This window comes from Lutjanus erythropterus, chromosome 2, assembly GCF_056507025.1.
Source record: "Lutjanus erythropterus isolate fLutEry1 chromosome 2, fLutEry1.hap2, whole genome shotgun sequence".
Lineage (NCBI taxonomy): Eukaryota > Metazoa > Chordata > Actinopteri > Lutjaniformes > Lutjanidae > Lutjanus > Lutjanus erythropterus.
In genome coordinates, this window is record NC_139318.1 from 18,577,260 (window position 1) to 18,639,308 (window position 62,049).

Genomic DNA, 62,049 nt, shown 5'->3' on the forward strand with positions numbered 1-62,049 from the left:
GCTTTAAACCTCACGCGGTCAAAGTTGTTTACCTCTTCGTTACCTCTGACGTCACGACACACCCCTGTTTGAGGGGGTGGATCTCTCCATAATGGACACCGGAGCCGACCGTTCAGAGAAGGGCTACGCTGAAATGTCACCAATCAGAAAGCGGGAGAGACGCCGAACCCTCCTGTGATTGGCTAGTGAAGGGGCTGGGGGGGAAATCCCTCTTTCCCGTAGAGGTCCTGGAGAGGGGGCGGTGCATAACAAAAAGTAATGGCCATCTATTTAGGTCCTGAAGAAGGAGGGGTATTTCTCGTCGGACTAACCGTAGGTGTGATTGAGTTTTATACATGTTAGCGCGTACGCTTAGCCGTTAATGATACCCCGTTGCGAGTCAACCGTTTTTCCGTTGTATGTTCCGTTGGTCGCGGTCGCAAAACGGTTAATAAGCTGGCTGAACTTGGCGCCGCGTTTTAGGGTTAAAGCAGCCAGCTAGCCACGCTAACGTTAGCTACTACCAGTGTGTGTGTGTGTATGTGTGTACGTGTGAGAGCCAACCAACGTCTGGAAGGGCGTACGAGTTTGACGTTTTCTCCCCCAAGTCTCCTCACATTTCGGAGTTCAGTAACGCTACAACGCTTTCCTCCTCTCCTTCCTCAAAGCTTAAGCCACCCCATCAACATGGAGGGGACACACTTTGCGCTTTGAGCATGAAGATGACGAGAGACGGCGACTGAAAGAGGATTAAAAGCAACTCGGTCTTGATGGGGAAAAGTTGAGCTGAGGTATGAAACTCGCATGCACAGGAGGAATGCTAAAGTCGAGACTGGAGTTATTGTAATTTATGCTGCTCAAGAACACACAAGAAGCGGGTTTAGAATAGTTAAAGTCTCTTGTTTAATCCATGTGTTTGCTTACTTGCTTCTATATGATGATTACCATTGAGTGAATGTGTGTGTTTGTTTCTGTTGAAAAAAAAAATCCAGTGTTACATAAACAGAGCAACTGCAGGTCAGGTAAAGGCCCACTCAGTGACTTGCGACATGCCATTTTGCTTTTGTATTGAACAGGATTAACAACTTGGGATAAACTGAAGAAAGGTTTTCAAGTCTTACCTATTGTACAAGGGCATGCTAAAACCTCAGGTGAGACATTTTTCATTTGCTTTTATGTCATACCTGGCGATGTGCACTCATGTATATTGATAGTTTGCTGTCTTTGATCAGATATGCAGTGAAAGAATTGTTTAGAGCTGCAACAGTTAATTGAACAATCAATTATGATTCGATTATTGAATTGTCAACTATTGTCATCAATTTATCAGTTTTAGTAATTTTATAAGAAAAAAGTTTTAAAAAATCTCTGATTCTGGCTTCTCAAATGTGAATAGTCTCTGGTCTATGACAGTAAATTGAATATCTTTGCAAAGCAAGACAATCAATCAAGGACATCACCTTGGGCTTTGGGAAACATTAATCAACATTTTGCAACATTATGACATTTTACAGACAAAACAACTAATTGATTCATCCAGAATATAACTGACAGATTAATTGACAAAGAAAATAACTGTCAATTCCAATTAAAATGTATATTTGAAAAGATGTACAGTGAAATTGTCTAGTCACAAGTAACTTAGTTCTAACTTACCTTGCTTGAAGTTATACATTTTTGCACAGATTTCCTGGGATTGTTGCAGTCTCATGATTGCACAGCTATCTTAAGAATAAGGTAGTAAGTAAAATATTGTGTAAAATAAATATTGGAATTAATAAGACTGTAATACCAGTATATTAAAGTGATAAAATTTGCAGTTTCTGAGTTGAAAATATCACTACTTTTAAAACTTTGGTGTAGAGCTGTAATGATTAGTTGATCAGTTGTCGTTTTGAGTCATTTTTAAGAAAAATATTCACTGTTCTTGGTCTCTCAAATGAGAATATTTTCTGGTTTCTTCAGTTGTCTATGACAATGACAGTTTATGGACCAGACAACTAATTGACTGATCACATACATGATCGAGAGATGGATGAAGTATGGAAATAATTGGTAAATGCAGCCCTGATACACAGTGAAATTGCCTACTAACATTTAACCAAGTCCTGACTTATGTTACTTTGAAGTAACACATTTTTGCACAGATTTCCTGGGATTGTTGCAATGATTGCACAACTGTCATACTTTGCTTAGTAGAAATATATGCACTCATCATACCTGTAAAAATAAATCTCTTAAGAAGAGCTTGGAAAGTAATGTATCATAAGTTTTGCAAATAATAAGGCTTTAATACCAGTATATAAAAGTGACAGCATTTGCTGTTTCTGAATTAGAAATACACTTTTAAAACTTTGGTTCGCTTTAAGTGACCTGTTAAGATGTGACCTAAATAAGTGACACTGCTACCACCAAAGGCCTGACTTTACAGGTTGTGTAATGAAATCTTCAAGACTGAAAAGGAATTTGTCAATACAGTCATTTAGGTATTTGTTGTTGCTGTTTTTTTCTGGCCAAATGAGAACACACAGAGTGAAATTTCTCCCACCTTCAAGCTATGTAGCGACCTTTAATAACACAGTGTAATATAAACTCAAATCTTTATTGTTTCAGTGATAAAATAGTGATAAGCTGCAGTTATCTCAATAGAACTCAGCTCCCATATGATGTACAGTTACATGTATGAGATTATATACAGTACAGTAATTACTCTGAGCATGAAAGGAGTTGACCATCACTTTCACAAACACACACAGTTGCTAAGTTGAATTATTTTTGTTTCTACAAGTATATTTTTACACCTAAACCACTCACTTAATAGTCATGGAGATCTGAGCCACTGGTTGATAATGACATCACTAATTACGATGGCTGTCTTGTCTTTCTGAAGTCTGAAATTTAAAACAGCCTCCAGCTCTTCTTTGCTCTCTTCTGCTCATCACTTAAAGAAAAGCTGACGGGACCAAATACAGCTAACAGCAAGGGGTCTATATTCCTACTGTACCTTTTTTCCAGTGAACTTAGTGCCACAATTCTCACACCTATCCATTTCTGTTTATGAAACGGTTTGACTCTTGAAAAATAGCTGCTGGTAGGATGGTGTTTTTTTAATCGGGCTGTTTTAGGGGGAAAAAAAGAATGCGGTTTCCCTTCTCAACAATTTACCGGACTTGAGATCAACGGTCACATATGTTCTGAATTTATGTGATGTGGAAATTTATGAGAGAACCTATTATTTGGGACAGTACGGGAGACTTGAACAAAATAAGAACCAAGTATGTTCCAGCTTCTGAATCAGTTTTCAATTAATTTGTCAGACCTGCGATGAGAAGCTACGAAATGGCCTCGGTTTGTGTCTTTATTGAACGGTGGCAGGTTGTTTATGAGGCTGTGTGCTGTGGTAATGGTACAGTCCATTAGGTCTCTTGTACAGTGAAATACCCCGCCCCTCCCCCCTTTCGTGACTTCAGTAATTGGTCGCTTCCTCTCACATGTAACCCTATAGAAAGAGGCTGCTGTACTTAACTGTATAGACCCACTTGTATGTACTCTGTGCATGCGTGCTGTTTGCCACATATGTTCAGTTGCCTTTGAGACTAATGAAGTGTTAACTTCCCCCTCATGTCTTTGGGTCTTCAATTACCTCCTGTGGTTGATGGTTTTTAGGCCAAACACATCACACAGGTAATATTTGTTGTATATGGAGCACAAGTCATGCATTAAGAATTCCTGTTAGAAAGCAAAATATATGTCACTGTTTCATGTGTAGGACAGTGGATGTACAGTGTCTCAAGATTTTTTAAAATTAATTTTATCTTATAATATGATTACAGATCAATGTTGTTTTTTTCATCTTTAAAAAGTTGACCTTTTATTAGAAACACAAATACTGGTAATGTCTACATTTCTCCATTTTACTTTCTTTAAGAGAAGTAATTCCTGAAATACAGGCAGCATTTTATGGAGGTTATATAACTTCGACTTGTGGGCTACGTGCGTTTGCACCCACCTCACCCACATGTCTGTTGTCTGTCCGGTTCTGTCCAGTCGGCTTTCTGCACGCATGTCTCTGTGTGCTTGAGAATGTACATTCTCTGTCAAATTCAGCATAGACATAAACAGGACTTTTGGTGTGTGTTTGAGTGGGCCTCTCCCTGCCTCGTCTCTTTCCCCTCTCCAGAGTCCAGCAAGGGGCCCAGCATAAGGGGGCAGGCTGCCGTCACTGCCTCTCTTTCCCCTTGCAGGCCAGCGCTGGGGCCTGAGCTGGGAGGGGGGGCGAGTGGTGCAGAGACCATAGGGTTGGACACGGGACATGGGACCCCCCACCCTTTCCACCCCCAGTTTAGCCCATCCTGTGTGGGGCACAGGTCACCTTGTCATGTGCTATTACTGCTGCTGTAACATGCTCCCTGTGATCGTAGGAAAAGAGCATGAGATAGACCCATGGAGGCTGCGGGAGGGAGAATGAGAGAGCGCGAGAGAAAGAGGGAAGCGAAGGGACAGGACTGGACTAGTCTGCTCAGCCAGTTGTTTAGCTGCATTACAGACTCAGTTTGTCTACTTTGTTGTTGAAAGGGTCCACATTGTCTCTTTTTGTCCATTGTTCTCACTCCTCTATCAGCTCTCTCCATTTTTCTAAGGAAATTTCTAAACACCAACCAGATTTTCTCTGTCACAAATGCCAGTTTTCTTTTAATGCTTGTTTTCTTCACCCCCAGATTCCTCCTCCCTTTAAAATTTCCCCTTTTCACTCTCTTTTTGGCCATCATTGTGGACCTAGCAAGGCTCAAGAATAAGGATTGCATGCTTGATCTGGGCAAGTAACAGGTCATGTTGGGCTTGTAAATCTAGCAATTCACTTGCCCAGTTGGGCAGGTGGGAAAATAAGAATTAAACTGTTACACTATTTTGATAATCGATTAATGGGAAAAGTAATTTTTCATTCAAAAATGGCAGAAATGCTGTTTTCAGACTCTCAACGTGGAAGTTTCCTGCTTTTCTTTATTATCATATTAAACTGAATATCTTTGGAGTGATAATACAACATAATGGTGACCCCTGCCTAGGCCTGCCAACCAGATTTGAATTAAATTTTCCGTCAGAAATGTCACTTTCCTGTCAATACTTGCTTTCTTCACCCACACCTTCCTCCTCCTCATAAATTTCCACCTTTTCACCCTCCTTTCTGCTATTACTGACTGTGTACCAAGATTTACTGCTATGTGTCAATCACAGGCCCACCAACCAGATTTGAATTCAACTTTCTTTGTCACAAATGCTAGTTTTTGTTTTAAATATTTGTTTTCCTCTCCTCCACCTTTATGCTTCTTTTAAATTTCCCCTTTTTACTCTTTTTTTTTGTAGGGATGTAAGAAAATATTTGCTTCACTTGAGTATCACAATATTATGCTTGTGATACAGTGTTTTGGAAAATGATACAGTATCTTGTTATTGTGATACATGCAAAGATTCGTGGCAGTTGTTCATTTTGTGTTGTATTTAAATCCCTGACTGCTAAATAGTGGTGTTGTTATTTATCTATATATAGCAATATATCACCTTGCTTATAGTATCACAGTATATTGCAACATATTGAATCCTAATCCCTGTATTGTGATATGTGTTGTGTAACCAGATTCTTGCCAGTACACAGCCTTACTTTTCTGCCATTATTGTGGGCCTAGATGTTACTTGTATGCATGAATCACAGGCCCACCGACCAGATTTGAATTTAACTTTCTCTGTCTCAAATGCCAATTTTTATTTAATTAGGACTGCCACAATTTTGATGTTAAATTGATCAAAATGAGCAAAATTGAAATCCGAGGCAGAATCGCGATTTTTCCCAATCGTGACACCTATACTTTTAATACGTTTTGTTTTGCTTTTTTTCACACCCACCTTCCTCCTTTATTAAAATATCCCCCTTTTACCTTTTTCTGCCATTGTTTTGGGCTTACATGTACTTCTACTTGTGAATCACAAGCCCATGTATTTTCATCATAGATGCAGCTCTCTCTGCAGCCCAGGTCATTCCAGATTTGATTTGTTTTATGTCTCTTCTGTACTCAAAGTGACCCAGCCTGAGGTATGCAGTAAAACACATCGCCTTATGTTTTCTCCCTTCTCCCTCCAACCCTCTTCACAACTTCTCCCTGTCTTTTCTCTCTCTCTTTCCTCCTTTAAATCTTTCTCCCACTCTCTTTTTTTCCTTTAAGAGAAACTTTTGGCAGCATGGAACAATTTCAGAACCATTTGTGGGATTGCGTCATGTGATGTGGACGGAGGATGCTCATTGGACTGTCAGAGGGCCTCCTTCTCCCACTCAGGCGTTCCACAGCAATCCCTCTCTTTCTTCCAGTGCTGTTATAGGTCTGGATGTGATTCCGACTCTGACTCTTATGTGTTGGGATGTGGTCTGTAAGCTCATTGCTGACATTCTTGGGACGTGATGCCAGAGGTTTTTTATTTCCCGCTTTCCCCTCTCTTCTCTCCTGCACGTCTGTGTGCAGTTAAAATGATCCCTCCTTGAAATGCTGTCTGGATCCTCCTCTTTACCCACTTTGTTACATACATCGCCCTGTCCTCTCAATCATATTTCATTTCTACGCCCAGGCACTAATGGCAGCACTTAATTAGGTTTGTTAGTCGGTGGGTGTTGGTGGAGGTTGGGTTTTTATAATCACTTGATATTGACTTTGATGAAAGTTAATCTAACATCTGGGCTGCGGTCCAAATCTTTTTCACAGCTGAGGTCTCAATTATGTCTTTTCTGTAAGTAACAGGGCACCTGACAAGGAAAACCAATGGCCACTTTCCTGTTTGGTTATCACATACTTAGACAATGGTGCAGCTGGAAATGAAATGGTGAGTAGAACAGGAGGAAATAAGCTACCTTATGAGTGGTATTGGACTCCTGCCATGCTCCACCTTGGCACTTATCCCTGTATGGATATCTCACAGCAGCTCAAACTCACTGTATATACAGCAACTGCAGCTGTAATACACAGATTCATAACTTACGATGCTCTACTGTACACACTCACAGCGCAACATCAGCAGCATGAAGTGCTACAATTTCTCATATTAGCGCTTAACAAGTATCTACTCTCTGTTCTTCAGGTTCACACCATCTGCAGTCGAGACTTAATTTCGAATTGATTGACATCTAGTGTCAACTAATTAGAAGGTGTAAGTTAGAGGTATCCATTTGGGACACTGGGGTGCAGATGGTACAAACGATTTACGCTGATTAATGTGACGCAGCCCGAGTCATTTTGTGAGGATATTATGCAAAAATTTGTGGGATATTCTTCCATGCCACCAGAATTAAAAACGTGCCAGGTGTTCATTAATAAATATTTAATTACTGGGCTTTTTTATGTAGTGTAGGTTGTGCTGAGGTTATTATTGACATTCTGTTATATGACAAGACGAGTGGGTTTTCTGACATGTTGATCTTAATTCAGTCCAGACCACCCAGAGCACCAGATGATTTATCTTTAGAATTGATGACCTATCATCAACTGTTGAGCATTAAGACTTGTGCAGACAGTGTCACATCTTTAAATCCAACCTGGGAGCGGTTCAGATGTCAGTCCCTGGATTATGAGACACATGCGTGTCATTTCAGCCATGATGTGAATAAATCAAAGGAGGAAAAGATGAGTCATCGCTCCGCTGCATGCTAAGTAGCACTTGTTCTCCCTTCGCTAGTTTGTTGGGTAAAAATGAAGAGGAAACTCCCTAGCCTCTCCTCCAGCTACACCACCAAAATTGGGGTAATGTCTTTATTTTGCAGCTTTCACCACCCAGTTAAAATGACAAGCTAGAGTCAGTTTGCGGTACTGCGCATAATTACAGCAGGCCTCATCTCTTGCTCATCGGCCACTGCTGCTGCTGTGTCGCTCAGCCTCCCAAACTCCAGGCTTTCAGCACGCATTGATTTTCCTTCTTTTTATCACTTGATTTCTCAGATAGAATTTATTCTTGCATATGGGCTATTCAGCTGTGGTGCAAAAGGTTCTTATTTACACCATTAGATCAATTCTCAACTCATATCTGTAATGATCTGTCTCATCGTATATCATGTTGTCAGTGCTTTTACTAGAGCTGAAATGAAGAGTCACAGGGTGGTGAATTTACTTTCCAAAATGGTAACTAACATATACCAGGCACTGAAAGATAAATATCCAAATTCACCAGCTACTCAGTAGTAGAATATAATTTTATCTCTGATGTCTACCAGCCACTTTCATGTTTTACCAGCATTTGACTGGTGCCTGGTGCTAATTTCCTAGCCTGATTAGTCAGGAAATAAATCATTATATCAATTATAAAAAAAAGTCTGGGGCCACTTTACTATACGTCTATCCTTATAAATATTTTTTTATTAGGTTGTAGACACTTTTTACACCACTGTTACACCACTTTAAATAAAAAAGACAACAGTGACCTGCTTCTTGTCAAATAGTGAGCCCACATTTATCTGTACCGTTATGCCTCAGATCCCATTGCTTACTTATCTTACTTGGTCTTCTCCATCAGCAACATTCATGCCTGTCAGCTTTATTACATGTTTGTTAATAAGTTTCTAGCATTAAACCACTGTCAGGATATCTCAATAGTCAAAAAGATCCATGTGGCATATTAAATTAACACATCAAACTGCTAGATTTGTACACAAAGGCTTTGGCAATATGAAATGTTCAGCATGCCATCAACAGTCTTCCTCATGATTATCACAGGTGTTAATATGACATAAGTCATTCATAAATGGTGATGGGTTTTATATTTTGCAATAAGATTCTATTTTGCCAGTTATAAATTGTAGTAAGTCATTAGTAAGATTAATTATCAGTAAGCAGTAAATGGATCTTGCCAAAGAGAGAGCCCACATCCATTTCTGAAAACTGTGCTATGACTTGATTATTGATTATTAATGATTTGTAAAGTGTTTACAATGTAATGTAAAAATCATTATTTTATTATTATTATTATTATTATTATTATTATTATTATTATTATTATTGTTATTACATATCATTATAAGCTAATTATCAGTCATTTCTAAATCTTTTTTAAGGTTAGTCTTATTGTAATGTGGCACCAGAAATCTTGATTTGAAACTGTCATAACCAATTTAAGTTTTAAGTCAAAATACTGATTGTCCAGTTCAGTGAAGGGTCGACAGTGATTAGTTATCACATTAAAATGCATCATAGCTCTTTTCATTTGAGGTCTAGTATTTTCTGATCAAGCATCTGACATGTAGTCTATTAAATAGGTGGAAATTAGATGCACTTTAAAATATGCCAATATTACCATTATTCTAATGTGCTTTATGTGTCTGTTTTTCAGGATTATGATTGAATAAAATCTTTAAATATTAATGAGACAAGTTTATGACATATCTTTCAGGTAAAATAATAAATTAATTGTTTAAAAAATAATTGTTAGGTGCAGCCCTAATTGTGTTAATGTATCAACTGAAAAGAATCAATATCATGCACCCTTAATTTTTGGATTTACTTACAAATTCTAAAACTGACCTGGTTTTAGGTGTTAGGTAATTGCTCATTGGTTGAGCAAAGGGTGTGGTGGTTGTCACATGTAGTGTCATTCGCTCCATCCTGCACCTTAAACCTAAAAGTCTTTAAAGGCTAAAAGAGACTTTTCATTAAGATTAAATAAATCAGTACCAGTATTTCTCATACAAACAGTTTAGTTAGCCAGTAAACAGATGTTCCATTGTCACATGGACAAGTGTGTACACACACACACAAGCAGTAGCACCAAAATCCTTGATTTTAAAAGGAGGCAGCACCAACAGAAATAAATCATACTATAAATGTGATTCTAACATGAATAGCAAATAGCTTTTTCCCTTGATACCTTTCAAGATGAGAAGCTGTCAAGAGATGAGGCAGTTATTTATATTTAGCCTGTAATTGAAGTGGCTTATGACTATGTTTATTTTTAGCAATCTTTTTATATCACAAAAACTCTAAATCGCAGGCTGTTTGTGTTTATTGCTTCTCTCTGGGCCACTGCCGTTTGCACCTTCAACATCACCGTTTCTCATATCCATGGCAGCCAGCAGGGTATGCTTTGTGACACAGGAAGTCACTGTGACAAAGAGGTCACCCCTCCCCTGCTCACTGTATCTATCTATGTATATATCCCTGTCTGCTTTTACTCCCATCTCTCCTGCGTCCCCTCCACTCATCTCCTCCCTGGCCTGCTTCTCTTGTGCATCCCTCTCTCCTCCTACACAACTGTCACTGCTCTATCATGTGGGTCGGCATGTCCTCTCTCTGCCTGTAAACAGCAAACGGCCATTCAGGCGGCAATAGATGAAAACTCATCTGAACGATCGGTGTAGTGAGGTGGACTTACAAGGAGAGTAAAAATGAGCCTGCTGGGTGACATACTGTACATGCTATTGTAAAACCTTTTCTTTAAGTTTGAGAGACATTAAATGTAAACAATGCTAAACTTGCATTTTTGTACTTAATATTAAGTATGCAGTAGAACAGAACCATGAAATCACTCCTGTACACTGTTACACTGCTTTAGGATAGATACAGCACATTGAATAAACACTGGATTGCAATGTAAGAGATTCAAAGTATTTTACATAAACCAAAGTAGCAGCCACCTCGCTCAGATAGAAATTGTTCATGTTCAAGAGATTTGTCTCCTTCAGCTGGTGTAAGCTTATTTCTACTCATACTAGTCATGTGGCTGAGATGAGCTACCTTAATTACCCTGAGTAACTCCCACTGCATATGAAATATGTGCAACTTTCACAGTCATTCAGCATGATTGTCCATGATTTATCCTTCTTATCTTTTTATATACTTGCAGCGATTTGATACAAAAATACATTATGCTTATCAATGGCAAGTCCTTATATGTCAATCCCAGTCCCTGTCATGATATAACACAAACCATGAATTTCCTCTCTAAAAGACTTTTAGTGGAAATAAAACATAAGTGGACTCATAGTATAATATAATGTACATGTTATAGTAAGAATATTTCTGTAGTTAAGACCAAAAATGCAAGGTACAAAGTATAAATACAGAAGTGCAGATAATTTTTGATATTCGTTTATAAAAATAATCCATTGTGCATCATGTCATGTTTGATAAGAGGCTGGAAAGGAAACGTGCATTGTAGAAAGGGAGCTTTAAAGAATGGGTAGATGTCTGATTCCAAACTGCCAGCAATCTTTGTGTTTTCTGTTCTTTTTTGTGCAAGGGAATAATAAATAGATAATAAACGAAACATTATAAATGACCTTGATTCCTTGATAATCACAATGAAACAATTAGCAAATACAATTAGAATTTGTTTCCTTATGTAAGTATCCTCTATCTTTTTCTTTTTTTTTTGAGTAGTCAGTAAGTTTGCTGTGTTATTTAAACATACATAATATTGCAAGAAATTCCATCCCAAAACCTAATATTGTTATTATTTGGTTGCCATTTAGCATTGCCAGAAAAAACAGGTGCTTGTTTCCAGCGTGAATATGTTGTATGTTCAGTACTTTGAAGTAGACTTTGATAGTTTCTGGAACTTTGGAAATGGAAATGAAAGCGTATGAAAGTTTCATATAACGATTTTTGTGACCAAAACTATCACATTTATCAGTATTACCGCAGTAATGTTTATATGTGCTAAAATAGTTTGAAGAGTACTGATATATGCACTGCAATCATTACACCAAGTTTTATATTGAAAACCTCTCAGCGATTTGAAATTGCATAATGGCCATTGTGATGTCACTGTTTACTGTCGCCAAAAAAATCCACATTGCTGCTGCACCTGCCTCTAAGAAACTGTTGCGAACTTTGGTTGATGTTGGACAATATTTTGCCATGAGTTTTTCAAAGTGGGATAATCAAACACAGTTTCAATGAATACATTTGAAACTGTAATGCTAATCATTTGGGAGTTTTATTGTGAAATTGGTAATTGTTTCATCCCTATTCAAAAGGTACCATCAGTGGCAGCAGTGACGTATAATAAAAAGATAAAATAAAGATTTTTTTTAAAAATTGGTTTGATTTCTTTCTTTAGCCTTAAGATATGAGCTCGCTCATAAGCAGTCACAAACTAATGCTTGGCTTTAATGCTGTATTGGAACAAATGTGACTGTTGCCTTGTTTCACTAGTTTCAGTGGGTTTATTATTAATCAGGTTCATTCTTTTCCTATGTGAAGTGCCACCCCGACATTCTGTTTTATGTCAAACTACTGTAAATAAATGACCTCCTAATGCCATTACATGGGACCTTTTTAAAATATAACTCTTGTGTTAAGCATGTAGGTTTTCTCATGTTTAATCAAACCGTGAAATACTTCTTTTTTCCTTTCCACATTACTTGTTACGATATATTGGAGTAGACGTTTTAAAACAATAATTTGTAACAGTAATTGTAATTGCTTATATTACAGGTTACTTTCCTTACTTAGTTCACTTACAAAAACTGCTGGAAGATTTTTGATTTGGTTTACAAGTTGGTGGGCCAGGCAATAAAACAATAGCAATACGTATCAGCAAAAGATATTTCAACAATAGCAATAAGAAAATTGTTGTTCAGCGAAATGTTGAATAGTTTCACAGAAATGCACTAAATGTAAACCACCATAAAAGCCCATAATGGATATGCCTTGGCTCATAAACAGCCTATAATATCCCTTGATAAGGGAGCAGGTGTATGGGTGAACAGGTGTGACATGTGACACAACAACAGTAACTGCATACAGTAACTGCATGCAGTGACAAAATGAGTGCAGACATTGAGGAAATTATTATTAAAAAGGACATGTCAGCTCACTAGTATGGCAGTGTGTTGGGTTTTAAAGTGTTATAATAAAGTGGTTAAATTCAACCTTTATCATTCTGTCTTTATTAAAATAGGCCATGAAAAATAATCAGTAATTATTGATATTGAATAGAATAAAACATCTTATGATGAGAAATTTTTAGCTATAATTTCCAGCCCTACTGGAATGTAGTGAACAGATAAAATGCATCCTAATAAATGCTCAACATGTTAGCAGTTTGTTTGAAGAAGAAAATTAAAGAAAATGAAAAGTAAATCAGATGGCCCAAAATAGTAAAACATCCACAGAAACATCTCAAAACATCTAGAACAAAATCTATTTCAGTGTGTTCTTAGCATCATATTTCTGCCTAATACACACTGCTCCTGTTTGCAGGGAGCAACAAATCTGTTTACCACCTGAACTAAGTTTGAGTTCCAACATGTTGAAGTTAAACAGTTCTCTCCAAAAGTTTCTGGACTCAAAGATGTTAAACTAATACATTCGGTGACAAATCATTATGTCCCTCCTGCTTCAAGGCACTATTCAAAACACATGGCGGTGATTCTGTAATTGGTTAAATAGCTACAATCTACAAGCACACTAGTTTTAGATGCTTCTTATCAAATGTTGTAATTATACATATCGGCTTCTATTAGCCAGCCGTCTGGTGGAAAAAAAAAAAAAACTTGGTTGCCTGTCATGAAGCAGGACTCAACTCTGTAAGCTAATCAGAAATCACAGTGTTACTGTTTTATCCTTAGGCTTTGTGCCAATGTAACACATGAGTAATATTTTGCATTATTACTGAAATGGCAGCCTTGATTGATGCTGCGGAACACAGTTCACACAATATGTATATCAGTCAAGAGTGAGATATCCAGTAGAAGCCTAAAGCTGAAAACCTGTTCCCTGGCTTTGCGTGCCTGAGACTGGACTGAGTACAGATCTCGTCTAATAACCTGATGCATTATTTAGCACTCTCTCAGTACTACTGTGCATTTAGTGTAATGGGCTGTCAAGGCTGAATGCAATCACAGAGGACTGACTTCACTGATCAGTTGATGATATTGTAAGGTAAATGGGTGTTTTTCCTATTGGGTCAGAGTGAGTGATGAGTATGAGTGTCTGCTGGGATTAGTTTGCCTACATGCAGTGGAACAGAGTTTATGTTTTGCAAAGAAAAGTACCATTTATATTGGATTTATACTTTTTCTGCATGCCTATTCAATCTGTTTAAACCTGTTATTTCTGCACAAATGCAAGTAAAGATTAAGCTACACTAATATTATTGGTATAATACTATTTGTAGAATTACCTTTCAGTGGTGGCTGTTAAAGATTGTTTCTGCCTTGTGTGATCCAAACATTTCAATAGCTCCAAAGCATGGTTGAGTTCAAAAGTCAAAATCTATTGAAAAGGATAGATGTAATCATTTTCAGTTATATGTAACAAGTTTCTATCTAAAAAAAAAAAAAATCTGCTTCAGTCTGTATTTGTTGGCATTTGGTGTTTCAAAAGCATTTTCTCTGCCATCAAAAAACAGCTTCACATGCTGAACACATCTTAACAGGATAATCTAGCAGCAATCTAACCGCACCATAAATTAGATTTATGTTGACAAAACTGGTGAATTATATGCATTAAAGAAAGTTTTTTTTATTATTAAACACTACTCATGTAATCCAATTAATCACTTTTCAAATTGAGGATTTTGTTCAAGGATTTTCTTCTTTTTTTTTTGTCGTTTTAGGGTGATTATGAAACTTCATTCGTAAACCTCAATGGAAGCTTCAAATGTACATTTAAAAAAAGACATAAGGTACAGCCGAATGTTAGACCTGTCAAAAAGACTTTCTAGAAGAGTGCATTCAGTAGAGTGCAGCAATCTCGAACGTTTTGAATAGTAACTGGAATTTAATTAAATATTTTTGTCAGTAACTGTCAGGCCTGGCGGAGATAATCATATATCTAAAACAGCCATAGACACAGCAGTTTTTCTGTTGGGGCACAGATATACTCTGTTAATAATGTATCGCATCTCCACAAACATCAGATCTCCAGGTCTCATTTCATCAAACATTACCTGACCATGATTTCTGTATTTGTTCATACAGATACTCACAATACAAAGTTACTTAAGCTTCACAGTTAATCGCAATATCCAAATCGTAGAAGATGCAATTTTTTTTGATAAGGAGAAGATGTGTGACAAAGCAGCACTATAATGAAGTACTGTAGTTCTGCAGAGATGTCATGGTCTACAAATGTTCTTCAGATGTAGGAAAACGTGTTTGGTACAGACCCCAAAACATGTCACGTTATCATGTTTTGGATTTTTTATCTTTGGAAATGAAAATTGAGATGCAAAGTTGACATAGTTGTCATATCACAATTGCAATATCTTTCAAAATAACCCTTTATTTTTTTGTCTTTTACCTTATCCTGCACCCTTAAAAGCCACAAAAGTGATCATTTTTTTAACTGCACCAGTTTTTTAGGAGCACAGGTTGCAGCAACAGGGGGTTTCAACAGCCTCTCTGCAGGAGGTTGCAAAACTCCACAATGTTCTGACTGGTTCTGAAAACTCATCTTCGACAGAAATATTGGCAGACATGTCCTCAAGTGAGTAACATGAAATTATATTTCACCATTAAGTCAGTTTTATTATTAAATTTCTTGTTTAAGTATGTCACACAAGCTCAAAATAGACTTTGAGTCTTGGCCAGCAGGTTACGCACATTATTTAGGCCACATGGAGTGTGTGAATGTGAACTGTGCCCATTCATATTACATGACCTTGGATGCCAAGTGTTATCGTATAGTAAATATCCCGGAGGCCTTATCTTGATGTATCAGATGATAAAACCTTATTGTAATACTGTCATGGCGATATGAGATTTGTTTAATATGATTGATGATTGCTAGTGACGCTTTCGTGGCCTGGTATGTCATTTTTAAGGACCTTTGACTCCCCATGTGTAGTTTACCTCTGTACAAGATATGTGTGAGAGGGTGGGTGGAGGCAAGAAACGCAAGTTGTGCACTGAGACAGCTGGAGAAAACAGGAGAGTTTAAGACGCACCCTTGCTTAATCTGTCACCGGAGGCTAGTTGGTTAACAAAACACTGCTCATAGGAACGTTTACATTTTAACTATGCAAAGTGACAGTAAATGCACATTTTCCATAGAGTGCAAGTAAAGTGTTGATTTAAGCCTCAGAATGATTTTCCTTCTGTATAATTTGAGAAATGACTGCTCTGCTTCAACTTTTGTTTACATCCAACTGTTTCAGGGTCTCAGTGATGAAGCCAGCAAGTGTTTTCTCATCAACCTTTGAGTTTCTCTGTGGTCTGTTTTATATCACAATTGAGTTCAACCTGTGTGCTGAATTCCATCTACACATATTTGCTGTTGGTCGCTGGTGTTTCCAGTCGTGTGCATGTTTCACTGTTTCACTCTACCGTAACAGTCGTCATATTAGATGCTCCTGGTTGAAGCATGTGGTGCTGCGATACAAGACATCATAAGCTGGAATCACTGCTGTCCATGATGCCTGCAGCAGTAAGGCAATGACTAGATCCTCTGTTTCCTTTCTTCTTGTGACCCTTTGTTTTACTAAGGACTTCAAGCCCTGCTAATATAAGTGGTCAGGGACAGAATTTGGCTTAAAGGCACACTGTTCATGGTCACTTTCGTAGAGAAACAACAGAAATACAAATATGTCTTTGCATTTTCAGGAGTATATGAGACTTTTAGTTGGACCCGTTTTTTTAATTAGACATAAGTGATGGAGTGATCTGTCAAAACATTTTAAATTATTCAGTTGGGCCTGTACCTCATTGGCTGTTGATTTGTGAGTTTGTAGACATTTGTATTGGTTTAGTTACCCTCTCCTCCCCTCCCCTCCCTCAGTGCTCCATCTCCTTCCATCATTTGCTTCCCTTTCACTCTGCAGTGGAAGCAAAGAAAAGAATAAGAAAGGAGCTTTGTGAAAAAGGACAGTGATTGTTTGTTTATGAGGATGCTAGCCTTGCGGTGACATGCCTTTTCCCCCCCTCCCGCTCATGAGGCCGTTAAGTGAAATAGATACTCAGTGAGCACTATGTAATCAAATGTAACCCAGATCCAGCATTGTGGAGTGGAACAAGGGTTTTTCCACTTGATTCATATGGCTCCCGTTCCTCGCCCCAGGACAAAAGCACTGGAGTGGAGTTCACCTCCAAAGGGTAGACTGAGGACTTAGATTTGTCCTAAAGGAAGGGACACTGTTTGGTTTGTATGGAAACAGGTGGAAAGCCTTCTGTCCCACTTGGTGTAGGGTTTTTATGGGAATTTTGTAAGAAAAACAGTTGAAACATGGTTTATTAAAGGGATGGATTATTTGAAGTTGGGTTGTATGAGGTACTAATTAGGGATGTAATGTTGCAACGTGACACAGTTAAAAATCGATACAAATGTGTGACAAGTCAAATAGGTTGAGATGAAAAATGAATTGCAATGCCATTTTTAAAGAGCAGAGCGCGTAAGACTGTGCAAGACCCCGACCCGGAGAGAAGAAGGTATGTGTGCCTCTGACAGAGTTGGTTAGATAGACCATGCATAATTTTGCACACTTCAAACTTCAGAAACACTTTCAACTTCTGTTTCCTACACCCACAGTAATATTAGCGGGATGGAGGAATGAGGATAGGAGGAGGAGATGGGGATGATATATTGTGCACTCTCGCGCTTTCACTCCTCGAACCAGGAGATCTGTCTCCTCGCTTTGAAATTCTTTTCTCTTTGTTTCCTCCTGGTAAATCCGCCATCATGCTGCTGTCGCCTGTGCTCCTGGCGATGAGAGCCGACTTTCTGGTCAACTTATTGCATGTCAGCCTAAACTCATCGGTGAATTAATGAGGGCACTTGGGCACATCTGATAGGTGTATGCCTGTGGGCTGGTGGTGCAAGAGGGAGGACAGGGCAGGATGCCCCTGCACCCCTGGTTTAAGATGGCAAAAGTGGATTTGGACACACCTTGAATAAATTAAATCCATTGCACCTTGTGCTTTCCACTTGCGCTTTTGATCAGTGTAAGATAGGACCCCCTGTGTTCAAAAATGAAGAGGTGAGAAGATCACAGACAAGATTCAGGCTGCGTGCAAATATTGCAACAGCGCAATGACCTACACAAGTAGCACAACCAACATGATGCAGCATGTCACCTGGCAACCTAGTGAGAAGCTCAAGTCAACACTGCCTGAGCAAAGAAACTGTTAAAAGGACAATCCACACTGACAAGCAGATTTTGAAACTAGGAAAACATGCAAGCTTTAGTTTGTTTATTTGAAGAGATGTCATTTATTTGTATTATTCATTTAGTTATATTGATGTGGGATTTGTTTTAAAAATACAATTTTTATTTGTTTTTATTTAAGAAAAAATATTTTAGTTGCACTTTTAAGAAGAGAGAGACATATGGGTTGTTTTGCAGTTTACTCTACCTCAGAGATAAAAAAAATAAGATTTTCTTTAATTTGTTAAACATAAGAGAAAATATATGTTTATATATACATTCAGTCATAATTTGTCTGCAAGCTCATTCTGTTAAAAACAAATGCCAGCCAACATGCCTCCAGTTTGGAGAAGCAGAAAAAGTGTATGCTATATTAAGAATATTTTCACTGCTTTACTTTGCCGTCAGACAGCCATTTCTAATGGAAAACAGCCATTATTTGGGCCAAATATCACTCTTTCCAAACCAACCAAACAGGCAAAATTAGTCATTTTATCTTGCAAAACATGGGAGTTGCTAGTCTACCGCTGTCTTGATCTGTTGGTTTGTGTTCTTGTTAGGGGTGCAACTGATTGCAGTTGATCCGTGTCTCGTACGGATCGCCCTCTATGGTTCGGCATGCATGTGATCCGCGGACTACATGTGATCATCATAGTTTTACTGTCGCTGTTACTTTTGTATAAGTTATAATACCCGAAATCTCAGTGCAGAGTTGGCAGTGAAAAGACAGGACAGATGCTGCTGTGTGCAGCGCATCTCTGTGAAGAGCAACTGATTTAAAAGCCGTCACATCGCCTTGAGTTAAATCCAGACAAAAAAAAACTTTTTTCACTGATGTAACTATGCTATCACCAAAGAAACAGATCATAAAACTGTGATGTTTATTGAAACTTTGGTGATATCAGCTGTCTTAACTTCTACACAGCTCCTCTCTGCTCACCGGTGCAGCTCTGTCTCACCCCGTCTGTGACACAGTGTGTGTCTGCTGATTGATCATGACTTCTAACCAATCAGATATGCTGTGCTGTAGGCGGGACATTGAGCCAGACTACAGAGCGTAGTTGTGTATTATACTGTACAGTGTATAATGATCTAATATATGTATAGTGTATACATAGTACAGCACTGTATAAGTTTGAAGTTTTTAATATATTACCATTATCATTACTATTATCATTATTATTACATTACATAACTATAGTGATAATTACAGACAGACAAAGATCAAAGACAAGTGCATTTTTAAAATAATTTAACCTTAATCCTACCACTTTTTTCTTTTTTGCATGATACGATCCGAACCGTGAGTTTTTTGATCCGTTGCACCCCTAGTTCCTGTGTGACTTCAATGTTTTAAAAGGATAGTTCAGATTCATCAGTTGCTGACTCCGTCCACAGTAGTACATTACTTAGCTTTTGTGCCGGTAACCCTCTCTGCTTCTCCTAACTGGGGACATGTCAACCTGCATCTACTGTAGGTAATACACTGACTGGGGATGCACCGACCAACCAGCCAGAGATCGGAATAAGCTGTTTAACATGACCAGCCCTGACTGGTGACTGGCCGATCAGCATCACATATCAGATTCTGTGCCGGTCACGTTCACACACATGCTCTGTGCGATGGTCACATCATGCATGCAGCAGACACACTGACTGTAACATCACACTCACAACAACGCTGACCACAGCCACACACACTCAGACACGTGCTCGTATGAAGTCAGTGTTAGCAACAGATTCCAAGAACAGGATAAAGAGAAGACAGACAGTGCAGCAGCTGAGCAGCTGACGGTGTCACCAAACAGCAGTAAACTCTCTAGCTCTTCAGGCTAATGTTGGCCAGCAGCAGGCGGCTGTTCACAGTTAAAATCTCTTCTCCATGTCTGGCTGAAGAATAAACAAGCTGTGTTGATGCGTCTCCTCAAACGTTTTCTCATCCAGACTCGTTTAACTTTCTTCTGTTTTTCTCACTGCAAAGGTTTCCTACAGCAAATTGTTGCACTGTGTCAGTCTTCAGTTTGTTTACATCTGCGTCCACATGAGATCACGTGAAATCAGAATGATTAAATAAAATAACTTTCATGATTTTGTTGTCACAGCTTGTGACTTGCAACACTGAGCAGATTATAATTTAGGCAAATATAGTTAAATTTATTTCAGATGTTAGAAATTGGCACTCTGAGTCATTTTTTTTTCTCTTTTTTTGTTTCATGCTGATTGGCCGCAAAAGCTCATTTCATGTGCATTCTTTTTCTCTCTTGTTTTTTCTTTCTCCATGTTCCCTCTGCTTGTTTAGTGATGGAGTCCACGGTTGTGAGTACATCCACTCTGGCCCCTGATGAGTTCGATAGGAACGTGCCACGGATCTGTGGCGTGTGTGGTGACAAAGCCACCGGCTTCCACTTCAACGCCATGACCTGTGAGGGCTGCAAAGGGTTTTTCAGGTACACAAATATATATAATATGCTGTATACCTGACAGAAACTGATATATCTAATGTACACATGCTAAGTAGGCTTTGTGTAACAAAACAAGATCTCATATCACCCTGGTGAAAACAAAAAGATGCATGCTCACTAAGTTATTGACACATGTATACATTAGCATACAAACACAGGTCTGAACTTGCATATATAAAGTCCACCCACACACACATTGACACATTAAACGTAATTACCACCCACAGTTACATAAGAACACACACGCACAAAACCACTGACAACATTCGAGTTCACACTAATGCCCAGCAGCAGGTAGTGAATACAAATGAGCTCTGCCCTATAGTTAATGCCTCGGCTGCTGCCTGCCTCCTCACTGACACACACACACACACACACACACACACACACACACACACACACACACACACACAGGAGTTTCCAGTTTAACCAAAGACAAAACTAGAGCAAGTCATGATTTTGTGAGCCTGTGTGTGTTTGATGTATCCGCCCGTTTGCGTCGGTTCCTCTCCGCGGTGTTGATATTTAAAGGGAGAGGATGGAAAAAGACGGATGTTTTGATAATCTCCTTCCTCGTTTCTCAGCTGGCCCTTGTTTGAACTCTCACCAAGCATGCTTATCTGTGTGTTTCTGCTCACATCTGTGTGTAATTGTTCATACATACTGTACATGCCCATCACTGACTAAATCATTACGCTTTGCGTCACCATTTGGCAAGCCTCGTCTTTTACCCCTGGATTCCTTGGCACTCATCCATATTTATGCTGTTTCACTCAGTCCAAGGCTTCAAGGGCAAAAATATTTAATCAGTTCTTCCATGATTATTTGTGCAAAACACTTTCAGAAGGACCACAGTGTTATAAATGTTCTATTCAGATCCTTTGCACAGAGCTCTGTTATCATTATTATTACATACATGTTCAGGAACACACACATTCTTACTAACGTCAATGAATGCTTTGAAAATTGTATGTTTATAAACTGATTATATCTGTGTATTTTAGCTGACTGTAAAATGTATACAATTTATTTAGGCGCAGTATGAAGCGCAAGGCCGCCTTCACGTGTCCCTTTAACGGCAGTTGCACCATCACCAAGGACAACAGGCGCCACTGCCAGGCATGCCGGCTCAAACGCTGCGTGGACATCGGCATGATGAAAGAGTGTAAGTATGACAGGTGACCCATATGTCTTCAGGGCAATACTTTAACCTTACACCGTATGATTTACTGCATGTGTTTAGATAGTGGAGCTATTTAGGTTTTACAGGTTGATCCCAGTTTGGTCCTTTGGGTTAAGTGCATGGTACTATGAATTGTAAATGATCGTAGTAGTTCATATTAGGCCTGTAACTAATGATAATTTTTCATTATCGATTAATCTGTTGATCATTTTTTCAATTAATCAATGGGTCGTTTGGTTCATAAAATGTCATAAAATGGTGAAAAAATGTTGATCATTGTTTTCCAAAGCTCAAGATAACATACTTAAATGTCTCGTTTTGTCCATTAAACTCATAGCAACTAAACAAACCAGGAAATATTTACATTTGAGAAGCTGAAATCAGAGAATTTTGCCATTTTTTCCTAAAGTTAGACTCAAAATAATCAGTCGATTATCAAAAATAGTTGCTGATGAATTTAATAACTAATTGTTTAATCATTACAGTTCTAATTTGTATAAATTGCTCAGTTAGGATAATTGGGTAAAAGGTTTCTATGTCCTGGAGTCTGAGAGCACTATCACACATAAACAAACAATAGTAAATATAGTAGCTTCTATAAACAATATAACGTACTGTGTGTAAAGGAAATTCATTCTTCTCTTCTTTTTCCTTTGTTTTTTGGTTGGATAGTAAAAATTTACACAACTGCTGCTGTTTGCAGTTTTGGGGGCCTACTGTCCCTCTTGTATATATTATGTAATATTTGGACTAGGGTCAAATATCTCTGGGTCTTTACCCCCATTAGCGTGTTTACATGTTCTATTTGAACTAGCGGAGCCTCCCCACATTGTATACAGTTAAGTATACTCCAACTGAAGTTTAAACACCTGCTGTTATGTACAATCTAGCGAGGCCTCTTCTTTCCACACAGTCCTGTTTATTTTCATGTTCTGTAAATAGCAGGTACATTTTTTTCTTGTTTTCTCCTGATATCCGGATATTGTCTGCAGGTCTCTTTTAAGCAAGAGCCTCTCACTTCCAGCTGTATGTTTTGTCCCCAGAGTGTTTCTGGGAATACCACAAGAGTGGTGGCACCGTGGCTTAGATTTACTGAACAGGAGCCAGTGGCGTTACTGTAGCAAAAACAGCAGCATGTTGTTGAGACCCAGCTTTCTCTCCCTCTCTCTGTTTCTCTGTGTGTCTGTGAGCTAATTCAGTGGCTAGAACAACAAGGAGCGAACAGAACAAAGACAATGCATTCAGTTGTTCAGTGCAGCAGGGGTCTCCATATGGACCCGTCCCCTCCCATTCTCTTCCTCTAGAGAATAACAACCCCCCCCTTCCACCCAACACTACATTGACATAGCTGTCATCACAATGTAAAACACAACAAGTACATACTGAAAAGCTTTTAAAGTGCTGTCCCTTCAGCAAGTTTTGATAGTATATCTGACATCTTAAACTCACTGGGCTTTATATATGAATCAGTCGTATGCACAGATATGATCTTAAACTGTGTGAGGAAACACTTAAAGAACTTCATGGCATTCATTGATAATTACCTATGTTCTGTTTGTTCTTAAATAAACCAAAATATAAGATTGGCCTAGACCACACATCAATACGCACAAAAGCCAACTTGCATTCTGCACCATGAAATGTTAATAATGATAAAGAAAACATAATTTACTTTAAAACATGAAATACAAACACATATTGTTGTTTTTGAATGCGTTTTTGGTTAGACAAAGGTAGATAAGGTCTGTGGTTAACACAAGCTGAGGAGATTGCCACTTTTTATTCTACTATATAAAATATAACAGTAAATACACCACTCTTGAATTTAGAAGCTTTTATGCGCCTTAACAAGTGGCTAAATGAGACTACAGCGGTCGTCAGGACACTAAACGACATCATGCCAAACGCTGGTCTCCTAGTGGTGGTGTGTGAAGTCATGTGGCCATGATGTAGTTCATAGTCTAATGTTAGCTGTTTACCACCAAAGTGGTGTTCATTTGTGAAGACGTTCCTGCTGAACAAAATGTATAAGTATCATAAACTTTTGTTTGCCACAGAGCTTATTTTCAGCAATAATAGAAGCTGACAAAAATAGAAAAAATACATAATCTCTGCAGGACCCTTGTGGCTTTGTGCAAGAACAGAGAGAAAAATAAGGAAACATTCATGCATGAGGCCCATTCTTCCTACTTGTTGCTGCATATGTTTTCTGCTTATATAAAAACTTCATTCTCCATTCATGGTTTTTCTAAAGTATTTTTCCTGTCTGTATGTGTATATAATTCCAACTCTCTCCCTCTTTGTCTCTTCATTCTTGCACCCACAGTCATTCTGACAGACGAGGAAGTGCAGAGGAAGAAGGACCTGATTCAACGGAGGAAGGATGAGGAGGCGCAGCGTGAAGCGGAGAGGGAGGCGCGGCGGCCCCGCCTTACTGAGGAGCAGAGTCAGGTCATCGCCACACTGGTGGAGGCACACCACAAAACATATGATGACTCCTACTCTGACTTCTGCCGCTTCAGGGTTTGTGTGTTTCTACAGTTAATACAGTTATTCTCATCTTCATACCATCGTTTTGCAGCATTCTCAAATTACTTTTTACAGATAAAACACAGATTTCATGGCCTCAGAAGACTTCAAACAGAAAACAAATACAACTGATATTATTATGATAGTGTTTAGATTGATGGAACAGTTCCAGTATCAACAATTGCTGCTTTAGACTTTGTCACTTCCATAGTCCCACGAAATAACAATATTGACATTACTTTCAAATGAGTGCAGGGATGTTTACGTTAACCCTCTTGTGCACTAACAGACTAGCTTTTCAGTGTTTCTAACAACAGATTTTTTTTTTCAGTCATGTTTAATCTTGTTTACACACCCAGACTGTGATCCATGTCTCCTCATGAACTGTACTGAATTTACTCTCCAACACCCCTGTAGATTCAGACATCTAATCTGTTGTGTTGTGGGCCATATTCAAAAGCCCTCTTTGTACAAAGAGTTTCTCCTAGTGACAAAATTCAAGAAAATTCAAAGAATTTCCCTTTACAGTTAAGATTAGGTCTATAAAAGTTTTTCACAAAGCATCTTAGCCCCTAAGGTGAAAAGCTGTTAGGAGTAATACGGAGGTCTTTTACGTGGCTTACGAGTTTCTTAAGCAGAGGAGAAAATAGCAGAAAGACAAAGAGGTAAGAGAAATATTCTCCTAAAGCTGAATGACACATGAATGTGTTCGTGAAATGCTACAGATTCGATCATGCAGAGATAATGCTGTTTGTGTAATGCTATTATGGCAGAAATGAAAGTGGTCGCAAGACTAAGATATTTTGAAAGATGCAATAGTACAGCAGACACAGCCTTCCATCCGCAGAGTGATCACGCAAACAGTTACAGCACTTTCACAGTCTCATATTTTGACACAGTTCATTTCCACTCGCTGTCCACACCCTGCAGGTTCACAAAACGGCATGCATGGAAATAGCAAACTTTTTTTTATCATTTAAGTTTTTTTATTGATTTTAAAGATGCAATTCCATATACACATAGAAATTACAGGAAATAGCGAATGTCTGCCATTAATATGAAATGGACTAAAATTTCCAGCATGGTAAATAAATATTTGTTGGCTACTTTCTAAGTATGGCTTACAGTTATTCAACAGAGGGTCATTCCATATTATAATATAATAGTATTCATAATTACACCACATATTCATAATTACATCTTGTCTTAATGGTGAGTAAATTCTATGATTCGTTCTGTTGATTTCAAGGTCCATTCTATTGCCATTATCATTAAGAGTGCATATTTATTTGTTTATTTATTTATTTATTTATTTATTGGATCAATAAATCAGATTAATTAAAAGAATGAGTCATACCTAGCAACAGGGTCATCCACACCTCCCCACTAAGATAAAAGTTTCTGTTCCTTCCTTGCTGCTTGCTTGATGCCTTGATAGATTTAAGAGCTCTCTGAGAATTTTCTCAAAATGTTTGTGAATACGGCCCCTGTTTTCCGTTCTGTAACAGATTTCCATCCCCACAAAGCACACATACCTGTGCTCAAGTCATGTAATCCTACTTTTTAAGCAGATGTTCAACAAAACTGCATATTCTGTCTGTATTTTTAATGAAATGAGAATCATGAGGACTTATTGGTCAGCTGCATATTAATGATGATTGTGACGATTTTTGCTTCATAAATGTATAACATTTTAAGATTACTAATTTTCATCAGATGGCTTATCATTTTGGTTTTTATTTTTGGTGACTGGACTTCTTTAGGAATCCTGCAGAGTCTTTATATGTGCACTTTTCTCCTGTCTAGCCTCCTGTTCGCGAGGGCCCAGTGACGCGTAGCGCTAGCAGAGCTGCCTCTCTCCACTCTCTATCTGATGCCTCCTCAGACTCTTTCAGTCACTCTCCGGGTAAGAGACACATACTATGAATGTTTCACTTAAATTCAAGTGAAAACAATGACACCCTAAGGTTAAAATTAAACTAGTTTGTCCTACACAAACATCCTTTTGTAGGAAAGATCAAGTCATAATCCTTTACTGAAACAAGAATAATGAGGTGTGTCCCTTTACTATGATAATAAGTGACTTATTAAAGAAAAACAAATTACAGTTCAATAGAAAGTAAAACTGTCTCTTTGGCAAACACGTTTTGAGAAAAACAATATAAGAGTTAATACTTGACTGAAGATGGGTATTTTTTCCAGTTCAGCTGTTTTCCTGTTGTCTTATACAATCTGTTACACTGCTTTTCTGGGAATCCATTGGAAATTCTGTGAATAACCTCAGACACCTGACTCCTACTAGTAAACATCAGTTCATTAATGTATCCGTCACTAATGGAGTGCACACAGCGAGGGACGTGGTCACATGGCCTGCCGCCAACACTCAGTAGAGACAAGTGACTCGAGACAAGCCCAGCTAGCCCTCCATGCTTCAGATGTTGTCGTAGCTGTCATCTAAGCTTTCATCTCATGCCTACTGACCTCACACTCGTATTTTCAGATTTTCCTCTCCATCAACAATCCTGCTTTATTCCATGATTTCTCTCAATGCTCTCAGCACAAAGGGTGTCTGTTCTTGGAGGAATAGTGTGACAATGCCTTGCTTTGGTATATGACTACTTTTCTCTACTTTCTTCTATTTTCTTCTTCCCGTTTATCTTCTTGCCTCCTCTACTCCACTACTCCACTCTTACTCGCTGTAGAGTCAGTAGACACAAAAATGAACTTCAACAACCTGCTGATGATGTACCACGAGCAGGGCAGCAGCCCTGACTCCAGTGAGGAGGAGGGCTCCAGCTTCTCCATGCTGCCCCACTTGGCTGACCTGGTCTCTTACAGCATCCAGAAGGTTATTGGTTTCGCCAAGATGATCCCTGGATTCAGGTACGTTTGTGTGTGTGCGTGTGTCAGAGTTGTTGTCACAATACCAGAATTTTGAACTTCAGTGCATGAAGGAACATAATGGAGTCATTATGAATGTTCATGGTATGTGTCACTTTCAATACAAAGTTGTTTGAGATGTCTTTGTTATGACAACGTGACATTAACCAAGACACAAATGTCTTTGTTATGTCAACTTAACTTTATCAGACTTAAAGAAACTGTTTAGCCTTATGTTTTAACATTACATTAAACTGTAAAATGTGATTGGTTTTGACACTGGCCATCATAAGACCATTATGAGAGTGTCATGAATCCTTTCCTTGTCCTTACATAAAATGGTACATTTTGGACCTGTCAGAAAGATGTGAATAAATGTTATAAGGCATTTTTGGTGACAGAGACAGCATTAGCTTGATTGGCTTGAAAGACTGCGTCATGGTTGTGAAAGGTGTCATGAAATAGTTATGACAGTGCCATGACAGTCTTATGCACCCCCCTTCAAATAAAGTGTTGATACCCAATGCATCTTTCAGTACCACACGAGAAAGAAAAAAAAGTAATGGGGATATAAAATACAATATGTTTTCCCTGTTTGTAAATTAATAACCTGCTGGTACAGAAAAAGTCACATAGCACTGTCTGGTTTTGCTGGAAGCCAAATTGCAAGCAGGACAATAAATACTGAAGTGAACTGAGGTCTTGAATTAGCACATCAGTCATTTTGTGTGTGTGTGTGTGTGTGTGTGTGTGTGTGTGTGTGTGTGTGTGTGTGTGTGTGTGTGTGTGTGTGTGTGTGTGTGTGTGTGTGTGTGTGTGTGTGTGTGTGTGTGTGTGTGTGGAGAGCATCTTTCTAGCAGTTTGCTGTAGTTTTGACTCTTGTCACTCTCCATTAGTTGTTAACAGTTGATGTTAGCCAGACAACTAACATGCCTTATTTGGACAATTTCATTCAAAGGCCCATAGGCTGGCTTACCCACTTCACAATAACCAATATACGATGGCCAGAAAACATGTTTGTTAGCAGAGATAATTACTTTATAAGAATGAAATGTTGCCACTTCGAGCTTGGCCTATTCAGCGTACTGCTGTGACCTAGAGACAGAGCAGAGGGCACATGTTTTTTGAGTGTCTCTCTATTTTAGTCTTTGAAGAGGACTTTGCATAAACAGAAGTATTTTTTATTCAGATGTCTCTGAGTGACTTTTTACCTAAATGTGACTTTGTACACCCACTTGTTTTCCTGCCCAATTAGTCGATATTGTGCCATAGATTACTGATACTGTATATTGTAAATTGCTGACACATTGTGGAAAATTTTTTATGTAGTGTTGTTCCTTCACTGGACAGGGTTATACATTTGCTACAGTCATGTTGTTAGTGTGAAGTTCAGCTGTTGAAGTATGTTAGTGGGTGATTGCCCAATCTTAGAAGAAGACACTCCCCTAGTCCCAAGCAGTCACCTGTCCCGTCTTTCATGTACGCCCTCAGGTTTTCTATCTGATGATCACACATTTTTTTAAGAGCACGTGATAGACCTATTACAAGAAAGACTGCCTTTAGTTTAAAGGTTTGAAATGGCTCAGAGTTGAACAAGAATACAATGGCTTAACCTTGAAAATAGGATTGAGTAAATAACAGTGGTGGAGGAGGAAGTATTCAGATCCTTTATTTAGTTAATACTAATATGACACTGTAAAAATAGTTGCCAATTTATATTCTGTGAATTGACTGAACTGATTAATCTACTATTTTAAGTTGATTAATATAATCTGTATTTGTACAGACTATTGGTTAGTTTATTTTAAAAGAGGGCCAAGTTTGTGCACATTCATGCAAAAATATTCAGGTGCAAAAAAAATATCACTGCAGGGTGAGAAGGCACACTGTAAGGCTTCAAGCAAGTGATTTTATTCTCTTTTAGGACAGTGTCTTTCAAGGCAACATTTTGATCTACAAGATTATATCCTCTGTCTGTTTCATAGAAAAATCATATCTTGTGGATCAAAATGTTACATTAGAAAGAGAATTTAATTATTTATTTGGAGCCAAAGACTGTGCAGACTTTATATGTTTTGTTTAGTGCTGCACAATATGGTAAAAGGTCAATTATTATGATAGTGCTATTATTTTGACAGATTTGGACATTGCTTTTTACCATATTGCTATTTTAATAATATCTAAATTTAATTGTGCAGACCTAGTTCCACATGTAAAAATCTTAATTTCTAAAGTAACTAGTACCTGTGAAAGACACGAGCCAGCACATTATTTGTAACTGTAAAAGCAAAATTATGACGGCTGGCCAAGGGATTTTTATTGTTTCTTCCTCACCTTCCCTACATGGCAGTCACTGTCTTTCAGAGTGTTTGTCTGTCAGCGTGTTGACAGGGATGAACACTTCAGTGTCTCGGGGGGGGGTCACCCCAAAGTCAAGGCTAAAACGAGTCAGGGCCTGTATTTCCTGAAAGTTGTCGTTCCCACTGGCAGCGAGTGATTGACGTGGTCGGATTACCTCTGGAATGTTTGTCCACTTATGATCTGCTGCCCGAGCACTGAATAACACCCCAGACCTCCCCCAAAGATCCGCAGCTTTTAGCTCATGTCTCTCCTGCCAGTTCAGTAGCTTCATTTTATAAACATTTAAAGACATTTCATAACATCACTTGAAGCAGGAGTTTAGTATAATTTGACCTGTGTTTATCAAATGAGTTTTCCATGAACAGGGACCTATCACAGCAGGAGCAAGCAAAAGTTTTTTTCTTTCCGCAAAGCATATATCTGATAAACTTTAAAGACTTTGACTGACCTCGTACCAGTCATCAGTAAACCACTGATAAGCAAAATCCTTTGAGATGAATTATACAACTAACGCAAGCATAAACATGCAGAAAGGCAGGTACTTGGTTTGAATCTTCATTCAGGGTTCCTGCATAGTATGTAATTAGATTTTAGTCATTTCCAGGTGTGTATGGACAAAAGAAGAGAGAATGGAAAAATAACTGTGCTGCAGACTATTGCCCCTGTTTTCTAAATCTAAAATTTAGAATTTCTAAGGATAAATTGATCATACAAGCTTGTATGATTGTCATGACGCCTGGAGAAGGCAGCTAGCACAGCCAAAATGTTTACCATTATGCGAGATAGTACAGTCCAAAGTAAACTTTATGTCATCAAAAATAAGGCAAGAAGTATGACCTGCAACTGAGCACACACTCCTACGCAGAGCTACTCTGCAACTGTACCAAATCCAGACATCTGTGACCAAATTAGTTTGAAAGAAAATTTAGCAAATCTTTCAGTTGCATATATGTATAGTATCACAAAAAACAAATCTGAGGCTTATCTGTACATGTATGAGTTAAGTCATGATGTAATTAACAAAAAAGTAAATAGACTGTCTTTTCTGCGTAAGGAAGCTATAACTTAATGGCTTTGTTCATCATAATTTCTTTGGACACAGTGAATAAAAATAGCTGCACAGATGCCATAAAATTTGAATTGTTTACCTTTTATTCAACTCATTTTCAGTTCTTATTTATGAATGAAGCTAATGCATGTGTGTGTGTGTATGGCGTGGGGGTGCAGGGGGCAATAATATAGTATTGTTTATTCCATATGTTAAGGGAAAATAATGCGTGGATAGGTAGTACTGGTTAGTTCGGCAGAAATGTTTGGCAGTTAAATGTCATCCAACTTTCTGTGTAGTGGTGAGGACTTACCAGCCACTGTGGGTAAATTCAAGATTTCCAATTGCTGGCTTGTGAATGGTATGACCATAATGGTATGGTATGAAGGAAAGGTATGAAATTTAGAAATGGAAAATGTGTAGGAACCCTGTTCACTGGTTTATCAATTTGCCATGTCAGAGTCCTGTAAAATCAAAAATGACACAACCGTATCTGATTAAGGTTATTTGAAGATTATTAGTTTAATAGTTGACTATTTGCCATTACCTGCAGGGAGCTGACTGCAGAGGACCAGATTGCTCTGCTCAAGTCCAGTGCCATTGAGGTGATCATGCTGCGCTCAAATCAGAGCTTCAACCTGGAAGACATGTCCTGGAGCTGTGGTGGGCCTGACTTTAAATACCAGATCAGTGATGTCACCAAAGGTCAGTCTGAATGCTGCCTCGTGTACAGTTTGACTGCTGTGAAGACAAGCTGGTGTATAGGTCTATGAATATGAATATGAATTCTCAACGAAGAAAAGACCCACATGTTAACATTAACACGACTTGGAAGGCTTGAAGGAAGCAGCCGGATGTTAAGGAGGTGACAGGATCATTAGTGTGGGAGTAGAGATAAGGTTACTGGTAGGGGCTTGTGCACACATACCCATAGGAAAAGGATGCTAAGGCACGTTTTTCTGCAAAACCAGTCTTACATATCCACAGAAGCCCCTGTGGGCATGGCTTTAATTTGCCTTTTAAACAAGCCCCCTCTCTCTTGGATCAACCAAAGAATGTCACTCCTGACCTGCTCACAACACAAAACAACCACTGTCTGGACCAGGAGAAGCAGCTCTGTTGTGCTTCTCTTCTTAAAATATCACTGAATCGTTGACATGAACATGACTGGAATACAAAGTGTTTTCTTGTGCAGTAATCAATCGTTCAAGAGTTCTAGTTCAAGATGAATTAAAAAAAGTTAAACTCTCTTCCACATGGGATTCCAAATCCATTCTGCCTTTTGGCAGTTCATTAGAAATATTTTATACAACATTGTAGTTGTACTTACTGCTGTGTGTGATTAGTGTCCTTGGTTTATGTACCAGTCAAAGTGATGCTATTCAGTACTTTATAAAAATCTACCCAAATCTTTAAATGTTTCACTATTTGATATTGTCTAAACACAAACGATTGTATCAGACCAGTGCCTAATGAAAGTCGCTGGAAAACCAAATCCACAATAGCCTTCTAACTATGTAATTTAGGGTCTTACATATTAGTATATACAAATTAGTGAGTATCTGAAAAGTATTAGAAATTACTTTTAATCCAAATTGGAAATATGTAAGGAATAATGTACAGTGAGCAGGTCATTATTGTGAAATAAACCATGACAGGGCAGTGAAATAATTATCCACTCATTGTACATTATCCAGGTTATTGCACGACTACATACTGCAGAAAATCAGTCATTTGAGATATTAAAATATTAATATGAAAATGATTTTATTGATTTAAAACCTATTCTATTGCTCCTCCAGAGTCTATAATCACAGTGGCACCCATAGCAGCGGTTTGCTTTTCAGGAATAACAGACTTTAGAATGCCATAATTGACTAATCAGAATGGAGTATTTAACAAAGCCATGTAAAATGTCATTTCAGTTTTTGTACACTTTGCTGATGCTAAACTAATCATGAAAAAAAAATCCATTCTCCCCTCAAACCTCTTTGTTTCCACTTAATCTCCTCTTTGAGTCTGAGCCAACTCAACAATAGAGAACTGAAGCAGTTATATCACTTCAGGCTCCTTTGACAAAAACAATAATTTTACCTCGCAGAACACAGGAATTGTTGGCCTTCTGCTGCCTTGAATCCGCAGAAAGAAATGTTGGTTCAGATCCAAACTAAGAGGTCGAGGCAGCGGTATTCAAGAAACTCCATTTTTGTCAAAGAAGCATCTACTTAAACTGATACAGATTTTTTTTCAAGCCAAAAATATGTTTTCCTGCTGACCCCATCCACAACAACATATTGCTCAGCTTCCACACCAGTACTTCTGAGGGAGATGTCAATCAAAACATGATCTGTAATACCCACAAGATCTCGAGAAATGGTCTAAACAACAAAATGAGCTGGTCTTAAACTAGTTTTTTTTAATAGTAATTATGAACGTGTACTTTCACTTAAGTTTTTGTGGCTGCTTGATCAGGCATTTTTACTATTTCAAGCCAACTTTCCAAAGGCCTTGAAATATAGTATACAAGTCAAATTATTAAATTAGAATTAATTACAAAGTTTCATTCATCTCTTAAAACATTTGGAGCTAAAATATTCCATGCTGGAGGCACAATTTCATCAGTGCTCAGAAGGCATTGAGGTTCAATATGCAGTCCCAGTCATAAACATGAGGAAATGGAGGTACAGTCACGATAATCAATGAAAACTTTTGATCAGTATTTGTGTGGCTTCTCATTTACACATCTACATGAAAACATATCCCCCTGAGAAATGGTGTACACACTGATCCAAATTCAAATTTGCTGATTAAAAGAAACGCACAGCATGCAAGAAAAAAAAAAATCAGAGACGATTCCAACAGGCAAAATGAAATATTCATAGGTAAGATGGATGGTAAAGTTCCCCAGAGGGCCTTTTCTTCTGTGATATCGTATGGAGCTGGTTCTGTGTGCTGCACAGACAGTAATGATATGTTGTGTGTCCTCTGTAGCGGGCCACACTCTGGAGCTGCTGGAGCCGCTGGTGAAGTTCCAGGTGGGCTTGAAGAAGCTCAACCTGCATGAGGAGGAACATGTGCTGCTGATGGCCATCTGCTTGCTTTCTCCAGGTACCATAGGTCTGATTGTGTGGAGGAGGGAACATATAGAGAGTCATCATGAATTGTTCATGAGTGGTCTCATTTGCGTCTTTTTTCCAGTAGAGAATATGTTCATTTCTAGCTTTTATTGTGGGAAAACTTAATCATCAACTGAAACATTGTGATGACAGATCATTCAAAGCATTGTTGTCTTGTGTGACTTGACATAAATCATGTTGATGTGAAAGTCTAAGCTACCTGAAGGGTTTCGTATCTCTGGTGAGCATTAGTCTTTTTCAGAACACACGTATCGTGTATGATATGCATTTGCAGGAGATACCGTGCATATATAATACATGTATATAGTTATGCAAGCAAGCGTGTGTAACCAAGTGCATATTTGCATTCCTCTGTATATGAGGCACCTCATTAACAATGTATAGCTGTGCTCTCCCTGATCTAAAATTAGCAAGCCACCTGACCAGAATGTTAGAAACACAAACACGAAGATCATGTTAATTTATAATGTTACGCCTAATTTGTTTACTGAGATAAATATTATCTTACAATAAACACAAGCTTTGTAATCCTTAGTTTTCCAGTTAATTTCTGTTACTTTTCAGCTTGTGTAACAACTATAAATATCATAAAGGAGCAATTGGTAAGTAGTGTTCAGAAAGAAGTGCTGCAGTCTAAATGGCAAGTTAGTACCATAGATTGTATATTAAATAGGTTTAATCTTTATTTAATATACCATCAGTGGTTGAAACGAGTTGTGCCCCCCTGCCCCATCCTCCCTAGACTCAAAGCTCATGCAGGTTGCCTGTATGCTGCAGCGAGGTTTAGGGGTGCACCGACTACGCTGTAAGTCGATCAGGTGTTTATAACTGTCACTTGTCTGTCAATGTAAAGCTCAGCCCATTATCCTGAAAACAAAAGTCCACTGCTCTGAAAATACACACTCTAGAGTTGGAGTTCCCTGACTGTCTGTCTTACTGCCTGCAAAACTCCATTAATTTATTGCTCGATTTAACGGTTAAAAAACATCTGCTCCTTTTAAAAGATTATTAATGATTTCTTACAACTCAAACAGACACTTATGCATGCAGAAAACATTTGGTATTAATTTTAACTCTACTTAAAGTGAATGAATGTCAAACAGGCAAACGAAAATGGACGTTCCACACCGTAAAAAAGAATTTTCAGAGGAGAACCTACTGGCAGTAGTGTTGTTGTTGGAGAAGATGGTATTTCAGCTTGTTTCGTTTATCTCTGATGACATATCAGGGTTCAGACACATGCTGGATCTTGGATATCATGCTTGAAACTACTTGAAATTGTAATTGCATTACAAATTTGTAATTGACTGAATACTTCACTTTATAGATAAAGAAATAAAACAAGTCAGATATTGGCTCAGCCAAGGAAGAGTCTACATGCAGACTATTCTAATTTGTCATCCTTCTATTGAGTGCTGTCACAAAGTCTAATTTTGGTTTATTTAATGTGATGGACAAGTGACACAATTATTAGTATATATGTATGAATATGTAATTTACCACAGCTGTAAGGTGGCAAAACTTGAAAATGAACCTAAAAACTAAAAATTCTTGAAAAGTGTTTGAATTTGACTTTGGAAAAGGTGTAGGAACCCGTTATCATACTCGGTTTATGATTTAGGACAGGAAATATATTGCATGTTTCTCCTTTGAGACATTCCTCTTCTCTCCCGCAGACCGCCCTGGTGTGCAGGATCACGCACGCATCGAAGCCCTCCAGGACAGACTGTCAGAGACCCTGCAGGCCTACATCCAGCTTCACCACCCGGGAGGACGGTTGCTTTATGCCAAGATGATCCAGAAGCTGGCCGACCTGCGCAGCCTCAACGAGGAGCACTCCAAGCAGTACCGCTCGCTCTCCTTCCAGCCGGAGCACAGCATGCAGCTCACCCCGCTGGTGTTGGAGGTGTTCGGCAGTGAAGTCTCCTAGAGGCCGCCTCTGAAACCTTGGCAGTGAAGAAGGAGCTGGAGAGAAAAATGGAGGGAGAGAGCTGGAGAGGATGTGCTGGATGGACTAAACGGAGGTGTGGAGTATGAAGCGAGTGGAGGAGAGAAAGTTTGTGTGTCTGCGTGCATGTGCTGGGTGCCTGGGTTCATGTGTGTCTTGTCTAAAGAAGTCTATCTCGGCCTAAAGGCCAAGGTTATATGGAGAGCAAGCAGATGCTCAGAGAGACAGTATACAAGGAAACTACATATAATACTAATTAAATACACACATACAACGTCTGCCTATATACAGTGTTTTGTCTGTATTTAAATCAACCAACAGCTGCTTCAAATGCCTGGACATTATGTGTGTGCACATGACGTGCACACACACCCACACAACAAACATACTCATTTACTCATTTAGCCATTCAGTTGAGCTACCTCTTGGTTTTACTGGGGTTGTTTTATATTTACATCACCTATGTGAAACAGTCACTTTTACACAGAACAATTTAGATACAGTACGGATGACATTTCAGTTTATCGGTGCAAAAGCAGTGCCTGCACATTACTTTGAATTTTTGATGTTGTTTTTGTTTTTCATCTGCTTCTCTCCAAGGCAGCATATATATATATGTATGTATATATGTATGTATATATATATATATATATATATATATATATATATATATATATATATATATATATACACATATGGTATATACATATGACTGTGTATACAAATCAAAACACATGCCTTTCACCTTTCACCAAAGGTATGGTCAACTACTTTCTCAAAAAAGAAAAAAAGCTTCCAGTACCTAAAAATAACCTTGCTGCTCCATGGCTCGTTTCACGCATGTGGCCACTCAACATGCTAGCAAGTTGTCTGCCTCAAAGCCTATGAAGGAAAATGTCATTATTTAGGTTTACTGCAGAGTACAGAGCATAGTCTGTAATTATAGTGAGGTTTTTGATAGGACTTTGGGGTGCCTGGTTTTGAGGTGAGAATTAGCCACTAAATGTGTTAGCTACTTTTACACTGCTAACTGTCAATCAAGGCAAGCCTTCATTATGGCTTGTAACTCTTTTGAAATTGTTTTTCATTCTTCTTTCTCTTTTGTTTAATTCTTTTATTTCCTTGTAAATAGTTAATTACTACCACATGTATCCTAAGCACTGTTATACCACCTTTTACTCAAGCCTATGTATTGATATACAATATCTATATTATCACAGATTTTCAAGGGCTAAGATGCCAAATCTAACTGGAATAGTAAATGGAGGCCAAAGCAAGGGGCCTGTCTTGTTAATATATAGCTGCATACCATACTTGGAATTGGCATAGATATGGATGTAATTTCAGTGGATGCTTTTTTTGTTTTATACGTCGGTTCACCTTTAAAAACAATTCCATGAATTGTTCCTCCTCAGTATGCCGTGAGCTCGGTGGGCAGAGAGCTTGGGAAGCTGCTTCAGACCTCCACAGATATCACACCCCTTTCATTTCTGACAGGGAAGTGGATTTTCTAGAATGTCTGAGGGCCTGGTTGTGGCGGTGGCGTGCACCTCTACACCCAGGCCCTCCTGTTTGATGATGTATGCTGCGCAGCCCTCTAGTGGCTGCATTGTGTAAATACCAGGTATATACAGTATATGTAATATGTCCGCCGCTGTACATAGGGCTACATAGATATTTCTCAAGATTAATTTTTTCCAGAAATATATATGCAAACACAATATTGACCCTTTTTGATTCATTATCACTACGTTCTGATACATTATGCTCTTTGTTTTGACTTGGATCATGTATTTTTGGTAAGAATGATTTAGGGTTGGCTTAATCATGGACTGTTAACCCCAAAATCAAAAATGCGTATTTTTCCTCTGGCCTGTAGCGCCTTCTTATCCATATAGATAGTTCTGTTTTTGGTTGGAAATTATTCACGTTATTGTGAGCAGTGTCATGTAGGATCAGCTTTCTTTCCAGTAGATTTTACTGTTGAAAGACAATAGTTCCTACATGAAACTGCTCACAACAAGGTCTTTGGATTTTCTTGTGTAACCAGGTCATGACCTCTGGAAACCGGCATTGCTGTCAAATTTTGTAAATGTATTTTTTGGTTATTTGAGCCATACAGAAGGCAAACATCTCTACAGCCAGTATCTCCAAATTGCTGCAACTCATAACAGAGGTATCTAGATGGATAAGTAGCACTACAGGCCAGAGGGAAAACATGTATTTTTGATTTTGGGGTGAACTGTCCCTTTGAACAGGGATTGCGTGTGTATTTGACTCAGTCAAATGATTATTTGTTTAATGGTGGGGTTGATGTATTTGCCTAATTTTCCAAGGTTCATTTTTAGAAAGAGGACAAGCTAAACATACAGTTGCTGCTCTCTAATATAAGCCATACAGATCACCAAGCTAGTTATACATTACACATCGAAGTGATGACTCCAGAGCCATGGATGTTCTCATTGTATAATCTCCTCAACTCATATGCTATTTATCCATGGCTTGTGGAAGATAAGCTTGTATATGATAGGACCTCATATGCCTTCTCTCTGCTGTCATCTTTGGCTTGTGCTTCATCAGATAGTATCTAATGGCTTATAAACCAAACTACCAAGAGAAGTTAAACGCTTAGGTTTAGAGGCCAGTAATGTATGGCTTGCTGCATGTGGGATTATGGTAAAAAAAAAAAAAAAAAAAACATATGAGATGACATGTCTTTTATATCAAGACAGCTCCCCAAAGAAGTCAAATTCCTGTTGAGTACGGATGATTTAACTCTAGGAAACACGGCTTAAAGGAAATCATTTACAGAGACGAAATAAAAGTCTCTGAAAGTTTGTTTTTGTCTTCTATTTGCTGTGTGACAGAAGACACCTATTAAAACTCTTCCTGTGATTGGCCACATGAGCCTCCTATGTCAGACCAAGAGCCTCCTTCATCTCAGCAGAGCAGTTACTCTGTGATCTCAGAGGAAGATGGTGAGAGAGTGAGAGAGAAAGAGAGAGAGCGAGCAAGCGAGCGAGCAAGCATATGTTTGTTGTTGTTGAGCTGAACATGTTCTCACAACTGCTTTGTGAGAAGTTGTGGCAGTTGTTGCTTTAATTTGTTCAGCCCATGTGGGTTTTTTATACCCTACCATAGGATTTTTAAGTCCATTCTCTGTCACTGTGGGTTTTTATTCCAACTCGTCTTCAGTCACTGTGACACTGTGTAAGCTGACAGTCTGGGTTTAGACATGTAGATGATCTGCATAGCACATATAGTTGAATCGTTTTTGGATGTTTGATACAAAAGCTGAAAACAGCTGTGCTTGCAATTATTTTTCTCAATGTTGTTATCTGAAGATAACAAAACTTAATTACAAAATGAATTTAACAAAGTTTATTTATCTCGTTATCCCTAGAGAACAAAAGGCAGATTTCTTGAGAGAATTTATCACAGAAAATTACTTTTGTTTTCTCGAGGTCATAAGTATGGAGAATGGAAATAAATCTTTAATTGACTGTGTTAGATGTGAAAATATTCTTACTCTACAGGCTCTTTTCCTCCCACTCATTCTTCGGCTCAGTGGGTGTCTTGTGCCGCGGAGTCTGTCACTGAGCAGAGGCTCTCAGTCATTCTTCGTAGACAGGCCCTTAAATTAGCAAAATACAATGACAAAAATCACCTTGCCAGAAAAAAAAACAACCTGTGATGAACTCAGCCAGTCACAGATAGACAATCTATTCGTCCAATAGCCCGACCCTGCTATGCATTAGACGTGTCACATTGTCAACATTGAATTGAAAATTGATCAAAATGAATTTTCAGTTTCAATAGCCAAAATCAAAACCAGACATGGCAATGCTACCAGTGTTCTTTTTTTTCTCTCCTCCCCGTCTACTTGTGACATTTGACTTGTGTCTAAAAAAACACTTTAAAGAATTGAAAATGTTAATTGCAAGTACAGCTGTTCAGCTTCTGTAGTTTCCATTTTCACGTAATCATCAGTTTTCTTCATGAAAATCATTGGGATTATTTAGTGTATGTATATAAATATATATATAATTCCATGTGTCCCACAAATCTCCCTGCTGTGATTGAACTTCAAGGAGTTGAGGCTCGAGTGTCTTTAGGCAGTACCACTCATATGTATAGTATGTCAGTTTGATGAGGGGTATGATGTGCTTGGTTACTGAACACTGACTTTTGAAGTTTTGAAAAGTCTCCATGTTGATTTTCTCTGAAATACATACTTCTGTATGTAGATATGGGTTTGATTTTTTTTCCTTTTTTTTTCTTTTTTTTTCCGAGATAGAGATGATGCAGTGTTGATTTGTGTATGTATAATACAGTGGGAGGTTTGGTGAACATGTAAGTGCCACAGGGAGAGTTCCCTCCACACAAGAACAGGGTAAAAGAGGAGTTGCTCTTGGGGATTTGAAAACTGAACAGGAAGAGTCTTGAGGATGTATCATATAACTGCTAACTGAACAAGTAGGTTTTGTTCAGTACCACATAGCATCAGGGGAATTCTTACTATAGGTTTTATCATAAGAAGGGAACTCCCCATTTCCCTTTTATGACTGAATATATGATTAAATGTTGCTTTTGGGACCTTTTTCCCATTGAATTCCCCACTCAACATACTGTACACAACATGCAAATACAGTTAAATCTAAAGATGGTACATCCCCAGAGCTTCCTGTTTGGTTTTTACCATGGTAGGCTGCTCAGAATCCGTAAGTTTTCAACTCTGCATTGTGGTTGTTAAAATACTGGAACTTGAAAACCATACGTCAATGGAAATTCACCACAAATTATGATGGATCCATCTGTGGTGAGATTTCCTCAAGATTGGCAACATAACACAGTAACAATGCCTGCAATACACAACTTATGGTACACTATCACCAGCAAGCTTTACAGGATATCATGTTAGTAGACATTTTTTAAGTTTTTTGTATAACTGTTGCCATTACAAATCCTGTCTGTAAAAACTTGTATGCTATCGTTCATAGAAAACAGTAGGCCATCTCCCATGCAAAGGCTTTCAAGTCTTTCTTTTTTATTTCTATTTTTGTTCCTCCCATTAGGACAGGGATTGTAATGGAATCAACTTAATGTAGTTCTTACAAAAAGGAGTGTCCACAATGGATGTACACCATAATCTACCTAAAAAACCTACCTCTTTTAGCTCAGATTTTGCTTTAGCATTAAGCATTTGCCTCTGTTTTTACTTTTGTAATATTTGTATTCATGTTGGTATTTATTGCTGTCTAATGAGTCATACTTCAATGATTACCTCAGAGATATCTCACAGATTTGGGAGAGTCCAGCTAATGAAGTCATTCATAGTTAGTTTTTGGTTTTATTTTCTTTCTCTTTTTTTTTTTTTTTTTTTTTGTACATTTTTTTCCTTCTCAAACTTAGCATTGCCTTTTTTTTTAACGCACAAAATACCAGGAGTGTTTTTAATATACAGTAGTGCCTGCACTCTGACCAACAGGGCTCAGACTGGCTAGGGTGAGGCTGCATTTACTCCCCCCCTAAAAAAATCTCCTTTTCTACATCTTTGTCCTTTTGTACAGCAGCGTATTGATGTCCACCCCCACCCCCCCCAAAAAAACCTAATAAGATTCACATCATGAAATATATTATAGATGTTTGTTTTTTTTAAGTTAGAACATGACAAACTTATGATATAATAACAAGAAACTCTGTTGTTCTTCAAACAAACTTTTCTTGTTATAACAATATACTGTTTATTAAATGAAATGTTTAGATCATGTTATAACATGATAACTTAAAGTTATAACAGAACGTTTTACATTATAATCGGATAACAAGTCATGTTATAGCATGAAACATTTTATGTTAGAACAGTATAAATAGTATATTGTTATAACATCAAGAGTTTTGTGTTATAACAATATAAGTTATCACATTATAGCATTAATTTTTTGTTATAACACGTAAAAAATTTTCTCACATTATAACATGAAAAGTTTCTATGAAAATGTGGTGTTAAAATGTGGAAAGTTTGTCATAAGATGACTTTCAGGCCTTTAGGTGATACCCGTTCTTCTGGTGTGGCAGCAATATGCTTCTGTACTTTTGCTCTATTCTTTGGGATATTGTAATTTTCAGCGACAGATGCAATTAATCTTGTTGCCATGTTGCTGATGCCCTCCATATCCTTTATAGCTCTAAACGGCAAACTGAAGGGAAGAAGTTGGCGGAGTAAATGCAGTCATAAAGAAGGAACAACCTGAAAGACTTTATGGCAGTAGGAGAAACGAGAGGTGTGTTTGTGCTCTGCTTGGTACTGTTAGCATGGTCTTTGCTCTGTAGTACACCATCCTTACCTTGTCTCTCTTTTGCCTCCATACCCTCTCCGTGTGTTAGGAGGGAGTGTTAGGTCCACATTAAGGGGAAAAAATGAGAGGACGACGTTTTTTTTTTTTTATGTTGCATTTAGAGAATGCAGTCAGAATGTTGGGATTAAAGTCAGAGGCATAGGAAAAAATAAATCAGAGGAACTTAGTTTTGGGAGACTTTGAGAATAAAGTTAAAATGTTAAGAATAAAGTCCAAATACCATTTTGACCTTGTTCTCGAAATGGTACTTCTACAAAGCCCCTAAGGAAACATGGAGGAGGAAAAAAATACATAGGTGAAAAAAATGGATAGGAGAAAAAACAAATGGTTGAAAGAATATTATGGGTGGGGAAAAAAATCCTTTTGTATTTTGTTGCAAAAGTTTTGTAGTTTCTCCCAAAACTTTTGCATTTCCTCCTCAGATATATCTTGAGCGAAAAAACACTGTAAATTAATGAGTGTGAATTAATCAGCTTATGATACAGACTCAAACTTTAGTATGCTAATGTAAACTAGTTAGCATGTCCAGTAATGTTAAGCTCACAAAGGTTGCTGATAAAATAAGGTGACATTAGTGGTAAAAGTAAAGTTACTAAAGGTGTAATGTTAGCGTATAGAAGAACGTCCGATGAATTACTCATTTAACATTACGAAGATACGGATGACCCAGTTTACGCGTCCTTCTTCCTTTGGTTTTGATCTGGAAGCAGAAGTGCAGTTTTCCAGTCAAAATATATCTAGGGAGGGAATGCAAAAGGTTCTTTTCCACCCATGTAAGCTCATTCTCTACAGTTGGACTTTATTTTTGACTCTTGAAATGAAAATGTTAAAAAAAAAACAAAAAAAAAACTCTTCACTCATTTTTTTCTTTTGCTTGGCCCAAATACTCTTCCGTCTTGTCTCCACCTCTCCTTCTGTCCTAAAGTCTGCTCCCGCACCTTCATCATTCCCTGCCGACGTTTGGTCTAACAAGGGGAATTAGAAGAAGTGAAATCCTCAGTATCCATGCAATGCTGCTTTATATCTCGAGCGTCACCAAGCCGTGTGTTATTGACACTACATAATGCAGGCATCGTCCAAAATGTCCGCCCCTAGCGGCGTGACAAGCCTCATTGGAAGATCGTGTCTTTTGAAAACGTACGCAACTTAGTGGTGCTTATTGGAAAAAACATTTCCTTTCAGATTCTAGTATCATATTAACGGAGCAACTACTCACTTTGGTGAATTTAAACCAAGTTTTTTTGTATTCATGTCAAACTGCTTCAGGTAAACACTGAATGAAATAAGAGAGTTTTTATTGATCAGTGAATACTGAGGAACAATGTCGCCATGGTCACATCTACCCTGAGCTGTGTGCCATAATACGACCCTTTTAATGCAGGGGAGGGTGTTAATGAAGCTGGCTTCAGATGTTCCCCAGCCTAATTTGAGTGGGAAAGGTTGTCTGAGTATAAGATTGGCCTCTAACTTAGTACTCTGTCAGCCATGTGTATTGATCTTTTATAAGGAGTAAATTTGAATTTGGCATTGAATTCTGAACCTGCATTGTGAACCTAAATCATGCCACGTTCAATTAAAATGCCTGAACCAACAAAAAGCACTTAATGTAATGTTTGTAACACATGCATACTGATGAATCTACTTGCCATAAACTGCCTGTGTAGGTCAGCATGATATGGCTCCAATTATCAAAAAAGTCACTTAAATTCTAATGTAATTGCAATTTATCTTTTGTCTCTTTTTTTTTTCAAAGATCTTCTTTTTTCTATTATAAATTGGTGTTTATGTAATGTTATTTTTGTCAGATGTTTTGCAAATCAAAAATAAACAGTTGTACATAGAAGTGGGTCTCTGTGATTTGTTTTTTATATATTTATCTTTTTATCTTTACATTTCTGCATTAAAATGACTAAACTGTAACTAAAAGCTGGATCTTTTATATATTTTTTTGGAGTTGTGTACTTGTTACCAACAACGTTCAAACTCAATGAAACTTTGTTCATTTTAATGGTGTGTTTCGTTTGGTTCCCTGTCAATGGCATCATGGCCCTTTTACCTTCTCTAGTTGCTGTAACATAAGAAGAAACACCAGATGATTCATCAGAGTGAGGAAGAAGTCAGCAAACTTGATTAAACGCACCGTTAAAAAATTGTAATACCACATCCATGAATATGATTTCTGTCTGAGTCATGTCAGATTTTCATCAGCAATGGTAGCTAAAAATGAAATCAACAGCTCCCATGATCCCACAGTACTTCACAGCATCATAAAAGTCTGTCATTTTTATTGTTTTGAACCAGAAATGTTAAATCTTTAATTTATCAGCCCATTGCATAAGTGCTACTGCTAACCAAATGCTGCTGATTATCTGTGAATAGCTATTTTAAAACAGTTGAAAACATAAAAAAATGAAAATAAAAACTAAATATTGTAATAATTGTAGCAGAATGTGCACAGTTTACACGAGAACATTTCCAAGCACACCCACAATAGTAGTTACAGGTAATCACAATAAAGTGTGCTGTAGCATGCAGATTTAATTCTGTGTAGCTGACTGGGTAGAGCCATGGTAACACTTGTTTATGTTTCACCTTACTGTGAGAAATCAGGACAAAGGGTTTGACTTATCACTTTGCTGTCAAAGCAGCACAAAATAAGATAAAAATTAATTCATCCTAAAGTAAATTATTTTCAAGGTGCTGGACATAAAATGTAAAATTCCGAGAACTGAACAGAAACATGTTATATATAGCTGAGAAAGGAAAAAGAAAGTAATTGGATAAAAATTAAATTATAAAAAGGAGCATTTAAGTCAAACTTTTTCTAGCATGCCACCCTTCAGAAGCCAAAAACGTTTCACACCCTCCACCCCACAAGTTTTTCTTAATCAATTATTAAAACAATGTAGGGGAAGAAACTAATAAAAAAGGATACAAGCTGAATTTTAGTACAAATCTGGTCGGTACAATAGCATCAGCAAGCTCCCGTTTGTTTATTTGTCCTACATAAATCAAATCCATTTAACTTAGTCTGACTCCATATTTTATCATCTGGTCAAACAAATCAACACTGAACCAGTAACCACTAATGCAACCTGTGTATGCACTTTTTTTGCTAGTATGGATGTGAAATATGACTTAAATTAATTCATAGTGGTCTTAAAAAGGTCTTGAAAAGACCTAAATTGGCCTTTTTTATCGTTGCAGAAACCCTGGTGCTTCTCACAAGGAGTATTAGTTAGATTTTCCAGTTTTCACGTTGCACTGTAAATCAAAAATAAGTGAATTTTCTATTTCTATTCTTGTATTCATTATATTTGTTCCATCTAACATACAACAAGTAAATGTTCTGTCTCTCTTTTACTCACAAATACTTTCTTTTACATTTTTTCCTATAAGTTTTTCATGTTGTTCCATGGTATATTTAATACATTTAAATATTTTCATGCTATGATTTGGCCACTAGAGGGCACTGTCTCTCATTCCTCATGCCTGCACGCCCTCACTGACCTAATGACCTCTCTGATAAACACTGAGGTCGGCCAGAGACAGTTAAGATCGTGTAGGTCACGCTGGACAGCCTCACCACAGGGTTGTGGTGTGTGTAGGGAAACACAGCAGTTCTGGTGAACACGCACACACAGCAGGCCTGTATCAAGACATATCTGATAATATGTACAATATGTCGGAAGAGATTTGAGCTCACCTCCGCTCACATCTTTCTGTCTGGTCATGTATGGAGCAAGATTGCACGAGCGGTGACGTGCAGGAGGAACAAATAAAAGGTTATCAGAGAAATCCAGTCATCGCGCGACAGTTAATTGTCAGGCCTGGTTCGAAGCAGAGGCACTTCTTTTGTCTGCTGATAAGGTTGCGTTCCTGCGGTCTGCTGGGCCGTTGCGTCTGTGCACGAGGTTAGATGAAGAAAAAAGAGAGGCTCTGGTTGCAGCAACATCCCCTAGGTGAGGCCTTTCTGGCTGCATTATCTGACAACAGAGCAACGAGAAACTGTACACCCTGTACTTTAACAGAGGCCATGTCCATACTTCTACAGTTTCCCATGAATCATAAGCATTACTGACAAAGAGCAGCCTCATCGTGCATCATTCAGGTGTCTAAAGGTGAACCAGCATCAGTACACATTTAGGAACACGTGAAATAGTTCTTTTAAGAAACAAGCCAAATTGCATTGATGTTATTCTAATTTTTGGCATTGATTTGCCCTTTTTTTATAATTTAACACATTTGAAACAGACCCACTAAACTTCTGCAGGTCCACATATACAGTGAGTTGTTTTAAAATGTGCATTCATTCAAATCTCACAGTTTTCTTTCCACCGACAGAAACAAAAAGATCCAGTTCGATTATTGCTGAGAAAATCTATCCAGATCATGGTGGCTTGTGTTGTTATTCTTGTGCTGGTTTATGGCTTTAAACATCAGTGAGGTGTTGAGCTGAGTATCATTATAGGTTCAATGTTGTTGAGAACTGCTCTCTATCTCCAGTTCATGCTGCACACCACTATTTGAGGAAATACAATATGTATTTTTTTGTTATTATTTTTATAAATTGGTGACCCACTAAAAACCAGTCCAGAACCCATGCTGGGTCCTGACCCCAAAGTTTGGGAAACGTTGACAGGGGTCACACAGACTGACAAATTATAATCACTCTAGTCTGAAGTTGTGCAGTTTTAGTGTCTTTTATCTCATTACTTTACTGTTTTGATTCACCCTCACTGCTCTCATCATCACCATTTTCAGCATCAGCAGGCAGCACAGCCAACCTGCCCAGCGCCAAACAGCAAACAGACAAAGTTAGCAACTACCTGGTGAACATGGTGGAGTATTTTGCTCCTAAAGATGCTTTGGTGAGTACAAAAGACAACTAAATGGAGAGTAAATACAGTGGAAACCACTCACAGTGATCACAGTTTCAGTGACACTTACATGAATCCATCCATCCATTTTCTGTAACCGCTTATTCCTGAAGGGTCGCGGGGGGCTGGAGTCTATCCCAGCTGACATTGGGCGAGAGGTGGGGTTCACCCTGGACGAGTCACCAGTTCATCGCAGGGCTGACACATAGACAGACAACCACTCACATTCACACCTACAGGCAATTTAGAGTCACCAATTAACCTGACATGCATGTCTTTGGACTGTGGGAGGAAGCTGGAGAACCCGGAGAGAACCCACGCAGACACGGGGAGAACATGCATGCATGACTCCGCACAGAAAGGTCCTGCTCCAGAGGGCAGTTATAATAATCATTTGCTATAGGGATCAATTAGACTCAGACAGACATGATCACTGGAAGAGGTTTCCACTGTATTGTGTCTGGTGTATATGTTAAGAGGCACTGTTGGTTAACATGTTTGCCACAGTAACTTTACGAGATGATAATATGTCAGTGTTTGGTTTACAGTTTTTCTTGTCACTCCCCAGTGGTCAAACAATCAGTTAAAGCAGCTTTTAAGTTCTTGTTCAATAAATATGTAACTAAAGAATCTGATTCAACATAGTAAAATCAAAACCTGTCATGAATGTTAATTTGTTCTCTGATGTTCAGTTACATTCTGCATGATGTGATCTTTAAATATGATTTCAGCTCTGGCTGTTTGTGTGCACTCGGTGACCAGGGTTGCACCAGGACAGTTTCTTGGAATGACACGACTGTACGTGACTTTGTTTTTGGGTGAGGCAGAGACAAGTCATAGGTACAAGATAAAAACCTCCACACACACACTGCAGAGTGTCCCCACTGAACCACCACAATAGAGTGGTCCAGAAAGGCATTTATTCCTGTCTATGGCGGTATAAATACTAACGGGCGGTGCCCTCGTATTATCAGACACTGATCCTGCAGCTCTGAGCAGCACATGTGCTCACTGATAGACTGCTCGCCACTTCTGGATGAACTGTACTCTCAACAAAATATAAACGTAACACTTTTGTTTTTGACTCCTTCTGTGTAAACAAAATGTTTATTTTTCTCATATTTTGTTCACTAAATTGAAAATCCGTGAGCACTTCTCCTTTGCCAAGATATTCCATCTACCTGACAGGTGTAGCATCTAGAGATGCTGATTAAACAACATAGTTTTTGCACAAGTTGACAAGTCATTCTCAGTGAGTCCATCCAGGGTGACACACAGGGCTCATGAAACTCAAACTGTTACTGATCTCTGTCATTGCGTTGTCTATTTCTTGCTTAAAATGTTTTCATAAACATTTTATTGACTGTTTAGTTTTAATACGAGAAAGATTGCAATCAGGCAGGCCGGCATCATTTCTTGCTGAACGGACAAGCCAAAACCTCAAAACAGTGGTCCACAAACCAGCGATTGACATGACGGTGGCTCTGTCCACTAATATGTGTACTGTCAGTGGTATCAAGGTATCAGTTTTTTCCCACTAGGGGAAAGTCATAAAACACCTACTCTGCCTCTGAATGGCTTACTCTAACCTATAGGGATCAGAAACCTGTGGCTCTTTTGCTCCTCTCTAGTGGCTTCCTTTGGCTTTGACAAAAAAAAATTAAGGAAATGAACAACAGTTTTCTTTTAACATTTTAATTTTCATTTATCATTGTAAAGGCATGGGTGTAATGTGATTCTTGGATCTTCTTCTTGTAAGTTTGGCTACTAAATCCAAAATAACCAAAGACTCAGGATAACAGAGAATGGTTGTGATTACAGAGCATTTTTTCTTTTTTTGGCCAAAAATGTCTCTTTTGAGAGTAAAGGTTACAGACCCCTGCTGTAACCAATAACTCCACATGCCTAAATTTAACCAACCCAACCAAAAAAGGCAACAAGTGCTGATCAATCAGAGTCAAAACAGGGCAGGTCTTGACTTTGCCCTCCTGGGAAAAAAAGGTTTCTATAACCCCATGTGAAATAGCCATAGTTCAGTACCTAATAAATGTCTTTTTTCTAGATCAAACTGCACATTTTTGAGTGGCCTTTTACTGTGACTAGTCTCAGAGACACCTGTGTCATAATCATGCTGTTTAATCAGCATCTTCATATGCCATCTCTCAGGTGGATGGATTATCTTGGCAAAACAGAAGCGCTCACTAACATGGATTAGTAATTATAACTAATTTGTAAAAAAAAAAATAATAAAAAAAAAATGTGTGCATAGAAAGTCACTACTTACATGTTTTAAGTCAACTCAGGAAAAATGGGAGCAAAAACAAAAGTGTTGCATTTACATTTCTGCTGAGTGTCACTGAATGTTTTATTTAAAATGCCCCTGGCATAATGAGGAGTGTTTTATTTTTGCGCCTCAGTTTGGGGTATGACTGTTCAGTTGGCACACAGCCGCCTGCAGGGGGATGTCAGTTGTGACTTTCCAGTAATAACAAGGGCGTGTTGTTTTCTGTGTGCATATCTCTTGTACGAGTGTGTGTGAGACAGAGACATAGAGAGAGAGTTTTATTTCAAACCAAACAGCCAGTCATGATGAGAAGACGAAGCGAAAGACGCTGCAGTCGGATCAGTAATGTGGAGCTCATGCTATGCGTTGAATGTGAGCATGTGTGAGCCTTCAGGGCTCGACTCTTCTATTGATTCTGTGCCTACTTATCTAGATTGGATGTTGGATGCCCTTTATGCAAGTCATCCAAATATCATTAGGGCTAAACCCACCATGTGGTTTCAGTTCAGAATGTGAAGAACGCATGCATGGCCCGTGGATGTTTCTCTACGCTCAGGCCCTCCATGGGGCAAAATAACATTCTGTGTTGCTTTCACAGAGCTGAAGGTGGAGACAGACAGAAAATACATACATTCAGAACGTCAATAAACCCGCGTTTTATGAGAGATTCTCAGGAGGCAGAAGTCACTGCCTCACTGTTAACAGTAGCATTGCATGCAAGGATCGACTCAGTGCAGGGCCCCCAGTGCGAATGATCTTATTGTTTATTATTACAAAGCTGGGTGATTTATATGGAACAGGAGGAACATCACATTTTACACATTTTTGCAGAAAAAAAGGTTAATTACACTAAAAAATACTTACCCTGAGCTGGACATTATTACAAAGAGGAGAGAAAAACATCTTGGCTTTCTTAAACCTCTGTTGTTCTTGTGCCCTTCTTACTTTCCAGCAAAAGGAAGAGGGCAGAAACTGTGTGTGTGTGTGTGTGTGTGTGTGTGTGTGTGTGTGTGTGTGTGTGTGTGTGTGTGTGTGTGTGTGTGTGTGTGTGTGTGTGTGTGGATGTGCGTGTGCGTGTGTAAGGAAGTGTTCTCCTTGGAAAATAATCGCTGCAAAGTCACATTAATGGCCAAACATTTCCTCCATGTTTCCCCGTGCCCTATATTTATACTCTCAGTGTAGCACACACAGACACACACACACACACACACACACACACACACACACACACACACACACACACACACACAGCATGGCACTGTGTTTATTCATTTTTTAGCCTCCTCAGTCATGTGGTTTCTATACTGGCCTTGATTTCATTATACATGGAGTTCAGGTGGAAAGTTGGAAAAGGTGCTGATTTATTTCTAAGGTGTGCTCAATAAACACAGATTTAACTTAAATTGTGGTTTCCGTTCTTAGACGTGTTTAAGCTATAGTATGTAAGTAATATATATTTAATATATAGTAATATATAATATATATTTATGTGTGGGTCAAAATTACTCATGAACTGGGCCCAGAACACACATTACCACCATCTTCCAAAACACACACTTTTTTCTTGTCCGAACATTATTATTGCTTTATGATTGTTACTTTTAACTCTTTAGGCCCCTGATCAGACACAGCAAGGTCTTTTTTGTTGAGGCAGTTTTTTTCTAAATAAGAGGAGTGTGATACGTAAAAACAAAAATATTGTTGGTGTTGTCGTTGTTGTTTTTATTTTGATTAGCTACAAGTAGTTAACTTTTTAGATACAAGTAGGGCTGCAAATGCTGATTATTTTTGTTATCGATTAACCAGTCAACTATTTTCTGAATTACTCAATTAGTTGTTTGGTCCATAAAACATCAGAAAATGCTGAAAAATGTTTCCCAAAGCTAACCAAACATACAGTCTATGCACTGCACAGACTATATGTTTGGGTATATCAGACCCTGAGAGAGAGGAGAAATCACAGGGCAGCTTGCAGCTTGTCCAGGAAGACGTTTAAAGTGAGCTAACGTTAGTTGTGCTACTTATCCTGAAAACAAAAGCCTACTTCTCAGAAAAATACATACTCTGAAATTAGAGTTCAGTGACTGCCTGTCTTACTGTCTGCCAGTTGCATACAAAAGGTCACGGGTTTCATTTTAAGAAGTGGGGAAATCTGACGGTGAAAGTGAACAAACTGCAGCCAGTGTGCCTTTGAGCGAGAAATTGTAGGGCTGAGATGCTCCTTTATTGGGAAACCCGACCTAAATGTGTTTATCTGTGAGAGTTAAAAGTAGGATGTTGCTATAAAAAGTCCTGCGTGCATAGCAGACCATTTTTGGATGAATAATGGTGGTTAAAAGGAACAAAATCAGGGTGTCCCTATAGCTCAGTTGGTATTGTGTGCGCCCTGTACAGTGAGGCTATTAGTCCTCTGCAGCAGCTGCTGGTTCAACTCCTGCCTGTGGCCCATTTGCTGCATGTCATCCCCTCTCTCTCTGCCTCCTTTCCTGTCATGTCTTCAGCTGTCCTATAATTAAAGGCAAAAAGCCCAAAAAATAATCTTTAAAAAAAAGGGAACAAAATCAACAACCAGATTAACATTTCTTAAAGTCCTACATGAGTGAAAAACAAACTCCTGAGCTGGAAGTGACGCACTGAGAGGTTTCAGTTGATTTTTCTCACGATATGAGGGTAAGTATGGAAATGGATTGACAAAATCACCTTATTTTGACAATTTTCTCACCATTGACGTCTGCTTTTTGTTGCCAGTTCATGTTGACAGAGGCTGAAAGTAGTCCCCGTTGTATCGAGATGAGTTGTTACCTAGCCTGGGAAGCGCGGTACGTCTTGCACCTATTTGATGCTTAGAAAAGCAGTGAAAGTTTTCAGCGCTGAATTGTGAAACTGAGAACAAACATCTGAAGTCAGTAAAAGTCATCTGAGAAACCATCAGTCCGTCAGTTTCATGATTCACACGGTTTCCACCACTGATCTACAACATATTTGACACAGATCTCACCATACAGTCAATGTCTCAAGCTGGTAAGTTGTTTTACAATAAATAGCTATCATTCCCTGTGTACAAGCTGTGCAAACTGCATCCTAAATGTACAACAAGAATCAATCACTCAGTTTACTATTGTTTTTTCTGTCTGCTCTGTACATACAACATCTATTTTGTTGTCTGGGAGTTTTTCTTTATCCAAACCACAAGTCTAAGGATAGATGGAGTCGTATTATTGTAAAGCCCTTTGAGGCATTTTTAGCCACAAAGCAACATGGCTCAAGGGATGGAAATGTTGGTCAGTCCACCATTTTGGTCCTGACTGCAATATCTAAACAGTATTGGATGGACTGGTATGAAATTCTGTGCAGACATCCACGTTGTCCTCAGGCTGAACTGCAATAAGTTTGATCTTCTGAACAGTTATCTATTCTTGCACCGTCATCAGGTCAAAATGTTTGTCCAGTACTTTGGTTTATGACCTGCAAAACTAATGACAAACATACTAATGTAATGTGATTTTCTTTTAACTGACTGTGCTGATTGTCTGCTTAACGTATTCATTTCCTGCATCTTACAAGTCGTACTTTGCATGATGCTGCCTCACTCCCCTAAACTTGATCCTGTTCAGCTTTCCCTTGTCCTGTTTAAATGTTGTGTGTTTTACTGTTATTTTAAAGGACCAGTGTGTGGGGAAACTCACACAAAATGTGAAACATCATGTCTCGAGCCAGTGTTTGGTGTGTTTGTTCTGGGCCACTGTAGAAATGTGGCAGTGCAACATAGAGGAGAACCTGCACCATCTATAGATCAAACTGGCTCATTCTAAGGTAAGATTTTTTTTTTCAGGTGATAATACACTAATGAAAACATAATTACGAGTAGTATTTTCCATTTGTGCCATATCCCCTTAAACCTTTAATGACTAATTTAAAATCTGGCCAAGGGACAGCAGTTGAAAATTTGAAATCACAAACACTGCCACATTCACAGTGATGCTGATCCACTGCCTTGAAAAAACAAACAAAAAACAAGACTTTCACCTTTATACCTGCATATTAGCTCCAAGCATCACAATGAAGCTAATGAAACTTACCTACCTGACTAGTATGTGCTCATTATTTGTGTGTGTGTGTGTGTGTGTGTGTGTGTGTGTGTGTGTGTGTGTGTGTGTGTGTGTGTGTGTGTGTGTGTGTGTGCAAATATGTTCTTAAATGTCATTGTATGGCACTCGAGCTGAGTGTCTCTGTGGTTTCCTGAACATTTAACATCTCGGGCTTGATTGAGATCACACACACACACTCATGTATAGAGCTCAGAAAACACTGCCGTAAGATGAGTCACATGTCAGCTGAACAAGACTGTGGATAAACCAGATGTTAAGTTTCATGTTAAAGTGTGCAGCTACTGTAGGTGTGCAAGAGGGTCTGTGCTTTTCTGGGTATTTCTGCAGTGGGACAGCAGCTGTTCAAACTGGGTCAGTTTAGGTAAAAGTGGTCATGTTGACCGGCGTGTATGTGTGTTGTGATGGTTACATGCAGTTGTGTGGTGTCAGTAAATGTGAAGCACCACATTACATTGTGTAATCAGTCATAGTTTCAACGTGCGTGCAATGTGACTATATATTTGGTTTGGAGCTGTGTGTTCAGGACTCCGCAGTGAGACATTTTCTCAGTAAAAACCACAGAGTGTTTCTGATCACAGCTGAAGGCAGGGGGACGGGGACACCTGTCGACCTCCTCATCATCCCTGTGGTCACCCTGGTCTATATACAACAGAGACAGACAGAAAACACATCTAACACATCAGTATCAGCAGAGGATAGAGACAATATTGTCTGTAAAAATTCAGTATCATGGACAAAATCTGATAGCTTCATTTTTATTTAGAAAAATGCATATAGATGAGGAGATCTGCAGTGCATTTGCAAGCAAAATGCTGAGAAATCTCCTTGTATCATTCAGAAAAATCACTTACATTATGATGCACATAAAGACTTAAGACTTGACAGTTGCACTTTACACAAAAACACAAAGCGCAAGCCTTTATTCTCTCACAGCGTATCACCTCATATCCAGATCATTACTTCACTGTCTTGGAAAGTATGAATTTCCTGTTTTTCCCAGGGTGAAGCTTTTGAATGTAACCCTACTTATATTAGTAAACCTACATTATACTTATTATTATACTTATTATTATATAGAGTCTCACTTAAAGTGAGTGTGAAACACTGACTTCAAACATTTGTGCGTCTGTGTGTATGTCTCCTTGACCGTCTGTCACTGTGAGGCAGTTCATGCAGTTTAGATGAACATTTTATCTGAAAATTAGCCTTTCTTCAAAATTCCTACACCTGCAATAACTGATTTTTCAACAATTTGGAGACAGTGGAAACAGCCAATAAACACAACCCTAACAAATAAATGCCATGGTGAACTTGTTAACACACAGCTACCAGTTTATGAATCTAATTGATACAGGAGCATTTTTTCTCTCTTCTTTAAACCATATTTTAGACTCCACCAACTCCTGATGGAAATATCTGACTCTTTGAGCTCTTTGAACTCTGTAGAGCTGAGGAGACCTGCAGAGCTGATGAAAATTCTCTACTAGTGACACCTTCAACATACACATAGTAATTTGAACCATTGTTTAAGTAATAGTTAAGTAATTTTTAGCAATTGCACATGCAAAACTGAGTAATACAGCCCACACAGCAAGTTGAGTCGCAGACTGTATATTAAATAAGATGAATGCTATTTAATACACAGTCTGTTCACGCTGGCTGCAGGAACACTGGACAGGACATGTGCAAAATCATAAATTAACAATAGCCCATTATCCTGACAACAAAAGTTCACTGCTCTGCAAATACACACTCCAGAGTTTGAGTTCAGTAAGTGCCTACCTTAAAGCATGCCAGACTCCATTAACATATTGCTCAATTTAATTATTCTAAACATCTACTCCCTCTACAAAAGTATGAATGATTTCTTACGCCTCAAACTGACACTTACTCATGCAGGGAACATATGGAATTAATTTTAACACAATGTAAACTTGAAACAGACAAACAAAACACTATAGAAAAGAAATTTCACAGGAGAACATACTGACTGTAGCGCTGTTGTTGGAGAAGCTAGTACTCGTATTTCAACTCGCCATGTTTCCTTTATCTCAGAACAGCCACAGACACTGACTCATGTGGCGGACATTCAGCATTAAATTGAACTCTAATTAACATGAAACTGTCAAACAAAAATGATATTCAGGCTTGAAATAGATATTTCAATGGAGGACACCACAGCTGTAGCGCTGATGTCAGTCAGCGAGTATTTCAAACTAACATATTTCCTTAATATTTATTACAGTAAATACATTACAGATTTCTCCTGACTCTTTAAAACCCAGCATGGGGATAAATGTCAGACACTCACCTGACAGGTATGTAAATCTGCCTGCTCCGTTCAGACAGCTAGAGGTCGCAACAATGGGAAGCAGCAGTGACTACAGTGGTGAGCTGGTGAGCTAGTTCGCTTTTCTGCTCTGGGACAGCCCCCCTCACTTACCTCAAAAAAAGAAAACAACAACATCATTGTCCATCTGCGATATTTCACTGTGGACACTGTTTATACCAATTTGGTGGACATCGTCAAATCCTAATGGACAACAACTTGTTGACTATGATGCACGCACTTTGGTTCCCAAGGAAAACCTTTTTGGTTCTGGCTGGTAACCAGCTTTTAGAGTTTAAAACCAGTTCATATTTGCTGGATATGCTCAGAACAGTTCAAAATTAAGTATTCAAACTAGAATGGGGCCAGTTCCATGTTGGTGGAAAAAGCCTGCAGGACAAACTGACAAACAGGAGCAAATAAACTTTTTCTTAAACAAAAAGTATTTTAAGATAATATCCCTCTGTGTTAATTCTTACATAAAACCACGTTAAAGTTTTTGATTTAAAACTTTGCAGACTAATATTTATCTCATACTGTACTGGCTTTCATATTTAGGAAAGAGAAAAAAAGAAAACCAACATGTAGTGGTGAAGAGCGACACAGTTGCAGTGAGAAAAGTTTTCAACAACTCAAGTATTTAGGTTACAAGACAGACAGGAGACAGTACAGGTGGCCAATGTGTCTTTGTGTATATTTGTGTGTGTGTGTGTGTGTGTGTGTGTGTGTGTGTGTGTGTGTGTGTGTGTATTGTGGTGGTGGGTGGGGTGGGAGGTGAGGGGGGGGCAGCATTTCCGCCAGCTCACAGGTGCATCATGACATGTAGCCCCTGCACAACCTTGATCTGATACACACACACACACACCAACAAACACTTCAGATGTTGCGATAAGTGTCATCTCTAACCACGGCGACAGTGGTATTTTCAGTAGAGATACGAAGAGGAGGAGGGGATTTCACAAGAAGTGAGGCATCGGAGGAAAAAAAAGAAAAAAAGTGATCCAGGTGTGTGCTGATAGCGTGTATTAAAATATCTGGAGCAACACAAAGAGAGGCATTAAAAATTCATGTTTGAATAAACTGTAAATGTGACTGAAATACTTATGCACATCTGTGTTTTCATGTGTTTGCACGTGACTCTGTGTGCATGCGTGATTCTGCATATTTCTATCTGCATTACATGTGTGGCACTGCGGTCTTCTGGCTGTATCTCATGATTGTGGTTTTGCCGTGCTGTCTTTTTTTTTTATCATGCTATTTTCTCTCCCCTCACTGTGTGTGCACAGAACAAAAATGTAGCTTGTCTTCTGAAAAATGGGAGTGGCACAATAAACCACATGCAGATGCTTTCTAGCATAAAAATACAGACGGTGACAAAGACGCAGAAACATAACGTACAGATGTATATCTCGGGCCAGGTCTCGCCTCAAATAGGTGGTTAACAGCTCATGAAAGTGTGAATTAAAAGTATGAAGCGACTGAACACACCAACATGAAGCCATTTTCCAAGGTCCAGTTTGAAGCGGACAGTTCAGATTATCTGATGTGGGAAGTATAAAGTACTTAGTCAGTGTATTACCAAGAATAGATGGCACCAGTTTGGAGAAGCAGAGAGGAGTAACAACGTGGAAACTAAGCAATTTATTGCTGTCGACATGCTCAACAACAACATGCATTTCAGCCACTTAAAGCTACTACAAGAAGTTTTTAAATGGTTATGAAATTGTCTCAATTTAATACTGATGCCTCTGCTTGACCCACATGAGCAAACAAGGTCAGCGAAGGTCAGGTCTCTTTCTATATGGTTATTCTTAATGCCTGCCATTGGGTCGGATTATCCTTGAAATCAGATGAAATGAGTCTGTTTACATTTTACCAGGTAAAAGTTAAAGTGAGTACTAAGTTAGCCAGGTAAAAAGAAGCAGGAGGAAATTTTGATTTAGGTCATTTTATTTTTGATGTTGTATTTTGTGGTTATTACAGTGAAAATGCTTCCACTTAAGTCCACAAGGAGCTCCAAAATCAACAAAAAATCAAAGGTCATTGTAGTACCTTTAAAATCTGTTCACCTAAAAATCATTTTAGGTGGAAATCCTTTGCCATCAGTCAGCCTTTTCTGATGGGAAACTACTGTTAAAGAAGCCAGATATCACTCTCTCCAAACCAACTGAATTCCATAGGTAAAATCAGTAACTTTACCTTGCAGAGCAGAGGAGTTTCTGGTTTACCTCTGCCTCAATCTGTTAGTTTGTTTGTATTATTGTGTCAATTTTGTGAATCTGAACTATCCACCAAGTCACACCATAACACAAACAAACTGACAGGTAGACAGAGCAGTAGACCAGCAACTCTCGTATTCTGTGAGGTAAAAATACTGAATTCACCTGTGAAGTTGGTTATGTAACAGCAGGTTCCTGTCACAAGCAGTAAAAATATTCTAAATATATTCTTGTATATTATATTTGCACCTTAAATGATATTGATTTTTTTAAAATTCTGGCTGCTTTGTTGCTGCCCAGTCCACAGCAGCACATTGCTTAGCTTTCATGCTGGTTCTCCTCTCTGCTTCTCCAAAGTGGGGTTATGTGAACCAGCATCTACTGTAGCTAATATAATGATTATCGATAAGTACTTTTCAAAACCCCATTTCAAATAATCTGAACTATCCCTTTAACATATGAAGATGTAGCACAGAGCCAAAACCAAATAGCCAGTACCCTTTTAGCCAGAGTGACTTCATTTTATTTCCACTACCTCCCACACACACACACACACACACACACACACACACAAGGGATCTGCAGTTTGTCGTCCTTGCATTGGTCTTGTTCAAGTTTCCCAAGGCTGTTTCATTACAGAGAGCCCACTTAATCGGAGGCACATCCACCCAACAGCAGATCGGTTCTGCAACAGCTGAGCAAAACATCTGCTTGGGCTCGCAGCCCCAGCCAGGACGTTCTGGGGTTGATTTAGACCAACGTTTGACATAAACCGATAAATTTGTTGATTCCACTTCCGCAGAAATGTCCACCCTCTCCACATACTGTTACTCTTAGTAAGTTTTTTCCCCTCCTTTTTTACATCATCTCTTCTTCTGTGGCTGTACCTCGCCCCTTTTCTGTGAATCAACTGGCCCCCCACCCTCCTGTTTCCCCCCCTCTCTATACAGCTGTTCCCTTGCCTCATGTTGCACATTCTTTCATTCTTCAGGGCTCTGGCTGTCAGGGACCCATTACTTTCCTTCCTGCTGTGTGTGTGTGTGAGACAGAAAGAGGCAATGTAACAATTTGAGAGCCTGAAAGACAGAGTACAGCTGCATGGAGTGGAGCCCCCCTCACATACACAAGCACACACACACACACACACACACACACACACACACACACACACACACTCCCCCAGCTGTTTGTCTCTCGCCAATTACTGTGGTCCCAGTTCGTCCTGTCCCCCACAGTCTTCCCCATAACCACCTTCCCACTCTTTCTATTTTTAACACGAGAGACGAAGAAAGACGGGGGGCCCCTTCACGGCCTAATCACAGCATCCACCGAGCGACCGCTGCCTTCATATTTTCAGCGCTCGGCCTCCCCCTCCTCCCCATCTTTTGGCCACAGGCTCAGGTAATATACTTGGGAATGCTAAACAAAGGAAAAGTGCAACACAAAAACAGGCACCGACCCGACAAACAACAAAGCAATTAGCCAGTGTTTGGTCTGCTGGAACAACCGTGACCTTTCAGGAAACTCCCCCTTCCTGTGAGAGACGGAGACGGCTCGCCACTCCGGCTGATTAAAGACTGAGAAACACAACAGAATTCTTGGAAGTGTGTGAGCCTGTTGGACACCAGCTTGTTGGTGTGCTTCTTGAAGAGGTCATCATGACCTATTTATGAGTTTTATTATGTTGTTTTGGTATTGAACCTCAATACTTTTTTTTAAAACCAAACAAACATTAAGTAGAGTAAAGCCAAGTATTGCAGATTTTTGTTACTATCAACAAATGGCGTGAAAAAACAAGATCTTTGTGTTGCCAAGTCCTGATATAGAGTCTTCTTAGCCACAGTCCTCTGGTGTTGTCAAAAAATAATGAAAAACACAGTGATATTCTCCTCCATTACGATGATCTGTAATTCATTTTGAATCCCACATAAACCATCCTGCAGCTATATACTGTATATATGTATGTATAGTCACATCTTGACTTAGCAAATGCAAGCTAACTAATTTATATCAATCCTTAGATGGCTACTTAACTAGCATTTTGATGTAATCGGATGTAACAAGCTAGCTAACAATTGATGCATATTAACCTAACTTATTTACAGGTTAGCTAAACACTAGCTAACTAGCTAGCTAACAATTACAACTATTGTAGACTAGCTAAATTAGCTAGCATTTTGTTCTTTTCACATTATCTAATTTAATATGTTACTATATGTAACTTTTACATGTTCTCCAGGGGGAAAAATGGTGTTCTCTTCAACATAGACAAGCCTAGCACATAGCATATCCAAGTTCAGGAAACAGGAAAAGGTTCCACCATGTACCAAGCTTGCTCAGCCATTAGTCGAGCACACAGCAAAAAGGGGTGGGACTTAAGATGGGTCAACTGTAACAACAGTGTCTATGGAAATATTAATTGTATTTATTGCATATGTGCAAATTTGCCGTAATTAAAGTGAATGTTTTGCCATGACTAAACAGCAAAACATAACAGCCACCTCAAACATCACTGTAGAAACCAATGCAGCATGTATGTAAGCAATAATAACATATCTATATACAGGAAACAGGAGAGAGAAGGTTGACCGAGGTTCCAAGCAGAGGTGGGACTTAGGAAAGGTCAATTGATCTGTCTTGCAAAGTTACTGAAAGTGAAAAATATTCTGTCTATCCAGCCCGGGATTTGGATCCACTCCAAAAGGCACGTTCTACATCCTTCCACCAGGTTTCATGAAAATCGGGTGGCTAGTTTTTCTGTAATCCTGCTGACAGACAAACAAATCAGACAAACTGAAAACATAATCTCCTCGGCAGAGGTAATTATACCCAGAGATAAAGTGAACGTGAGAGAAAGAATTGTTGGAGGCAACAAAGAGAAGTTTTGTAACACTATTCACATAGCAGGAATTTTCTTGCAAATGCCACGAGGGCCAATCATACAGTAGATAAGTTGAAAGGTATGATGGGAAAAAAGATGGTCATTCACATGCAGATAAGACATTTCCAGTATTTTCCTATTGTTGCGATCTGTCTTGACTGCTCTGGCAGATCATGGCGTCCTGCTTTCCTTCTGCTCCTCCTCACACTGATCTTTAGGGACTTTTAATGACCTGCGTGCACCTCATGTTTCCAGATGATGCAGATCCTATTGTATTCCTCAAGGACTCCTAACCTGCTTCTTATCAGCAGCTCCTTTTCCTCTCTGTGCTCCAAAAGGAACTGGTTAGCTATTTGTATCAAGTGAGCCACAGCCTCCAGAGCTCCCATTGATTACACCTGATTGGGAGGAATTTGTTTTCACTGGGCTTGAAAAGTGGGCTCATCTAATGGAGATTGTTTCTGTCGTGCATATTCAAACCTAAAAGGTGGCTATGTGGAAATTCTGGGAAGTCAGGTAACAAGAAATTAAAGACAATAGCATTTCTTTTTAATTCATGACATATTTGTATACATCAAGTGTAGTTCCTGTAGTTTTTTTTTTTTTTTAGCTTTCATATTCGAAATTTGCACATCACAATCCTCCTCCTCTCAGAAAGTTTGTTTGAGGAGAAACTGAGACTGGGGCAAGCCAACCTCAGAATCCCTCTCACTTCACCATGAGGACAAAGGGTCATAACCCCCAAACATGAGTTTCCTTTGGTCAGTATGTTTTCCCAAAGGATGAAGTTACATTTGAAGCAGAAAGCTAATCCATAGCTGCTAGCGCAGTAGAGGAAGGAGCCAGACCACACAGCAGTCGAGGTCAGTAGGGTTGTTGACCTTTTTTAGCTCCATTTCTCTTCCGCAGACAGAGACAACCATGAAACGTGCACTCCCTGAAATCAACTGAGGTTAATTCATCTTAACAGGACTAATGTGTGTTGGCATAGCTGCAGTCTGCTACTGACCTGTTATGTCTGTTATGACTGCTGAAAGCTTTGTGTTAGGGCAGATGAAAGATGCTTTGAATCAATAAGCGCAGAATACAACATGCTAATCATATTGATCATTTTACATTTTGGGTTTTCCTACATATTATAGAGCAACCAGACAGAAATTCACAGTAGAGTGTTTTGATAATCACACAATTGTGTCAGTTTTCAAGCAAAAATTATTTCCTGCTTTTCTTTGTCATATATGATCATTGGTTAAATATTTTTTTGTCGGACAAACAAGACAGTTGACCTTGAACTCTATAGGAAGTTATAATAGGCAAATTTCACTATTCTGTGACATTAAATTATCA

At 38.6% G+C, this 62,049-nt stretch overlaps 1 protein-coding gene across 3 annotated transcripts; it reads left to right on the forward strand.

Moving 5' to 3' along the window:
• Nucleotides 1–243: 243 nt before the first annotated feature.
• On the forward strand, nt 244–36,185 carry LOC146331402 (vitamin D3 receptor B). Of its 3 annotated transcripts, none has more exons than XM_084730574.1 (11): nt 244–316; nt 648–770; nt 1,056–1,130; nt 20,393–20,540; nt 21,590–21,720; nt 24,065–24,261; nt 26,074–26,173; nt 26,970–27,150; nt 31,110–31,261; nt 33,548–33,664; nt 35,370–36,185. In XM_084730574.1, exons 4-11 carry the CDS (start codon nt 20,395–20,397, stop codon nt 35,621–35,623), a joined length of 1,278 nt encoding a protein of 425 aa, XP_084586700.1. In that variant the 5' UTR covers nt 244–316; nt 648–770; nt 1,056–1,130; nt 20,393–20,394; the 3' UTR covers nt 35,624–36,185. The 3 variants fall into 3 exon arrangements, with proteins under 3 accessions (XP_084586700.1, XP_084586709.1, XP_084586706.1); XM_084730580.1 differs by having other exon boundaries at nt 260–312; XM_084730583.1 differs by lacking the exon at nt 1,056–1,130 and having other exon boundaries at nt 250–770.
• The last annotated feature ends 25,864 nt before the right edge of the window (nt 36,186–62,049 follow it).

Excerpts from the sequence above, each read along its gene's own strand:
- LOC146331402 (XM_084730574.1), top strand. The coding sequence starts at position 20,395 with ATGGAGTCCACGGTTGTGAGTACATCCACTCTGGCCCCTGATGAGTTC. Across the intron at positions 20,541-21,589 it reads GGCTGCAAAGGGTTTTTCAG|GCGCAGTATGAAGCGCAAGG; the intron begins GTACACAAATAT and ends CAATTTATTTAG. Across the intron at positions 26,174-26,969 it reads CTCTTTCAGTCACTCTCCGG|AGTCAGTAGACACAAAAATG; the intron begins GTAAGAGACACA and ends TACTCGCTGTAG.